Source organism: Colias philodice, chromosome 27 (assembly GCF_061535455.1).
Source record: "Colias philodice isolate Cphi_HAF_F1 chromosome 27, ilColPhil1 Martin Lab GWU primary, whole genome shotgun sequence".
NCBI lineage: Eukaryota > Metazoa > Arthropoda > Insecta > Lepidoptera > Pieridae > Colias > Colias philodice.
In genome coordinates this window covers 2,105,110-2,177,198 of record NC_143112.1, presented here as the reverse complement: position 1 = coordinate 2,177,198, position 72,089 = coordinate 2,105,110, and the positions used below count along the sequence as shown (strand labels likewise).

Here is a 72,089-nt window from a genome sequence, read left to right as displayed (position 1 = left end):
TGTAGTGTATTTTAACACGTAATTTACAGTAATAAATATCCTTAAATTGTGTTGTTCTAAGAATTCTAGAACATTCCAAATCCTGGCTTGTTTACAAACGTGTAATTTCCTTCCCACCCTGAGATAAAGTTTTGTGTTCAGTGAAATAATTATTGTCAAGGATTATTTAGAATGCTGAGAAATTAACGACTCGTGTTGTTATTGTACTAGCTTGATAATTTTATTATATTTTTATATGTTTTGTATAATTTTATTCAATTTTCTATTAAAATAATTAAATATCGCTAATACAATAATTTTATTTTTGCATTTTTTTATTTTTATTCATAACAAGCTTTGCTACCGCTGGCAAAAGCAAGTATTTCTATAGCTTATGTGGCAATCTAGTTAGCTACATTACAGTCAAGTATCATCAATATCGGTTCAGTAGATTTCACGTGAAAGAGTAACATCCTACTAATATTATAAATGCGAAACTTTGTGAGGATGGATGGGTAGAGAGATGGATTTTTGTAACCGTTTCACGAAAATATTTTTAAACAAATTACAATGAAATTTGGTATGTAGGTAGCTGAGGACCCAGAATAAGACATTACTACTTTTTATGCCGGCAATCTCACAGGAACGGGAACTATGCGGGTTCTTCTTTGAAAACGCGGACGAAGCCGCGGGAAGAAATCTAGTACATCCATAATTACATTCGTTTTGTTTTGCGTTTTATAATATTTATAAATTACAGTCTGTTTTATCTAAAATAACATATTTACTCTATACAAGGGTAAATATGTTGTATAAGTCAATACTTTTTTCTTAATTCGGTTTCTTTGACCGAAATATCTTTGCTATAATAGGCATTCTTAAACTATGAACTTCGTGTAATACATTGCAAAAGTTTCAACGGATCTTAACGGATAGCTGCAAAACTTCTTCAAGGCTTTTCTTATAAAATAAATGGTTTTGTTGAAGATTAGTTTCTTATGTTTTAGAATTTCTAGTGGTTATGTGGCTTTTTATTCAGAATTTCTGTCTGTTACGCTTTCCCGCTTAAACATCTCTTTGCACAGACAATCTTTTGACCCTGAGAAAGAACATAGGCTACCTTTTATTGCGAAAAAACACCACGCGGGCGAAGCCGCGGGCAGACCGATAGTCTTTATATCTTCTTCTTATATATAAAAATGAATCGCAAGATGTGTTGGTAAGCGCATAATTCGAGAACGGCTGAACCGATTTCGATAATTCTTTTTTTATTATATTCCTTGAAGTACGAGGATGGTTCTTATGTAGAGAAAACGTAAACATGTACCACAGGCGAAGCCGGGGCGGACCGCTAGTTTCATATAAAAATGATTTTAAAAGCAGTAGCTATCATTGTCATAATCTATAGTAATTAAGACCGAAGACGTCATAACCGTAACATAATTATATGTTTGTAAAAAGGAGGTGGATCGCGATCGACATAACAAACATTATTATCTTGATCTTTTATCTAATGTATTTTTATTTTATCTTGATTTTTTACTTATAATATTATTAGGGTTCCTTTAGTTACATATATTTTTTTTTATTTTTAATTCAGATTTAAGTAGTTATAGGAACGCAAAAAACTGAAGTTTTCAAATATTTGGCAACTCTTTCTGCTTTCTGCTGCTTCTTATGGCAACTAGTGAGATTCCTCGCAGAGCGTTCCTTTTACAGAATGGCAGACTACTTCAAATATAAATTTTGACTTGTGATTGTTTGACTTTGTTAATAATAATTGTAGACTGTGAAATGTAAAATGATAATGAAAATAATAAATGAAATTTTGATTTATAATTTACATAATTTGAATGCTGTTAATAACGGCTGAACATGCTGGAACTCAATTGTTAACATCTATGTACCTATACTATGTTTTTGGCAAATAAATTGATTTGAATTTTGATTTAGATCTATCAGGAACTTTAAAAATATTGTGAATGATATCGGAACTCCAATTTTTTCATGCTCTGCTGGAAAGTGATCCGCTAAGTTCGTAGAAAGTTAAAAACCTTATTTCATCCTGAAGATTATAGTTTTTTGCTACTTTTTTTTTAATTATGGGATCTTACTAATATTATAAATGCGAAAGTTTGTGTGTGTGTGTGTTTGTTACTCTTTCACGCAAATTCTACTGAACCGATTACAATGAAATTTAGCACACATATAGAGGGTAACTTGGATTAACACAGAGGATAGGTTTTATCCCGGAAATCCCACAGGAACGGGAACTATACGGGTTTTCCTTTGGAAACGGGGGCGAAGCCGCGGGCGGAAATCTAGTTCTATATATTTATTGAATAGCTCAGTATCAGTTGTTTAACTAACAAACCCTAGTACCGTTAAATCTGCGCAAATAAATATTTAGTAATTAACATTTAAATCATATTTAATAAGATTTAAAATATATTTTAATATGTTTGGTGTGGTTTTTCAATGTGTGCCGACTTTATTTAAATTTAAATAATATTTAGCAGTTTTTTGTTGATAAAAATGAGCGTGCGTGCCGAGCTCACACGTGTCAGAAGTAAAATTTCTTTGGCAAGATTCAAAGATACCAAAATCGTCGCCAGGTACTCCATCTAGTTCGCCATGAAACCTTAAAATTTTACTCTCAACGGGCCTAAAGAAGTTTCACTTAAATAACACCGAAATTCCAAAATACGTTGAAATATTACAATTTGGAGATACCGCGATTCGTCGCCGCATAACAAAGTAAATTCTCATTATTTCTTAAATATTTAAGACAAGAAATTAAAAATGTATTAGTGAAATTCAATTATATCTAAATTGTTTTTGAAGCTGGGTGAACCCGTGTATATAAATTGAGTAAATTAAGACGTTTTTGTTCTTAATTTTCAAATTTTTTCAGCAATTTTTGATTTTGACAAAATGGCGTTTCATTGTAGACTAGCGGTCCGCCCCGGCTTCGCCCGTGGTACATATTTACGTTTTGTCTATATAAGAACCATCCTCGTACTTCAAGGAATATAATAAAAAAATAATTATCGAAATCGGTCCACCCGTTCACGCTTGATGCCGTGACCAAGGAAAACGGGTTTCATTTTTAGATAGATTATGCTTACATTTTTAAATCATAAAATCGCGAAAAATTATATAAAATTATATAAATATTATACAGATTATATCGCTAATTGCAAGCTTTAGCGGTATAATCTGTGCTATAACAATATAAACATATTTGTTTTATAATATTATTTCTACAGACTAAAGCAATGGAATATACCAGAATAATTTCATTATAATATGACACCGAAGCCGATAGGAGTAACTAACAATTATGTAAATAAATTTAAATTATGCGCAAATTGAGGCTCGTTACGTTTGAACGAAATTATGCTAAGGGTAAGAACTTAGACCTCGTAAAGTAAAATAAATGACTATGCTGGGTGTATTAATACATAATACACATACGTAATAATTTTATGAAAATGAAGCCTAACTATGAATGGTCCTTAGAGACTTCTTATCACGTAGTCTATCTATACTAATATTATAAAGTTTCACGCATAAACTACTGGACCGATTTCAAAAATTCTTTTACCATTAGAAAGCTGCATCTTTACTGAGCAACATAGGCATATTGTATTTTCAAAAAAATTAGAGATCCTTACCAAAATGCAATAATGTAACCCAAGGTGTAAAAAATTCCTTAATAAAAATTCTGTCGTCGCGTGCGCTGCGGAATCTATTCCTTGAAGTACGAGGATGGTTCTTATGAAAAAAAACGTAAACATGTAGGTACCACAGGCGAAGCCGGGGCTGACCGCTAGTATGAAATAAAGTCGCTGTCGCTGTCTGTTCGTTCCTATGTAACACTAAAACTGCGCAACGGATTTAGATGCGGTTTTCTTTTATACATAGATAGAGTGATTCTCGAAGAAGGATGTGGCACACAATTAGGTTTTAGACTGAGTCGGTGAAGCCGCGGGCGGAAAGCTAGTGATTTATATGTATACCTTTAGGTAGTGCACAGTACGTAGGTACACATAGTCTATATTTTATATTGAAAATCATAAAGATGCAGAACATCAAATTTTTTGTACAATCCACTACAAAGAAGATTTTATCTATTTTTCCCACTTTTCCTCATTTCTCATTCATGCAATCATAATTTGTCATAGTGAAGCATGGCTGAGTATCTACAGCTGCCTTTAAACTATATTTGTCAAGTTTAATATTAAAATAGCTTTTATAATTTATTTCATGAAGTAAATTATAAAACAAATGCGAAAGTAGTAAAATCCTACTAATTTTATAAATGCAAAAGCTCGGAGAACACGAAAGACGCGGGCGGAAATCTAGTTCATTAATCAACGATGAAACGGAAAAGCCTAACTATATTGTTAATATTCGTACGCATGAATAAAAGATGAATAACTACCAACAAATCAAAAAAAACACCCATGAAACAACACCCACAAATAATAAAAACATTGCCAATAATTCGCAAGAAACGATCTTTGCTTGCATATTTTCGAAAGGCGTTATATTTTTCGCGAACAACGATCAAAGCTTGATTTGGCGTTACACAAAGGATATATAATAAATACAATTTTGGGCAGCTGGTGTGGTGCCAAAATGGCGTCCATATGTTATATCTGCATCGCTGCCTATCTGTGACGAATGTTAACTACTTTCCGTAAAAATAGAGCCATTAAGTCTCTTACATCTACACTAATATTATAAAGAGGAAAACTTTGTTTGTTTGTTTGTTTGTTTGTTTGTTTGTTTGTTTGTTTGTTTGATTGTAATGAATAGGCTCATAAACTACTGGACCGATTTTAAAAATTCTTTCACCATTCGAAAGCTACATTATCCACGAGTAACATAGGCTAGGTTTTATCCCGGAAATCCCACGGGAACGGGAACTATGCGGGTTTTTCTTTGAAAACGCGGGCGAAGCCGCAGGCGGAAAGCTAGTAATTCATAAAAAATAATTCATGAATGAAGAAAATTTACCTTTAGGTAATAGTTTTCTGCACCTAAGCCAAAATTGGTTCAGCCTGTGGTTCAGCCGTTTAAGAATGGTACATAAATTCATACAAATATGTTAGATAATTATATTATATCAATGTTCGTATAATATAATAAAAATATGACAATAAAATAAAACATTTGTTTATCCATCTGTCTATTTGTTATCATCTGAAACTTTAAATAAAGAAAAGTCTTAAGACTATTGTTTTGGGAAAAGAGGATATAGTAATAAAAATATATTTAGAAGATATAATAATATCAGGGTAGAGCCGCGGGCATAAACTAGTTAGCTATAAACGTAAATAAGCCGCTTTCATATTTCAATGGATGAGTTATACATTCTGTTTCGATGAACAATATTGGATAAACATAAATGCATTATATTGAATTGATAAGCTTCGCAAACATGGCCAAAATGTTTAGTTTAACATAAACAGCTTATGATACAATCGGGAGATAATTATCTACGTCTATTTCAGGCTTTCAGGTACAGTAATTAGGCACTAATTAATAATTATATATTATGTAGATTGTAGGTATAATACGTTTGATAGTCAGTCAGTTTGTTTATAATAACGATGCAATTATCAACATTTTTATTGATGACTTAAAAAAGGAGATTCTCTTCTTCTTCTTCTTCTTTTTTACAAATGGCAACTCCCGATCCCAGTGAGGACGGATTCTGCCAATGTCAAGTTTTGAGCGGATGGTCAGTTTAAGTCAAGTTTAAGTTAATGCTAATGTTAAGCGTACAAGGAGGTTCTCAATTCGACTGTATTTTTTTGGCTTTGTTACCTCAGAACTTTTGACTGGGTGAACCGATTTTGACAATTATTTTTTAGCTATTGCATAGCTTCTATCGTAGGCCTTGAGCGCGGGGACCGAATCTAGAAATTCCGTAACGAAAAACCCTCACGTTCCCCACTCCTAGGGGCGGAGGTGTGGCTTGAAGGCATGCTATGCAATAGCTTTACCGCGGCAGTCCCCGAGTGCCACACGTTTTTTTTTAAAGCTAGTGCTTGCTATGTCGTCTCATTTAAATTTGGTTTAGTTCTAGCAATTTGTAAATGTAAATAAAAAATATTGCTACTTTCTTACATAAAAGGCATCGAAATCAGACTCAAGCTTATCATTGCAATTAATAGACATCGAACTACACAAACAATAAATAACATAGTTCAGAGGTTCATTAAAGAGCACGTACTATTCAAAGCTATTACGTATTTCTGATAACATACAGAATTCTACTGCGAGCCTCTAGCCACAGTAAATGTAATACGAACAGTTACTCTATTTACAGCACTAATTTTTCTATGACAAGCAATTCGATAATATACCTACGCACCATTGAAAAAGAAAGAATTTGACCGGCTCCTTAGTACAGTGGTAAGGGGTCTAGAACTGAAGGGTTCGATTCCCGGTGGAGACGAAGAAAAAAAATGCCTAGGTCTGGCATGACATAGAAGACTGATGACCTACTCGTGCCTTAAAGATAATCGATCCGTAAAATAGTTGTATGCTTAATGCATCTACCTCTTACCCCACTACATTCGGGACTTCAATTTCACCATTGAAGCAATAGGGTTGTTTATTTTGTATATCTTTAACTTGTCAATATGTTTATTGTTTACCTTTACGCGATTATACAAAGACATTTCGACGTTTCTTTGAAGATAGCACTTGCTACTGATAACAACTCGACGACTGCTTTCGCGTCTCGTCAATACGCATGTAGTGTGTGTCGAGAGTTTTATATGTACTTTCTATACTGTTTATTTCGATATACTATGCTCTAACACATGTTACGTGAGTCAAACAGAGTTTTAGAAGCGATTTGCCTGATTTATAGTCAACTAGCATACGCCCCGGCTTCTCACGGGTATAATTGATGAAGTTTTATACAAACTTTCATGCACGATTTTCCTTCAATGGGTTTGTAGAAGGAAAATTAGACTCTTACATTGTAATATATCTTTAGGTTTAGTTGTTTTTAAGAATAGGTTTGTAGCTATATTTTGGTTGATATGGGCAATTAATATCCTACTAATATGTAGTATAAATGTGAAAATTTGTGAGGATGGATGGATGTTTGTTACTCTTTCACGCGCATACTACTGAGCCGATTACAATGAAATTTTGTATGTAGGTAGCTGAAGACCCAGAATAAGACATACCATAATAAGACGGCTTTTTTCCCGGAAATCCCACAGCAACGGGAACTAGTCAACCAATAATTAAAGAGTTTAAAATAATATGAACTTTGATTTTAGAATCATTTTTCTATCTCATTAGATATTATTTACTTAGATACTATTTATTCCAATCCCTTCTCCATTACGAATTCCAACAACTTATATTACTACAAGCTCCGAAAAAGCAGAATACAAGAAAAACGTCTAACTGTAAAACATCTTGAATTCTAGAACATTCCACAGATAACAAAGTATATTATTCACTGAGTAATAATGCTCTATTTGAGCCTGAATGCCAAGGAAGCACTCGAAACTCTACGCTATCTAGCTTCGTTTTCAAGTGAGCGCTTATCCGTTTTTCGGTCACGTACACTGTACGCTGACCCTAACCAAACTCGTATAGATATTTTTTGAATCTACGTATTAGGTATAATATTATTCTTAGGCCCGATTTTTCAATCTTTGGTTAAAACTTACCCGTCCAATAAAGTATTACGCGATAGTATTAAAATGTCACCTGTAAACTGTCAAATACGGGCAAGAAGAATACATTTTTGAAATGGTAGTTTAATACGTTATTCGATGGATAAGTTTTATCCAAGGATTGAAAAATTTGCCCTAAGTATAATACTATTCTTATTCAAATTATTTTATTTATAAACAGTGTGCAAAATCTACATATTGAACTCAAATCTGTTTAAATTTTATAACACCGTTTCTTAAGCACCGTTTTATCAGCCTCACCTGTATGTTTGGATGTTACCGACTCCTGTAGATTCGATTTTGACCCACTTTAAACGGACATTTACCTTATTCAAACTTTGTGCAATTTTCAAGGATTTAAAAATGTTGTATTCTATTGTCAATAAAGAATTTTTATTTTTATTTTTATTTTAAGGATCGTTGAAAATACGATTATTTAATCTTTCTTTCTTTCAAATCGACTTTCTTATTTTCAGTCATAAGATAAACAATTTAAGAGCAGAGTCAGGTGGATCTCTAGTATAACATAATATGAAAACACATTTAATAAAAAATATCTTTCATATCTGATAATTTATTTAATTAAAAGAAAAAAAAAGGCATCGTAATTATTTTATTCCAATAACGCAGATATTAATTAATATCCAAACATGCTCGTAATATTTTAAGAATTAACATTATTGGAAAATGAAAATGTATTGACACACTCGTTATTAATATATTATAATATGGGTTATGTAAAATAATATTGTATTATTTTATTTTGTACTATTTAAATTTCCGAACGGTAATGCTTTATAAGCTTAAAGAGAAAAGGTGTGAGTGTTTGGTTGCTTATTACCACCACAAAAATGTCATAATATTAGCACATCCATACTAATATTAATATTATAAATGCGAAAGTAACTCTGTCTGTCTGTCTGTTACTCAATCACGCCTTAACTACTGAACCAATTTGCATGAAATTTGGTATAGAGATATTTTGATACCCGAGAAAGGACATAGGCTACTTTTTACCCCGGGAAATAGGATAGGTTTTATCCCGGAAATCCCACGGGAACGGGAACTATGCGGGTTTTTCTTTGACTGCGCGGGCGAAGCTGCGGGCGGAAAGCTAGTATAATATAAAGCTTAATATAATAAGAAAGCTACATTTTTACAAATTAAAATACGATTTCTTTTTTTTTCACAAATCTAGGCCATTTAATATCCTTAGAAATATCTATGCTATATATCTATATATCATGCTAATATATTAGTTAAAAAAGCAGCTAGTCTTAAATATTGAGCTATTTTAAGAGAAAAAGCACGTAAAGCCACGGACAAAACTTATATTCACCCAGTTTTGGACGCGGAAGAGTGAAACATTTATCAAAGTCACCCTATTTTGATCGCGGCTCTTATGGTAGACACAAACTTGGACATTTTAGTGAATATTATATTCTGTTAATTGTTATATTATGCTTTAAACCGACTTCAATAAACCTTCATAGGAGGAGAAACTATATTCTACTGTAAATTCATTTCATTTACTAGTCTTCAGTCATTGTTCGTGTAGTATCAGAGATAAAAAGTTCCGTAAGATTTGAAGCAGCCTGCATAATACAGATCCATGCATCCATCCAAATATAGAAACTCGCATTAAGAAAATTATAGTGAGAAAGAATTATAATTGACTAGCGGTCCGCCCCGGCTTCGCCCGTGGTACCTAGGTACATGTTTAAACTATCCTATCTCTCAAGTTGGATTGAACTACACATGGTGTGCGAATTATTATTATAATCGGTTAAGTGGTTTAGGAGTCCATTGAGGACAAACATTGTGACACGAGATTTATATAAATTAAGATTTTGAAAAACAGAGGAATACACGTGACAGTCTTTACAATGAGAAGATTTTTAACCACCAGAGGTTCCCTGTATCTATGTTTTATGTTTATTTTCGTCGTCATTTAAGATTTCTAGAAACGTTTGAGAATCCATAGATATTTCACAATTCATTTTTTTAAGACAACCAAATTATTTTTTTACTGTAATATGTACCTAAGTACTATGATTAAACACTCACTTTACTAACTTTATAAATATTTCTATACTGTGTCCAGGTTTTCACGCACCCCACTGTTGAAAATAAAAATCTTCGTTTAGCTCAAGTAAAAACAGTTTGGACAGTTTCTTTGATCACGCTTGACCTAATTACATAGAAAAAGATCCTTAGAACAAGATAGTGTGTATTCGATTCCCGGTTGAAGCAAATAATGATCTACTAAAGAATAAATAAATAAACCCATTTAAAACGACCTCGAGACTGTTTTAAACAACTCAATACCTGTGACTTTGCTCGTTAGAATACACACATTATATATTTCTCGTCTTTCTTCCCGTATAAACCCTTCGTATTCAGTTAGGTTTTTGGATAATTAAATAAAACACATTCAAATTTGTTCAACATTAATTTTATTCGTAAAAACATACCTACTGTCTTGCAGTATCAATATCAAACATATTATCACAGTATTACAATATCTAGGAAATAATATTAAAAATGAAAATGAAAAATAAATTTATTTCATACACACAATTTTCAAATACAGAAAGTGGATGAGTCCTCCTAGTAAGTTTACAAAAACCTGTGTCAGGAGGACCCGCTCTTCCTTAACTAAAGTTTACAAATATAATACGTGTGCAGATGTATATGTATAAGTGAGTGAATGAGTGTGTGTGTGTGTGTGTGTGTGTGTGTGTGTGTGTGTGTGTGTGTGTGTGTGTGTGTGTGTGTGTGCGTGCGTGCGTGCGTTCGTGTGTGTGTGTGTGTGTGTGTGTGTGTGTGTGTGTGTGTGTTTGGGTATGTTTAAGCTATTACGGAATATTATAAAATGTAGTGTAGAAGCGCCTCAGTATCCTCATAGGAAAGTGTTTTTAAATAATGAATAACTGTTTTTTTAAAATCACGATGATTAAGTCTATGTATATCCAAAATATTATTAAGACGATTATAGAGGTAAATGGACCTTGCTTTAAATTGGTGTTTAGCAAAAACTGTTTTGGTACATATAGTGTTAAAAACGTCTTTCTTTCTCCTTCTATTTTCAGTTGATTTGTCAAAAGGAGCCATTTTACGAATTTTAGTAGTAACTAAAAGAATGTACAACTGTCTAACTGTTAGAAGATCGCAGATTTTATATAGTTCCGAAGTTGAAAACCTTCGCGGTTTAAAATACATCACTTTAAGTAGACAACGATGGCCACGTTCCACGTCCAAGAGTTTAGTTTTATTTGCTCCACCCCAGATAGGGATACAATAGTTAATTACAGATTGCACAAGAGATTTATAAATTTGGTTAATGAGTTCAGGAGTGGTTATATGTCTTAACATTTTAAAAATCCATATAAATTTCCGGGTTCTTTCATTAATATAGTCTAGATGGCAATACCAAGAGAGGCGATAATCTAAAATTATGCCTAGATATTTAGTAAAGGAGACTTTTTCAATTAAATTACAATTACAATTCAAGTTATTTGTATTATTACATTCATGAAGTTTTAAAGAAAAGTTATTATTAGGTTGAGTTCTATTGTTTATTGAGAAACAAATATAATTCGTTTTTTTAATGTTTAATGTAAGTAAATTCAATTTAAGCCAATCATAAATCTTTGAGAGACCCAGTTGAGCAATAGAGTACACCATATTCCATGAGCGCCCAGAAAACACTATAGCGGTGTCATCTGCGTACGAAATGATTTTACCACCATCAATAGGAAGGTTAGTAAGATCGTTAATGTAAATTAGAAACAGAGTCGGGCCAAGGACACTACCCTGGGGTACACCAAAAGTAATGTCCATATCCCGACTCACTTGATTATCAATTTTAACTCTTTGGGTGCGGTTTAACAAATAATCCGTTAACAATTTAAGAGGTGTTCCCCGAATTCCTACACGCTCTAATTTGTGAACAAGAGTGGGAAAAGAGACGGTATCGAAGGCCTTTTTTAAGTCCAGAAAGACAGTTAAACACTTATTTCCTAGGTCAAGTTGGTCTATGATTGAAGATGTGAGAGCCAAAACTGCATCTTCAGTGGATAACCCATGTCTAAATCCGTACTGTGAATTCGAGAGTATACAGTTTTTTTCAAAGAAGTTTAACAATCTATTATTTAAGAGTCTCTCAATAACTTTAGATAAAGCAGGTAAAACTGAGATTGGCCGATAATTATTGATATCGTCCCTATCCCCACCCTTGTGCACGGGGGTAACAATTGATTTTTTTAAGAAGAGTGGAAAGACGCCCTGCCTGAAACACAAGTTTGCAAGATGGCTAATATGAGGGGCAATAGCAGTTATACATAATTTCAAAAATTTTGTTGGTATGTTGTCCCAGCCAGGGGCACTGTCAGATTTAAGAGACATAACCACACTTATAACTTCGCCAGGGTCTGTTTCTAAAAGTACAAAAGATGAGCTTGGCTGAGCAGGCAAGCTAAAACTGTTATTATCTGGAGAGACGGATGGAGGATTATTCAAAAGATCATCTGCCAGAGTTTTACCAATATTCGCAAAAAAGTAATTCACAGAGTTAAGAGAATCAGTAGACGTTTGTTCTAAGTTAAGTAGGTCTTTACAATGCGATTTATTTGTCTTAAAGTGAGTTATTTCTTTAATAGATTTCCATAATTTCTTCGAATTCTTAGCGGATTTTGCAAGTAATTGTCTATCATATTTACGTTTTAATTTTTTTATCAAGTTGTTACAGTGATTTCTATATCGTCTAAAGGTAAGTTTCAAAATTTCATTGTGTGGATCAGATCGAAGTTGAAGCTGCATTTTGTTTCTGTTTCGGATACATCTAAGAATGCCCTTTGTTATCCAAGGCTTGACAGTACGTTGGTTCCTCGGAAGATGTTTAGTAATTTTACTTTCTTCTAATGATTCTGTAAGGTACTTTATTAAACGTTCTGTTACTATATTAGGATCATCACAAAAAAGCAATGATTTTAAATTTTTATTAAGAAGTCTATTATAAGCGTCGTCGTAGTCAATATATTCAACATTTTTTTTATTTATTCTTGAATTTTTAATAATTTTTGAGACACTCAAAAATACAGATAAATGATCAGTTACGGTAGTATTCAATACGGCTATATTAGCAAGAAACACTTCCTTGTTTACTTTCAATATGATGTGGTCTAAGCAGCTGGATTCCCTTGTGGGTAGCTTATGGCCAGCTACTAGGCCATGAGTAGCTAGCATATTTAAATAGTAATTTTTATTATTCCGGTCATATGTTTGTTCGTTGGCACTCTGGATAAGATTAATATTAATGTCTCCGGTGATAATTATGTTAGATGATTTTATATTTTCCAAGTAATCATTTAGGGACTCAATGAAAGCCGACGCATTTTGAATCGATGGAGAGCGATAAATTCCCAATAAGGTAAAATCAGTAATCATTAATTGTATGCATGAGGCATGTTGAAGTTTAACTTCTTTTAATTCTGGTTTAAGATGAGATTTAGCGTAAATTACAACACCATCATTTTGGTTAAAATATTTGGTTGATTCCAAAGCAACATAATTAGGTATTTGAGGTATAGGTTTATCTTTGTCCAGTCTACATTCCGTCAGGACTAATACATCACAGTCAAAATTCAGAAGCGACATTGTTACTAGGAAATCATTTATATTACGATAAATGCTTCTTATGTTTTGACATATTATAGTCAGGTCATTTTTTTTAATGCGTATGTTTTTTTCCAAATCCTGAATATCACAACTTACTTGCGTAAAAAATTCAGTCTGATCCAATTCTGTAATTGTATTTAATGAATCAACTTTATCCATTATAAAAGTAATTGTGCAAAGTAAAGGTATCAATATTGCATAATAAATTTCTTATTTTAGAATTTACATAACGACTTAGGTTTTTAAAAATCAAATGAAATAGAATGTTCAGTGACGAGGTTATCAATAGATAATACAGTTTAACATTAATTAGTACTATGAGTAGGTTTATATTGAGATCAACGTAAGTATGACAACGTAATTTACTATGAGCAATCATTGATTTGAATGAAAGCAAATTAATAGCAATCAAGAAAACAATATATAGATAGAGGCGTTCTAGAGTGTAATAGAGGTGTATATCTGTATTTAATATGTAAGTGTGTTTGTGTGTGAGTGGTATGAGGTATAGATTTAGAGTATGAGTAGTGAGTTGTGTGTAATATGCTAACATTAAGGTATACAAAATAGAATTTACTGATGAGCTAGTGGAAAAAGTTACAATAGTTATATAGAATACAACTAGCACATCGCAGACTTGTTCGCTTAATATATTATAATAATTAATACAAGAAACAAAAGATAGAAACAAAAGCAAATAAAAGAGAATCTTGCCTACTAGTCATGCTTGGGACACTTGCTGCAGGAGGTGGTGGACTTGAGACTCATTTTTTATAACAATAATTGGAGAAGTTTCGTCCTTCCTCACAAAGACCCGACCAAACGATGTCCAACAAAATTTGAAGTTCTTAGATTTAGTGAGATCCCTTGCCAAAAAGAAAAGCCGGGCACCTTTAGGGGTTAAATGTTCGGTAACAAAAATAGGAGTATCTTCATTTGACGTAAAGCCCAAGTGCTTTGCTTGAAGTTTGCTTTTATTTCTAATATTGAACGATTTTGTCATCCTCAAAACATCCCGTTTCAACATGGTGGAAGTTAGTTCGATAATTATACGAGAATTTTTATTAGAATCGTTATTGCGATTATTAGATCGTACTCTGTAAATGTCCTTAATATCGGATTTTTCGATTTTACAGTCGATGTTTTTAGAGAGTTGTAAAGTCATGTTAATTAAATCTTCCTTTGTTTCATTAGTTAATGCGGGTACATTTTTAAATTCAATATTTCGTTTCAGATTGTCCCTCTGTAAATCTTCGACTTTTTCCTCAAGCAAAATAATGTATTCTTTATCCCTTCTGGCTTGAATCTCCATTTCCTGTATTTTTCGTTTATACTCCTCGTTCTGACTAGTAAGAATAGCTATGGAGCTATCGATGTTATTATTTGATTGCTGTATCTCTTTAATAGTCGCATTGATGGATTGAAGCTCCGACTGTTGCGAAGCCATAAATGAAGAAAACATAGCCATAAATTCCTCTTTTAATTTATTTAATTCGGTGCTTAAGTCATCCTCCCTTCCACGTTTCAATCTTTGAGTAATAAAACTTGACTGTGAGCTGTTATCAGCCAACTCATTGATGCGAGAATCCGAGGCAGATTTGTCTAAGCTAGGAGATGCAGTTAATGCTTTTTTAGTTGGTGGGCTACGTTTTAGTGGCATATTTTTGTGAATATATCAATTTGTAGTACTAGGGTAACACAAGTCAATAGGCGTTATAAAAAAGTGGAAATTGACCCAGTATGATTGTTTCATTCAGCACACTAGTTTGTTCCCTTTCCAGCCATATAGTTGGATCTCACTACCAAGATGACATGAACAATCAGGAGGTTAACTGATGTAAAGTTTTTATTTTTTATTCTTATAATAATTTCATGTGTGTGTTTACTTTAACAAAAATAAACAACACACTTATGATTTCTCTCACATTTGCTAATAATATCTGTAAGGCGTCGTCGGTTCAGGTACCAGGATATCATAAGTCCGTAGGAGGTTGAATGCCGCCAACATGTGATTATAAAAATTAATTATTATGGTTTTAATCGTTCATTCATACCTTTTCATTAATTATCTTCGGCAGCAAGAGAGAGAACCATCAGCAGGCGATCTCATTCATTTAGCAAATCAAGAATATGCACGTAAACGTAGTTCCGTTGTACTAGGAGCACATAAGTAGCGAGAGGTTTTCACCTTAACAACTTCACAATCACCGTTGAACTTCTTGCTCGTATGCTATCCTATTATTTGTGTTTAAATAATTAACTTTGAAATTTGATTTTTACGAAATACAGAAACTGCTTTTACACACGTCTACTCGCGAACGTTGTCCGAACGGAAGAGGAATATTGTAATACTGTGATATTATTAAGTATGCATAATAATTTATTATTTATAAATTATACCTTGTAAAAAATACCTACTTATAACTGACAAAAAAAATATCTGCAAAATACACACTCACCCACCTTCTTACCTAAAATTCCTAATAAGAACCAACCTGCGAAAATTCGTCAACTCAGAACCAACTGGGGTTGTTGAGGAAGTGCTTATGAGGAAGAGGAGGAGGAAGAGGAATTTTCACACGCAAATTTAGGGGATGCGGATGAGGATGAGGATATTTTTTTGAGGAAGAGGATGCGGATGAGGAAGCGGAAGAGGAAGTGGATGAGGATGATAGAAAATTAAAATCAAAATTAAAAACCTTTAAAATTAAAAATTAAAACAAGACACGAAAACACTCTCCTGTGAATATTTTTACTACGTGAAATATGCCAATATTGTCCCCAAAAATACCTTCATACTTTGGCATAATATGGCTTTACACTTAGTAATTATTATTTGGTGTAAAATAGGTAATATGTCTGACAACATTACCTTTTGTGTGTGTCGCTTAGTTAAATCGGCAACTTGTTGTATCTCGTCGAATATCATGTGTGATTTCGCGGGCAAAAAATGGTGAAAATTTAAGTGATGGTGAAGACTCTACTCGACTAGGTTTTGTTCGTATGTAATGTTTGAAAATATCTCGACAAAAGCTAATCCATTTAGGACACTTCTTTACGGGGATAGATTAGGTTTTGTTGAGTAATATATGTATAAACAAAAGCTCATCTATTAGAGTCCGACTCGTGACTCAAATAGTATACATATAATACCGTGAAATATGTCAACATGCATAGTTTGTGCATGATGGCTAAAACACAGGATATGATGGCTAAAACATAGGATTGCAGGATTGAACATAGCCCACCATCAAAAAAAGCTTAGGGTTTGCTACAACAATATATGCACACGATCTAAGAAAAACATATGCTTAGATAATATATTAACGTTTCCATAAAAAATTTTTGCGATAATTGAAATTATTCTAAAAAAGTGGGCAATGTTGGCATATTTCACGACGGCTTTGTAAATTCGCCGCCCGATCGGATCGGCCCCATCGCGCTGCAGCGAGTGCGTTGCCGTAGATACGGCATCCTCATAAATTTCCTCTAAATTTTGAGGAAGCGATAGCGGAAGAGGAATTTTTTCTTTTAATTTTTGAGGATGCGGTAACGGTTGAGGAACCCAAAATATTGCGGAACTTCCGCATTATGAGGAAGCGGAAGAGGAATCCTCAACAACCCTAGAACCAACAGCTAGAGTAACAAATCCTACTAATATTATAGTGAGGATGTGTACATGTGTGTGTTTGTTACTCTTTCACGAAAATACTACTGAACCGATTACAATGAAATTAAGCACACATATAGAGGGTAACTTGGATTAACACATAGGATAGGTTTTTTCCCGGAAATCCCACGGGAACAGGAACTATCCGGACTCTTCTTTGAAGCCGCGGGTGGAAAGCTAGTATAAAATAAATGACATTAATTTCTAGTGCACACAGGCAAACTAATATCTATTCAAAATGGTTGTGAATAATGCCGACACTAGCATGACCATTTATTACATGAGATATAAATCCGTTGACCCTCTGTGTGCCGGCTAAATGGACGTCAATTATAAAACAGATAAAGCTATAAAATAGTATAAGAGCTAAATATTAAAAAGCTTTTTCAATAAGATATTTGATGTATAATCATATCAACATATCTATACAAACTCACGCACAAGAACACAGACACGCACACACAAAACTTACATACATAAATACCTGCACAAACACACACACATACATACACGTTTTTTTTGTTTCGTTCTTACCTTTTTTAACATTATAAAAATATCAAAATTATAATTGTCTATCGTTTAAAAATAAATACTCCTTCACATAAATATAAGAGTTAATAGGTACCTATTATTAATTATACCTAATATTTGAATCGCGATTATCAATTTTAATGCAAAAATGAAAAAGCATACATGATTCAGTTTACTTTTTTTTTCATTTACGCGCGCATTGTCTTTAGTTCATTTTCATGCAAATAAAACAAAATAATTAAACATACCTAGGTATTATATGTACTATTGCAACGGTTTATACAAAGTTTATAGCATGTTAGATATGAATATGAATTTTAAAAATTGACTCTACCCAACTCTACCACAATTATTACACTCAAACCCTACATAGAACTTTAATATAGGTACCTATTGTAAATTGTTAAGCAAATTTCGTTAAACAGTTCCAGAAAATTCTAGAACAAAAAAAAATAAAATGTAACAATGGAACGCTACTCAAACACTCAAGCCATTTACAACTGCAGCGCTGCATCGCTTGTTTAATCAAATTAACTCTCCCAGAAGGCTACATTGATGTTACTGTGTACTTTTTAAAGCGGCTGAATAAAGCTGACTCGCTTTATGTGCGAAAATGTTTATGGCTTCCATTATGGTGAAGTTTTGACGTGGTTTTAACCAAGTTCGCTGTAAGCAAATGCATTAATTAGAGATAGTTTTAGAAATTATTGCTTTAAAACAAATACGAAAATTGTAACTTTTAATGTTAATATTTAATAACGTTTATTTAATGATCCAAGACACGCTTCATTGTAACTTATAGTTCCTATATTATGGTGTATTCTTATATATAAAAATGAATCGCAAAATGTGTTGATAAACGCATAACTCGAGAACGGCTGAACCGATTTCGATAATTCTTTTTTTATTATATTCCTTGAAGTACGAGGATGGTTCTTATGTAGAGAAAACGTAAATATATTTACCACGGGCGAAGCCGGGGCGGACCGCTAGTTATAGGTTAAAAATAATTCATGAATGAAGAAAATTTACCTTTAGGTAATAGTTTTCTGCACCTAAGCCAAAATTGGTTCAGCCTGTGGTTCAGCCGTTTAAGAATGGTACATAAATTCGTACAAATATGTTAGATAATTATATTATATCAATGTTCGTATAATTTAATAAAAATATGACAATAAAATAAAACATTTGTTTATCCATCTGTCTATTTGTTATCCTCTGAAACTTTAAATAAAGAAAAGTCTTAAGACTATTGTTTTGGGAAAAGAGGATATTGTTATAAAAATATATTAATCAGGGTAGAGCCGCGGGCATAAACTAGTTAGCATACTAGTTAGCTATAAACGTAACTAATCCGCTTTCATATTTCAATGGATGAGTTATACATTCTGTTTCGATGAACAATATTGGATAAACATAAATGCATTATATTGAATTGATAAGCTTCGCAAACATGGCCAAAATGTTTAGTTTAACATAAACAGCTTATGATACAATCGGGAGATAATTATCTACGTCTATTTCAGGCTTTCAGGTACAGTAATTAGGCACTAATTAATAATTATATATTATGTAGATTGTAGGTATAATACGTTTGATAGTCAGTCAGTTTGTTTATAATAACGTTGCAATTATCAACATTTTTATTGATGACTTAAAAAAGGAGGTTCTCTTCTTCTTCTTCTTCTTTTTTACAAATGGCAACTCCCGATCCCAGTGAGGACGGATTATGTAGAGAAAACGTAAACATGTACCACGGGCGAAGCCGGGGCGGACCGCTAGTAGGTAATAAATATATACATATTTAAAATATATAAAAACAATAATTGAAGCTCGTTGTTAATTGCGTCTAAATTAGAGCTCAATGAAAGTGGATTTTTTTATTTTTGATCAAGCGTAGAGAAACTTATCATTTAACACGTCACGTAGGGTAAGGTTGCTCAAATCGTACCCCCTAAGGAAATTATGCTATAATATTCACTACAATTGAAATAATACAAAATAATCCACATTTACTGAATCTTTATTTAGTTGTCTATTATTAAAAAATCACAGAAACTTACAATGTTAATATTAAAATATATATTTTAACGTTTTTCAAAAACATACCTTCGGTACGATTAAGGCGCCTAGTTGCCTAATTCGTACCACATACAGCCTAAGTCGTACTTAGAAAATACACTTTAGTGAAGATATAATAAACTATATAGAAAAATTTTTAATAATAAGAGATCAATTTTAAGTAAGTTAAAATTACAAATAATTCAGTCTGAGATTAACTTAAGCATATTATTTGGTAATTATTTTAGTGAATAACAAAATCTTAGACCTAAATAGAAGTACGAGTAAAGAATTTTTAACAGGTACGACTTAAGCATACTTATCTTTGAGGTTGAAAAATAAAATTTACACAACCTAAAAATTTTCTCCTGTTTGAGTATGCCCAAACGATTGACAGATAAGCATTAAAAATCGTTGTAAACAAAGACAAAATATAAAGATAACATTCCTGCCGTAAAAAGCTTATGAATGAGTCGTTAATTTTACATGAAAAGTGATAAAAAACTTACTTTTTGAATTATTTTCGCTGCACGAAGCCGACCGCCTGACCACTTGTTTACGCTTGCTCGCTCGACTAAATAGTTCACGTTAACAACACTAGATGGCCCAATTCAAAGGTATCAGACGAGATATTGGTGGGGTACGACTAACGTCGTGGTACGACTTGAGCAACCTTACCCTAAGTACCTATTGCACGCCTCATAAGCGAAGCGTTGAGGTGGGTACTACTGTCACTTCGCGCAAAACATCTGATTTTTCAAACTTAAAATGTCTTTATGTATCATACATTGCACTTGTAAGATAATACATACACACACATATTAAGAAAAAACACTATTTTTAACGTTCATGATATTTTTGATGTCATTTTTGTTATTTAAACTAGTTAAAAAACAGTTTAAAAAAGTTCTGTCTTGGACGTCCGTGTGTCTGTATGTGCGGATCCTTTTTCTTGTTAACACGATAGCGACCGAAATACTTTACTAATCGAGTCTTTTTTTTTCTCTTACGCTTGAGTATGCTCAGGAATAGAACCCTTTCATTTTTCAGGGTCTGATTCGATGTGGTTTAATTGTTATTAAATAAACAAAAATAATAATTAACCCTTAGCTGGTATCGGGGGTCAAAAATCACCCCAGTGTAACGAAATTTTGGTCATAACTTTTTAGTGTTATAACTTATACTCTTGTTCATCTAGCTAATCTCATAACATCTCGGGCGTGAGACGGACGACATACAAGTGTTACTTTTCTGTTACAAGGAGCCGAGGTACGTACACTGCTGGGGTCAAAAATCACCCCCGATACCATTTGTGTAAGTTTGTCTGAATTTATTTTAAAATTATTTTTTTTATTTTTTGAGTTATTAACGATCATTATGGAGAGTTTTTTGACTGACGATCAAATAGCTGAATTATTAGATGACGAAAAAGAAGAAAATAAACCGGAAACCTTCAACAGACTGCTGCTTCTGTAAGTGATGATGAACAAATAAGTGATTGTGAGGAAGCAGAGATAGCTACTTGTTCTGAAGAGAGTGTATTAGAAGCTGACTCCTCAACTTCAAGTTCTGATAGAAGCAGCGAAGGAGATGATGATGAAGAAGAAGCAGCTAGTCATACCTCTGGCGAACAGCGATCATATGTTCCAAATGTTAGAAATTTTACTAAGAAATTTGTTACTGGTACATATAAGTTGTCATTTTTTTTGTTTTCTATGTTTTTTGATAAAAGATTATTTTTTTATTATTTAGACTTTATAAGAAAACTAAAGTTAGAATATTTTTTATGTTAATTTTTAGTTTTTGTAGAATTTATGGATCTCAAAGTGAACATCACTAAAATTAAACCAAAAATAAGATATAATTTGATTTGTAAAATTAGTATGGTTAATTACTTTATAGAGCACTATATTGTCGTTAAATACTTACTTTAAGAGTTACTTAATTAATAAAAGAGTATTAAAAAGTAAAAAAACCTGTTTTTATAACAATTTTTTTTTATTTTCTCATGGGGTCTTTTTTTACCCCCGATACCAGTTAAGTTGGCCAAGTTTAGCGATACCAGCTAAGGGTTAATAAATATTTATTAAAAAAAAATTATGAGGCGTGCACTTTTGGTTTTTCCAAATTATTTCCTATTTATAGCGAAAATTTCATTAAGTACGAGTACATTTAAATTATTTTGGCGTAAAAAACGTACAAACGTACATCATTCAAATATGTAGTTTTAATAATGTAAGTTTTTGTGATATAAAATTCCTCACAGAATAAGAAAAATCTTCACATTTTAACAGTACATAATTATAGTCACGACTCACGGACAATATTAAAAAATTCACAAATTTCAAAGAATTTCACTTCATTATTAATATCTTAAGTTTATTATCGCCCGAAACTTGTAGTTTTCTTGTTTTCAAGACTTTTTTACTAACTTCTCTGCTTTTAACGATATCAAAGTTTTAATGAACTTAACACTACAGATTATTAAAAAAAGTTACATGAATGAATTTTGTGAAGCGTTTTTTTGTAGAAGAAATTATGAAGTTTATTCGGAATGTTCTATAATAAGGCCTAGTTTTACAAGAAATTAGACGAAAGAAGAGCAGACGTCGTTTTTTATGAAGAAGAAACACTAATATTATAACGAGGAAAGATGTGATTGTTTGTTTGTATTAATTGAATAGGATCCGAAACAACTGCACCGATTTAAACAATTTTTTTACCACTAGCTTTCCAAAGAAAAACCCGCATAGTTCCCGTTCCCGTGGGATTTCCGGGACAAAACCTTATGTCCTTCAGGTCTCAAGCTATATCTGTACCAAATTTGAAGTAAATCGATGCAGTACTTTTTGAGATTAGCCCGGACATACATACAGACTTTCCTATGATTATTATAATATGTATAGATTAATTTATATGAAACTATGAATCTAATATAATAAGTTTGTCCCAGTAACATGACAGCAATTAACAAATAGCAGTCAAGACAAGGCAAAAGTCATTAGTTCGCCTGTTACGTAAACCATAATATATAGGAGTCAAGTACGAAATGAGATACCAATGTACAACTTATATGCAATTTAACTCTAGTAATTATAACACGAACAGATAAAAATTAACAGACTAATTTATATAGTTTTTATTGATCAATGACATGAATATCAATTATCAAATGCATTTGTGATGAGCTCTCTTCACAATGGGCAGCGTTGGCCCAACAAATGATCGTTAATATCTGCCACCATCACGGTGATTATGAATAAACACCTACTGGCTACTACCTATATCTTTTAGGCCCTATTATACACTATCGTGATTGCCTCCACTCGCCCAACGTTGCCCGTTGTGAAGGACCCATCATATTATATAAGACACGGGAATTTATTTATAGATTTATACAAGATGTCCCAGGAAATACTGTCAAGTGGAGGCCCTATTATACCTTAATTTCGAAAAATCTTACAACATACATGGGGGTGATTCGGATACACAAGGGGGTGATCTTTCTCTGGGCCACCGCATGACAATATTTCCTGGGACTGGTATATATACCTATAAGTATACATATTATACCCCAAATACGGTAACTCACGTTTGTTATCTCCACCAATAGAAAGGGAATTTCAATCATAAAACCAATTAAGATAGTCCTCACTCCTCGTTGATTGTTTCCAGAAAATTCATTAAACCCCTAAATTAAATGTCGCGTCTTTCAAATATCTTATTCGTATTACGCTTTTGTTTTGAGAATTGTTTGTTTAATTCTATTACTTCTGATAATGTTTCTACAGTTCTTTATTATCATGTTTTGGTTCATATTGCGTCGATTTTAATTAATGTTTGATTACTTTTCAGAACAAAGGTACGCGGACATTTTCTAATTGACTGTTATGAGTAAATTGCGTTATTAATGTTTTATGGCGTAATTAATGTTGATAACATCATGTTCAAGTAACAATGTTGGTACAATGTATGTATTGAAAAATATAAGAATTAATAAAATGTTTAAATAAATATTTAAACCAGTAAGAGCTCCAACAAGGTTGTTTTAATATTATTTCGTGCGATACAAAAACTATTGAAAAGATTTAAAATAATTTATAATAGATGCTGCATGTAAAAAATGCTTATTACCTATTTATGCAAAATAAACAAAACTAATAGTAACGTAAAATGCATTATTCAAATGACAGCCTTATTGCTAAAATGTAAGTAAGACCTGGAGTTTATACTTTAATTATATAATATATAAATAAAATGTATGTAAATTGTTCCATACATTTTATTTATTCATTTGTTACATATTTAACATACTATATATGGAATAAAACCAAAAGGCGCCACTAAAATTTGTAGAGCCATAAGTCGGTAAATTCAATAACAGTAGGCCAAAAGCAATAATTCATAAAATGCTTACCAACAAATATTTTATCACCTGAACATGAAAAATGTGTGTCACTTTACTGTTTACTGTATGGCCTAAATAAATTTTCATACGTGCTAAATTTGGTTTATGTAACCGACCTTTATTTAGGCAAAACGTAGACGTTCACAATTTTTATACGGAGAGTACACACAGAGCGAGCAGCCTCGCGAAGTAATTTCTATGCGAAACAGTTCGGTCTGTGTGGACGTGGCAAGTCGCGGAAAACTTGTGTACATGTACTGCCAATGATAATGGTAGAGATAGGTTATCAGCGCTCCGGGAGTAGCATGTTGAAATATGACTGTTTAGACACATTATCATTTTCATCTTTTTCGCTCACGATAGTCGAATCATGCCAACTTACAATGACGTGCACTACTGAGTGTATTAGTTTTACACGCATGTGTGCCTATAGAAGATCGAATGTGGTGTTGGTGACCTATCTTCGCCTTTTTATTTATAACAAGCGGTTCGCCCTGGCTTCGCCCGTGGTACATATTTCGCAATAAAAGGCTATAATATGGTTCTTTCTCAGGGTTTAAAGATTATCTGTGCCAAATTTCATCAAAATCGGTCCAGTAGTTTATGCTTGAAAACCATACATACATACATACATACAAACCTTTCCTCTTTATAATATTAGTATAGATATCAATGTTGCCATTGTCCTCGGCAAAGCCAGGTCCACACTGACCGAGCTACTTCGGGCAGAAGCTTCGCGAGGCGGCTCGCTCTGTGTAGACCCGTCTAAACATAACGCGGTGGGATACAAATTCGATATATTGAGTTTGATCAATTTTGGTCCTCCGAGTTTTACTTACGTAGCCTTGTTCTAAAATATTATAAAAACTTTATTCCATGTTTCATGTTAATATACAAATTTGTAAAAGAGTTTTCTGTACTTTCAATTGTTCCTTGGAGCGACAGATAGGTACGGCAGTACGTAGAGAAGTTTGTTTGAAGGTTCTTTGAACAAAATGTTTAGCCTAAGAATATTGTTTCATTTCTCATTCTATTAAGTTTAAAACTGAAGGAGTTATAACCGTCATTACACACTTTCCACATAAAATAATAATAACTAAAAATAGTACTTTAAACAGTATATACTAGCTGTTCCCCACGGTTTCACCAACATTGCCCCGGTCCTGTTGATCTTAGCATGATGATATAATAACCTATAGCCTTTCTCGATAAATGGGCTATCTAACACCGAAAGAATTTTTCAAATCGTACCAGTATTCCTGAGATTAGCGCGTTCAACAAACAAACTCTTCAGCTTTATAATATGAGTATATAGATTTTAATTAAGTATTTAAGAACGTAAAAATATGCTTACACAAATATTTCATGAAAATCTTAAAATTGCGTCCAGAATTTCCATACCAGTCAGTTCAACCATCATAAGCGAGTACTTATAATCTTGGAAAATAACACAATTTAAGCGTGTCTAAAAAACGTTAGATCGTATATTTCGCTTTTATTATTACATTCAAATTGCCCATTCCGCGTCTCATATTACGATATATCTTCATTTCTTTTAAGCACATTTCAAGGTGTTTATGACATTTTATCCCATAAACGAATCGTAAAGAAAGAAATAATTTTATACGTCAATAAAACTATGATTATTATGATCTTACAACTAGACGGGGCTTTATTTTTTTATTATAATCATAAGTAATATAATATAAAAATGTAGAGAATTATTTTTCTGGTAAAACTAGTATTTAATTGTTGTACTTATAATTTTAGTAATCTTATAAGATTTTTTGAAGACTATCAATTTGCCATGAATAACGATAGCGGTAGAACTTCTGAAACTAATAGATTTTTAGACAATGTTTGATTCAATTTATCTATAATTAAAAGTAGGTATATTTTTCTTACCATTTTTATCTTGAAATTTATAGATATCCATCTCTATCTATATGCTCTAGCATAAAAGCTCCAAAAACAAAAGATTTCACGAACAATAAGTAGATACATAATTAACGTATTACTCTTATCACATAAGAAGATTTAACAAAACTTTATAAACATATTCAAATACGTAGGTATTTTAGACTGTATTTACTGATTTTCCCAACTTATTACGGAGCTAATACAATATTCATATACACAACTAGGTCAGAACTCGGCAACTTTTATACGATATATTATCGTCGTTACAATCAAGTACTTGATTCAGTTTCTAACCGACTTCAAAAAGAAGTGATTATATAGGTTTATACGTCCTTGTTGTGTGTAGAAATATCAAATGACATTTAAATGTATTTTGCTTGTATTACACAACATGTAACTTGTATTACATCTACTTGCTATCTAGTATACAGGGTGTCCCACTAATGGTATATATACTAAGCGCGAAGGAACTTGCAGTTTTGCATACACTGATCACGTAAAAAATACTTTAAAAAAAAATTACGTCCAAAATTTTTTGCTAAATTTTTCCTGTCCTAGCTTCGCGCAGCCGGCATATACCGCTTCTCTAATATGAGCATTTTATCTATGAAAACATAATCTTAAACGATAGCTCACGTGCTGGTGGCAAAGTTGGGCGGCTCGCTTGTTATGGGTGTACACATAGAGTTTTAAGAATTCATCTATTTGAAAAAAAAATGCGTCTGGAATTTTTTAATTATTTTTTACGTACTCAGCGTATGCAAAACTATAACCTCCTTTGAGCTTAGTATACCAACAGTGGGACACCCTGTATATACCTGTGATCTGGAACATATTTTATAAGTTATTTAAAGATTCATAGACATAATATTACTACATAACACAATGTTATTTCATTCATTATTCATAAATACACTAGACTTTAAAAACTTTTAGCTGTAAGAAAATAAAATCTTAATTTATGAAGAACTAGCGGTCCGCCCCGGCTTCGCCCGTGGTACATATTTACGTTTTCTCTACATAAAAACCATCCTCGTACTTCAAGGAATATAATAAAAAAAGAATTATCGAAATCGGTTCAGCCGTTCTCGAGTTATGCGCTTACCAACACATTTTGCGATTCATTTTTATATATAAAGAAAGATAAACAAAGAGAACTTGATTTTCTAGGAATTATGCCGGTGGGTCACGCCTTTTCATAGAAATATTTTTATGGCTCTTTCTTCTTCTTTTTAATTTAGTACGCAATCTTTTTTAATAGATACCTAAATAATGTGTCCACTACCACGCTCGTTGTAACTTTACACACACACACACATACAATATAAAAAGGTTATTATAGTTCTATAAAAACTAAAAAGCTCATTAAACTCTACAAATAACAAAAATAAGAGAAATAACGATGTCTTAGTTTCTATCGATTATTGAAAGAAGAAAGAAAGAAAGAAAGAAAGAAAAAACGTTTATTTAATGGCACATAGCCTCACACGTACATAATTCAAAGCAATTTATACAATACTTATAATACTTACTTACTACAATACTTAAAAATACACATTGAAGTGTGTAGTCTGTGAAGCATGATGCCATTAAAAGGGGAAATCACTCGGTGAACATCTGTGACGTAAACAAAAAAAACGTCACAGCACCGATTTTCAGTGAGCCCCGAGAGCAATACTTCGTCATAATATATTTTAATTAAAGAAAAGAAAATAAATACAATATTAATAGTATAATGTAAAATATAGACATAATAATATACTATAATATATATACACACATACACGTATTATAATATATTACATATAAAAGAATTTAATGCATAATACATTAAGTAGAACCACTAAATTGGTAAATAAATATATAAATAAAACAAAGCAATGAAAGTTAAAAAGGATTCTGCTACAATAGGTATATAAACTGACAACCATGGACGTGAACCCAAGGAAAGCATGTTTCGACGAGTGAAGGGCACCATCCTAGCTTAAAAGTGATTAGTTGGTAGAAGAGGTTACAATGCAACTAATGCTGATCTAACTGCGTCTGAATAAGATAGTTTTTGTACTTTAATCTAAACGTTGATAACGATTTGAGATAGTCTATTGAAATAGACTATCTCAAATCGATATTATTTTACAAAATGAAATATACACTTGTAACAATTTACGTGAACAAAAAAGTTTAAAAGTTAAAAATTTAAAATTTCAGGCACTATGATAAGCTTTTACAGAAAGTATACTAGAAATAAGCACTATACGTGCTTTCTAACGAATACCTGTGTGTTACAAAGAATAACACAATTCCAGACAGTTCGCAAATGTACAATGTTGTGCAAATACGTGTAACTCAAGTTTACAGCTTACGAAAACTTTGCACCGCAGTTATATGGAACGTGTTCTTGTATACATTTATATTTTACTGTTATTTCCGTGAAGTTATATTATTTTTAATCTGTGCAAGCTTCTTCCGAGATTTTACGACGTGTGTTTCATACGGATTACGTTTAGAAATTAAATGGGAAATTAGTTCTTTGTTATTCGTATTTATTTTTATTAGGGCCGATTTTTCAATGTTTGGATAAAACTTATCCGTCCAATAAAGTCTTACACGATAATATTAAAATGTCACGTAAACTGTCAAATACGGGCAATTAGAATACATTTTTAAAATGGTGGTTTTATACATTATTCGACGAATAAGTTTTATCCAAGGATTGAAAAATCGGCCCTTAGAGGAATAAATTGTTACATCTTAGACTTGAAATTAAGTTAAATTTAGCTATTAGATATATAATATTATGCTTTAAATGCTTGACACAAAATTAAATAATTCGAAGCATATCTTAAGAGAGCAGAGAGAGTTAGCATATTTATCTCAAGAACATGGAATAGTTTCACATATTTTGGTATTAATACACATGTAGTTTCACATTATAGACATGTGACGTTTTATAAATAAATTAAAAAAAAATATTGGATAATAGAATTTTACTTTTTACGTTTGCGTTTTATTGTCTGGCAGAGATGGTATTAAAACGATAAGGTAGCCCATTTTGTGCTATCTATACTAATATTTTGAAGCTGTAGAGTTTGTTTGTTTGAACATTGTTGCTCGCGTCCGTAGGCTTTGACTCTAGATTCCCTACACGTGTACCCTGGGTAGTGCCAAATGAGCAACCAACTGGTGGGAGACTTCGGTCGTGGCTCGCAACCACCCACCGGATAGAGACGTGCCGCCAAGCGGTTTCGTGTTCCGGCATGAATTCCGGTGTAGCCATCTCGGGGGTTGGGTCTGGTTAGTTGTTTAGTGAGTTACGGTTCTATGAAGCGGCGTTATTGGTGTGCCGGGTGCCTAGCTTTGGAGGGTAGCGGGATCCGTAGCACGGTTGACCGCTGGCCGACCGTTAGTTGTAGGGGGCCCAAGTAATAGGAGAGCCACCTGTGAAAGGCTGCCCCGCCGCTTTCGAAAAATCCCAGTTTTGCTCCATCGTGCCGGTTGGCGACCGGACGGGAGGACCCGATGGCGATAACTGGGGGGGTACGGGCGTCCCCGCAGTCTCCAAGCTAGCCCCCCATCAGCACACCTTTAATGTTTGCTTCGACTAACCTACTCACTAAACCTCGATCAACTTCCAATTTCCCTGTCTATTCACTCCACATTTTAAAAAGAAATGAAAAGTTCAAAAAGGAAAAGAAAGTTTCTACAGCGGTTGCACTTCCTCCCCTTTAAAGTGCACCATACTAACATTCGTGGTTTGCACTCAAATCTCGACCCTGTCCACCACCACCTGGAGACAGAAAAGCCGCATTTACTTTTTCTTACCGAAACCCAGATTAAACCACCTTCTGACACGGCATACCTTGATTATCCAGGGTATGTCCTGGAACATAATTTTCATCCAAAAGCCGGTGTCTGTGCTTATATATCCGACAAGATCTGCTATAAACGTCTTCGTCATTTCGACAATCCTGATTTCTCCGTTCTTTGGCTTCTTGCCGACATCGGTGTTGATAAGATAGTATATGCCATTGTTTATCGCTCCCATACTTCAGACCAGGGCATCACCAAATTCTTCCAATATCTCAGTGTAGCCGCTGACTCCGTTCAAAAGAAATTTCCATCTGCTCAACTTGTTCTTTTAGGTGATTTTAATGCCTGTCATCAAGACTGGCTGTTTCCCTTTAAGAAAACCGACCATGCTGGCAGAGATGCCTACAATCTGGCTTTATCCCTTAATCTCACACAACTCGTCAAAGAGGCAACTCGGATTCCTGACGTTGAGGGTCATACGGCTAATTGTTTGGATCTCTTGCTAACCACAGATCCTGGTAGGTATTCGACCAGTGTTTCATCACCCTTAGGTACCTCAGACCACTGCCTTGTTAAAGCTGTTTCTGTATATTCCCCACCGGAACCTAGCACTGTGCAAACTAGGCGTATTTGGCGTTACTCTCAAGCCGATTGGGATGAGATGCGCCATTTTTTCTCATCTTACCCTTGGCGGAGAGTATGTTTTTCTTCAAACGACCCGTCGATCTGTGCTAGTGCTATTGAAGATGTTGTCCGGCAGGCTATGGAATACTTCATTCCATTTAAAGACGTATCCACCGGTGGTAGAGAACGGCCATGGTATAATACCGAATGTAGACGAGCTGAACAACGGAAACACGAAGCATATCGAATCTGGGCCGATGCTAGAGCACGTAAAGACCCTGACATCACAAGCAAAAAGAGAGAATTCAACAAAGCTGCTAAATCCTTCAAAAGAACGCTTAAAAGATCTCGCGTTGATCGGATCAGGCAAATTGGGGACAAGCTTATTTCTTACCCTTCTGGGTCCAAAGCTTTTTGGTCCCTTGCAAAAGCAGTTGAAGCTAATTTCTGTAAGGCGTCTCTACCACCATTGCAGAAACCTGACGGTGCACTTGCTCATACTGCAAAGGAAAAAGCGGATCTCTTTGCAAATCTCTTCGCTAATAATTCCCGTCTGGACCCTAGTAATAAGCTACCACCTTCTCTACCTCACTGCGGTCAAAATATGCCTGAATTTCGCATCACTCAGAGAGAAGTTCTTAAAGCTCTCCAAAGTCTAGACGTGAATAAAGCAAGTGGACCTGACGGTATCCCTGCTGTGGTACTAAAAAGTTGTGCTCCTGAACTTTCACCGATATTAACACGGCTGTATCGTCTCTCATATGACACTGGTAAAGTTCCCAAGACCTGGAAAATAGCCAATGTCCAGCCAATACCCAAAAAAGGAAGCCGCAGCGACCCAGGTAACTACCGGCCTATCTCAATCACCTCCATTATCTGTAAAGTTATGGAGCGTATCTTAAACAACCGGCTTCTGAGGTATCTAGAAGGTAACGATCTCCTCAGCGATCATCAATACGGATTTCGACGTAAAAGGTCTACTGGGGACCTTCTGGTTCACCTCACTCATATGTTCGGTTCTGCTATCGAGAAGCTCGGGGAGGCAGTAGCCGTATCCCTCGACATTTCAAAGGCATTTGACAGAGTCTGGCATAGTGGTCTTATCAACAAACTTCCAGCATATGGGATCTGCCCTAGCCTGTGCAACTGGATCTCTGATTTCTTGTGTGAACGTTCACTTCGAGTGGTGATCGATGGTTGTGCGTCCGATCTACTACCCATTAACGCCGGAGTTCCTCAAGGATCAGTACTATCTGCTACTTTATTTCTGCTTCATATAGATGATTTGTTAGGTCCAAATATTTACAGTTATGCCGATGACAGCACAGTTATTGACAGTTACGCATCCGAGGCGCAGACGGTCAATGTTTTGGCAGCCCAAAGAAAGGCTTTAGTTGAGCGATTGAACACTACTTTAAAATCGGTTTCCGAATGGGGCGATGCCAACTTAGTCAGGTTTAACTCCTCGAAAACGCAGGCTTGCCTTTTTACAGCTAAACGTACCGACTTCAGTTTAACACCTACTTTCCAGGATGTGTCCTTAGAGTTGTCCAATGAACTGGAGCTTTTAGGCCTAACGCTCTCCTCCAACCTCAACTTCAAGACCTTCATTGAGTCCAAGGTGCAGGTTGCCGCTAAGAAGCTTGGAATACTCTCCAAAGTGGCAGAATTCTTCACACCGGAACAGCTCCTAAACCTTTATAAAGCTCAAGTTCGGTCAGGTGTGGAGTACTGTTCCCACCTTTGGGCTGGTGCAGCAAAATACCAACTTAGCGCCTTGGACTCAATTGAAAAACGAGCGATTAGGCTAATCGGGAATGAAGCCCTTACCACCTCGAAACTGTATAGCTTAGAACATCGTCGAAAAGTGGCTAGTTTGGCAGTGTTCTACAGGATTTACCACGGTGAATGTGCTGAAGAACTGCACAACCTGATACCCGCTTCTCCCTTTTATCTCCGGGGGACTCGACGCCGTGCTGGTCTCCACCCCTATGTCATCGACATTCCACCCATACGCACTAAGCGTTACGCTTCATCCTTTCTCGTGCGTACCAGCAAGGAATGGAACAATCTTCCGACGTCCGTGTTTCCCGATAATTATAATCTGGACTTGTTCAAAAAAAAAGTGAATAGGCACTTATTAGGTCAGCATGCTCCATCCTAGACCTCGCTTGTCGCTTTCCATCAGGCGAAGCGATGGTCAAATGCCAGCCTAATCTCAAATTAAAAAAAAAAAAAAAAAAAAAAAAAAAAAAAAAAAACGTGCTAATCTCAGGAACTACATAGTATGATATTCGTGACTCTATCTCATATAGGAACTAGATTGTTCTATATCGATTCTCAAATACACTGGACGTTGCGATCACGGAATTGATAGAAAGAATTCCTATTTCGTATCTTTCTTTATCTTTTTCGTGGCGTACGTTTGTTGGGTAGAAAATAGAATCTAACCATTTTATATTATTTTGTGAAGTTATTCCGTGGTCGTTTCTATAAGATTTTTAGATAAAGAATCTCTAAAAGTTACATGCTATTGCATGTAACTTTTAGAGATTTAGCAATTAACTAATTAGTCACTACATAGTACAAAACAAAGTCGCTTTTTTTGTCCCTATGTCCCTATGTATGCTTAAATCTTTCAAACTACGCAAAGGATTTTGATGCGGTTTTTTGTAATAGATAGAGTGATTCAAGAGGAAGGTTTTAGTATATAATTTATTAGGTTTTAGACAAAGCGGGCGAAGCCGCGTACGGAAAGCTAGTTTAATTATAAAAATTTCCATGCAGTTTTAGCCGTTTGATAAGCATATTTTAGTAGAGAGAAACTGTTATTACCTACTATTCGTTTTTATATGTATTTTTCGATAGGTTCTGTGGAATATCTATAAGATGTTTTATAGAGATTACACCTGTTACCTACTAGTAACCAGTTAATTTTTAAATAGTTAGTTAATGTAAAAAAAATCGTTATTAGTGTAGATACATATCCGTAATATAAATCGGGTAATTTAAAGTAATATTATATAAGTATTGATACTATCAATTATATTCCAAAATGGAAAGCATCTACATAAACTTCCCTGATTAAAATATTATACAGTACCTACATCCAAGAAGAACATCTAAATCCAATAATTCCATAGAAACAGGACTTCCATATTGACTTTTATGTAAGCAATATAAATAAATATTCACTCTGAAGAAACATGAAAAAAGTCTTAGTTCGTTCATTCGTGAGTTTATTAAACCATTTTTGCGCTCGTTATTTTTTATTATTGTAATATGGTTGAATTATAAATATTGTGAATTTATAGCTTATGGTACATTGAAACTCCATTGTTGTAGTGTTTTATTTGAAGTAACGAGCGGTCCAAGATTGACTTGGTGTAAAAAATAATTGAAATAAATATTAATAACAAATTCATATGCCTTTTAAAATCATTTATTATGTGAATGGCACAATAACTCCTAAATTGTTGAATAGAGGAGATGAAAGATCTTCGTTATGTTTTGTGTAGGCGCGCCGCAAAGCTAATAAATACGCTATCTTTGTGCCTTATTTTATCCATATCGGTTCAGTTGTTTAGCAGAGAAGAGACAGAAATACAAACAGATACAGCTACTTTCGCATTTATTATACCTATTAGTTTATCTTTATTACAAGAAACATCTTGACTTCGTAGAAATACGTCTTATTACTTAATAAACGTTGTGAAATAGGCACATATTAATTATATTAAACATAATATTAACAGCCCCAATTCATCACTGCTACACTTATTTATTAAATTAGTTATATACATGGCAGAACATGTGTTCTTGATATGAGTGATATATCATAAGCCATTTGTTAGTGAACTCCGCTTATGACCAGTGGTGATTGTCCTAGAATTTTGTTAAGGAAGTGAGTAGGTTCAATCTATATGTACTTATTTTATGACTAGGGCTCCGCCCTTGCTTCGCCCGAGATACATATTTACATCTCTCTCTATAAGAACCGTCCTGGTACTTCAAGGAATATTTTATTAAAAATAATTAACGAAATCGGTTCAGCCATTCTCGAGTTTTGCGCTTAGCAATACATATAGTACCTATTTCATTTTTAATATAAAAGAAGTTCAATCAATCAAGTAGATAGCTGATTTAACCAGATGATGGTGACTTATACATATTATGGTGCAAGCTGACATACTCAACTTTGTGTCTTCTCAGAAGGAAAATTTTTCCCTTTTGCAATATTTTTCACATTTTATGCTCCTTTTGGCATAATGTGATTGTCTAGGCATTGCATAGAATACCTGAATTATACACAGTGCCTGTAACATGTTCATTATTTTTTATAACTAACTACTGTATTTTTTATTATAAATAAAATTAAGTTATTTTTTGGAAGCTCAAAGTGAGCCAATTATCGAGGGCATGAACCAAATGAAAATTTTATTCATGAATTTTTAAATATAATTTGTAAAACATGCGTAAAAATCGTGCTGAATTTCAGAACTGTAATTTAAAAATGTGAATTACTTTTATTTTAATTGCTTCATAAATCAATTTCTATAAATGTTTATAGAATGAGCTTATTGCAGTAACGAAGCTTTCTCGTGCAAACATTTTCAAAATCAGTTCAGTACTTTCAGAGAGTGTCAACAAACATAATATGTCTGCTTTATAATACTAATGAAAATGATTAAAAGCATATACGAGAAAACCACAAATAATTAACATAATTTTTGTGTAAATTATAAAATAATCTATCTTTCAAAGATAATTTTATGTTAGGTAGTTTTCTTCTATCTTTACTATTTATTTTTATCAAATTAGTTATATTTCCATTTTATTTGCTTTTAATTATATATTATTACTTTTTTAATTTTGTTTAAAGCCGGCTACTCATGTACCTGCCGCAGGGGCAATATTGGAACAATCTCAGTTGCACGGCGGTCGGAGCAATTTCAGTTGTTCTCTAAATTGCCCCTACTTGCCTATACACATCACAATTAAGGAGCCAATTAAGGGTGCAATTCCAATATTGCCCCACCTGCAGGTAGATGAGTTGTTTCCTAATGTTTTCTTGATGCTAGAATAACATTTCTAAGTATTACTTGTCTTATTCCTACAGCTATTAATATCTATTCTTCATTCATTCCATACGTATACAATCTCTTCACACGAAATGGTCCTTAAGCATTATATATAAATCATTTATACCCACACATTCGGGCTTACTTTATCGAAATTATTCAGACGGCGTTCGGCTAAGAATTCGCAGTTTGTAGAGCGAGATGAGTGGTCCCTGTTTGTGGTCTAAAGTATAAGAAAAAGCGATTTATTTTGAACCAATCCTAGTAATAAATGTGCAAGCTTGTATGTTTCTTTGCTCCTTCGAAAACTGCTTAACCGTTTTTTATTAAATTTGGCAAACACATAACTTGAATTAACACATAGTTTTTATCTCTGAATTCCCACAGGAACGGTAACTAAGCGGGTTTTCTTTTGCAGTGCAGCAGAAAGCCAAAGAGAATCATTTGAATGAACGAATTCTCACCACAAACAAGAGCATTAAAAATATCTCTATTAAAATATGTAATGATTTCAAATCTATACATATAATAAAATCGTAGGAAAGTCAAAACTGTACATTGAATATTTTTTTAAAATAATACATAATCCATGATCTATAATCGATATAGAAGCCAAAAACATAGTTTTTAGAATTTTTGTCTGTTTGTCTGTTTGTCGGTTTGTCTGTTTGTCTGTTTGTCTGTATGTTTGTCCAGGCTAATCTCAGAAAGTACTGCACGGATTTACTTCAAATTTTGCATGAATATTACTAACAGGTCGGGTCAGGCTGTTATATACATATTATCATGCTATCACCTTCGGGGGAGGAGCTGTGAACCTTTATTTTTCTTACGTATTCCGTGTACTACGACAGCGTACAATATAAAGACTCATGTTTAAATGTTGTTTTTGAGTAAGCCATGCTATTGTCTACCTTTACACTATAAAAACTACATCATTTAAATAATTTTGGCAGAGAAACAGTATAATGAATCTTAGTAGTATAAAGACAAATTTAAAACAGCGCCATCTATGAGATTTCATTAAAATTAAATCAATTTACATAATATTAACGCTCCTTGGAAATTCATTATTTAAATATTATGATGTTGGTGAGTTTGTTTTTTTTTTAAAGTTAAATAAATAATTCATATCTTCCCAGAGTAAATTTCAGGTGCGCTTATATTTCATGTGAATATACTAAATTTTTATAAGTGAGGGTAGATGTTTATTATTTGATGTTAGTTACAGTTATATAGGTAATAGACGTAGTATTTGTATTCTCTTTGGGTAATAGTAGATAACAGTGATTGTGTTCATTGGTTACATTTTTAAAAATCTTCGGCTTTTTTTAATTTTCGCCTTCTTGCGTTCCCACAAAAGGTAAGTTATAGCATGGACTAATAGAATAGTTATAGCTTTTATATTTATTGTTTATTATAATTATATAGTTAGACTCATGTTTTTAATTAGTTAAAGTTATGACAAAATAAGAAAATGATGAAATTTTATTTTTATCATGTATAACTTTTACAAGACTATATTATACGCCCAAAGAAGGTCACTTTAGTTCTTGATAAAACTTTATTTGTTAGTAGCTTTTTATTAAAATTAGGTACACTTATCTTTTGATTTTTTTTTTTATTTAGTGATTCAATGTTCATAAAAATTGACGATTTGCGTGAGGATGTAGTGGAAATTAGTAACCTTGCGCGTGGTCAATCAATATTCAATACATATTATAATAAAATTCTAGAAAAGTGATGTCTGTACAATGAAAATATGTAAAAAAATAGCAGGGGTTATTATTAAATCGATCTCAAACCCAAAACTGTAGTTATAATTTTTTTTGTCTGTTTGTCTGTATGTTTGTGCACGCTAATCTCAGAAACGGCTTATCCGATTTAGATGCGGTCACTAATATATTGTGGTAATCTTCATTTAACATTAAGTGTTTATTTCATGTTAATCGGTTTGTAAATAAAAAAGTTATGACCATTTAAGTATTCACGGCGAACATTTGCAAAGGCATTCTATTGTGCACTATACAGTGTACGATAAAACGTAAGTTATCTGTTATACGCTACAGTAATTATTCCTTATAAATGTCCAGGTGATCATATCGAAAGTCTCCAAGGGTGGGGGGGTAAGCTGAGGTAGTAGGGGGGGAAGGGGTCAAATTAGAATTATGCTTACTTCTAGGTAAATTTTATACATAAAATGTCCTTTAAATTATGTCGTATTATATTTTTAACCCCTTTTAACCATTTTTAACCATCAAAAAGATGGGCGATAAGTGTTTGACCGCTATGTTTGTCTGTTTGTGCCACCGTAGCTCGCTAACAGGTAATACGAATTAGATGCGTGTTAGGCAGCATATTTTCCGACGCTGGTTCTTAGATAAAGTGTATCAAAATCGGTTCATCCATTTATTATACCTAGGTATATAGAGGTAAAAGTGGGAATGTGGGAAAAAATATTAGTTATATTTTTATCCAATTCGGTTTATTCATTTATTAGATTACAGCGGTGAAAGTGGGAATGAACAATAATCGAATGTGGTCAAATAATATACTCAAGCGGCATATCAAAATATAAAAGAGCAACGTGTTTTATCGAAATCGGTTCATCCGTTTATTACATTTAGGGGTGACAGTGGTTAGATAAATAAACCAAATGGAGCAACAAACGACAGGATATGACGTGTACATATAGGTATAATTAGATAATATGGTTTACATCAAAATCGGTTCTGCCATTTACTAGGTGTGGAAAGAGAAGGGTTGAAAGTCTGTGAAAGAAGAGGGGGATATGGGAGCGAGAGGATAGCCACACCCTGGAAATTTTGAACTCTACTCAAAGCCACATAGGCCTGGCTCTTAGCAATTTTTTTTCCTAAAGATACCACTTCTTTTGCCACTGTGATCCATTACAATTTGTGCACGGTTACGGCCCAACTTAAAAGATGTCAAGGAGCAACAAACTTATAGATATCAATATGATGTAGGAATGTAATATGGAGGTAGAGGTAGGTTTCGCTCACTTGAAAATATCACATGAAAATAAGAAACCGAAGTTAAAAATTTAAAAATTAAAAAGAAAAACCCAACGCAACGAAGGAAAAGGAATAAATAATAATTTTACAAACTTCCCGACGATCTTTAAAATTAAGTACCATTATAAAAAAAATATAATTGTATATGATATGATAATGATGGTATGGCAGCCCCGATGACTTTGTTTTTTTTATTTTTATAAATATTTAAAATGGTATTTATTTTTAAAGATCTTCGGGAAGTTTGTAAAATTAGTGAAACTTTTATTACATCGTCTCAAACTTTTTGGTCTGTGTAGCGCATGTCGCGTGACGGTCGGCTGCCGAGTAGGTAGGTATAAAGCAGTGTTCGGAGTCATTATCGTACAAATACGATAATTTTGTGCCTAAGTTTCACTTTTACCGTGGTTTTATAAAACCACACAACATTTTTTCCTTTTTCTATGCACTTTTCTTCGTTGCGTTGAGTTTTTTTTTTATTTAATTTTTATTGCACGGTCTAAACGGTTTAGTTACTACGGCGGCGTGAGACAGGAAAGATCTGAGCGCTGAGACAAACGTCAAAACGCAAAGGAATAGAATCCGCTATCGATACTAATTAATGTCTTAAGAGTATGATGTTTTGATAAGGATTTGTTCACCTTACCAACGACGACGACGACCACGAACAAAATTTTCATCCAGTCGTAATTTAACAAAATTGTGCAAAACACAATTAAAAATAAATTATTAAAATTTCCTGTCGTTCTGGTGATTGGAATTTTTATTTTTGAGATCAACGAATGAAAAAATAGATTTTTCGTAGAAACGGTTATATATATTGTCAAAAACATCCATACAAGGAAGGAATTTATTTTTATTTTTTAGCTCAGTTTAGTAATAAATTTTACTAACAGTTCGTTTAATTATTTATGGTAGTACGTGTTTATTCGATAAAAGTTAAGTAGTAACTACCTACTATGCAGTCACTATTCCACGCGGACGAAGTCGCGGGCACAGCTAGTTTTTAACTAAATAAAGATTCCTAAGATTTGAATTTTATGAGTTAATTAATGAATAAAAAATTCTTTATTGTATACCATATTATCCTATATTGTACACCCTATAAATTAATCAATGTACAGAAGGCGGCCTTATTGTTGGCAGCGATCTCTATCAGGCAACCCACAAAAGACGAGGAAAATAAATAAATTAATCGTGGTGGTGCATAAACAATAAAAGTGCCAGAATCAGAATATATTTATATTTCATCACAGTTTAAACATCTCGCCTACAACTTAAGGCGTATTATGTAAGAATGTGTCGGATTGCAAAGGGAATTATACGAACACGAGTCGAATACGGAGAGAAGCTGGATTTGTCTCATCTCACCAATAAACGTCGCCTTAATTCACTTTTAAATTGACTCTTACGTATTGACGTAAGACAGTTTATATTCGCCTTAAGTAAACCCAAGAGGTTTGATATTGACAAAAAAATTGACGACAAATTTTAAAGATCAGTAAAAAAGATAAAAACAATCTATACTAATATTATGAATGCGAAAATATCTCTGTCTGTCTGTCTGTTACTTAATCACGCCTTAACTACTGAACCAATTTGCATCAAATTTGGTATAGAGATATTTTGATACCCGAGAAAGGACATAGGCTACTTTTTATCCCGGAAATACCACGGGAACGGGAACTATGCGGGTTTTTCTTTGACTGCGCGGGCGATGCCGCGGGTGAAAAGCTAGTATACCTATGAAACAAATATTGCAATGGGCAATATGATGTATCTTATGCTCATTTGAGCACATGGCTGCACTTACATTTTACGTCACATAGTGTAGTCCTGCTCCAATGTTTTTTTTTTTTCAGATTTATTAAAAAAATATCCGCAAAAAAACAATTTAAATATTGTAAGAATAAGCAGTAAAAATGTATCAACAAAATCAATATTTTAATATTTAAGCATTGATATTAATTGATTGAAAAATTAAATTGTCACTGAAAATTATTAAAATTGTTGATTTAAAGTAGAATGTACGAGCCAAAATGAATTAATGACGCCACGGCACGTCATGGGTCATCCCTGCCAATTAATAGGCACCATAAAGAAAAAATATTTATTCTCACTGACTTTAAAATAAAATATTAAGGAACAATCGTCTCAATTTCCATTTTTACATGCATTTTAATTGGTAGGAATTAAATCTATTAATATTATCAATCAAATAGGTGTATGTAATTTATTTATACTAAAAATATGCTACGAAACCTACGTCCATTTTTATTTCAGTTAAATAAGTTAGACGAATAAACTTAGAAAAAAGTTGTCGATCATTATGAAAAAGCTTATTAAATAAATATTAAAGTTCAGTAAGCTCCAATGACTATTTAAAATAAAACAATACTCTATAATCGAAATCATAACTTACAAAATTCTTCGTGCAAAATGTTCTCAAGGCATACAAAAACTCAATATATTTGAACAAAAGTGACAATTAATTCCACTTTTATCAATTTAAACTTGCTACCAAAACTTTAAAATTGTATACGTCTTTGTATTCAAAACTCTTAACAATATTCAGAGTTTAATAAGAAAATTCTGGGCCTTATTAAAACCCCCCGTAATAATTTTATACCCGAAACTTTTTCAATTAAAAACAAATGGCTCGCGAGAATTTTAATTAATTCCAACGAAACTTGTCAATCGAAGTTTAGTTCAGTTTAAAAGGTTTTAAGAACAAAAGAGAAAGTTTTTAGTATTTTATGTGAGAGAATAAAATGTAACTGATATCTTCTGAAATTCTGTTCAAACTATGTTACAACTGTCCGAATCACAAGAAACTTAAAACTAAATACTATAAAGAATTATACTGCACAAAACTAGATAACAACAAATTGTACTCAATTTTACAATTTACAATTTGACTAATTACGACATACTTATCAAAAGTTTTAAGAATAAACTTCACATAAGCGCATCTAAAACTTGTTATCTATATTATTGTATTATTGACCTCCAAATTAATAATTATTTAAATCGAAATGAAAAAGCTCTACAAAGCTCATTCGATTCTTCTTTCTTTACAGTATATCTATACGTATGTGTGAGTATCTACTCAACACTTCTAATCTATACTAATATTATAAAGCTGAAGAGTTTGTTTGTTTGTTTGAACGCGCTAATCTCGGGAACTACTGGTCCGATTTGAAAAATTCTTTCGGTGTTAGATAGCTCATTTATCGAGGAAGGCTTATAGGCTATATATCATCACGCTACGACCAACAGGAGAGGAGCCACGGGGGTGAAACCGCGCGGAGCAGCTAGTGTCATAATATATAACAACTTCTAAAATCATATTTTCCGTTACAATTAAAACGTTATACACCGAACACACGATTATATTTTATAGATAATATAAAAGTCATTTTTTTTATATAGATTAAATTGTTATACATTTTATACAGTACATGTAAAATAGTGCTACAAACTGCAACGCCAAACTTAAGAAGATGCGAAACACCTAAAATCAACACATTGAAGGACCCTTCATTACGCCGCGCCAGCATTCAGAAAATTCGCAACAAAAAACTCAAAAGCATCTTGATAAGAACTGATTACAATCCGTCTCATCAGCCTACTTATATACAAACGACTAACATAACAGCATCAAGGGGCTTAAAGCTTAAGAGATTCCATTTAACTAGCCAGGGAATTTCGATTGAAATATCCTGCTATATTTTGGGATATAATTAATACGGGATTAAAATTAACTGGACCGTTATTTCACAGGTTATTAAAAAAGAAAAGTTTATTGTGATCATAACCGGATGATAATTTTAATCTATACTTAATATTATAAAGCTGAAGAGTTTGTTTGTTTGAACGCGCTAATCTCAAGAACTACTCCGATTTGAAAAATTCTTTCGCTTTTGGATAGCCCGTTTATCGAGGGAGGCTATAGGGGTTATATCATCACGCCAAGACCAACAGAAGCGGAGCCACGCGGGTGAAACCGCGAATCGCAGCTAGTTTGGAATATAAAGACTTCAGGGCTTTTTTTGTAATTTCAACATACAGTGTTTGTGTTTCATTTCAAACACATTATTATTGCACGCCTCATAAGCGAAGCGTTGAGGTGGGTACTACTGTCACTTCGCGCAAAACATCTGATTTTTCAAACTTAAATGTCTTTATGTATCATACATTGCACTTGTAAGATAATACATACACACACATATTAAGAAAAAACACTATTTTTAACGTTCATGATATTTTTGATGTCATTTTTGTTATTTAAACTAGTTAAAAAACAGTTTAAAAAAGTTCTGTCTTGGACGTCCGTGTGTCTGTATGTGCGGATCCTTTTTCTTGTTAACACGATAGCGACCGAAATACTTTACTAATCGAGTCTTTTTTTTTCTCTTACGCTTGAGTATGCTCAGGAATAGAACCCTTTCATTTTTCAGGGTCTGATTCGATGTGGTTTAATTGTTATTAAATAAACAAAAATAATAATTAATAAATATTTATTAAAAAAAAATTATGAGGCGTGCACTTTTGGATTTTCCAAATTATTATTTTACTATACCCAGCTATTTAACTACACGTAAGGCTTTTTATTAGAAATATAAAAAAAGTATTGATTGACAACGCTTACCATCATCGTAATATACAAATCTGCAAAGAAAACGCTGATATTATTTTAATTTCTACACAATTATGTTCTCTTTATAAATTTGTAATAGCATTGGAGTTTTAGAAAAATATTACAAGTTCGTGAAATCAATTAATCCTGTTCATAAATATCCCTAGGAAAATGAATAAAAAGATCTGAATGATTTTTTTCGCAATTACTGTATATATTTAAAATAACTCTCTAAAGCAAAAAAAATGTGTGCGTGTACAAGTGTACACACGTAAGAAGTGAAACTTCTTTATGACCTTATTTTTCCAAAAAAAATTACTATATGCAACTTTACAGAAATACGTCGAATCACGCGTGGTAGGGATATGAAAAAGATGGCGCGTAACGGAAAAATGTCACGCGTAACGAAAAAATGTTACACTAAATTTTTTTCCAACCCCGATAAAGAAGTTTCACTTCAAAAAATATTTGCATACCTACTTACCTGTTAATTTTATGACAACCCTATAATTGGATTAAAGCAAGAAAGGGTAGAGTTTGAGGATCAAATAATAATGTTCTGAAAATGTATTTTTTTAACCTTCATTAAAATTATACATTATTAAATAGATTAAAACGTAAAATGACACATTATGAACTCGGAAATTACTGTTTTACGGCTTGCCAAAGTAAACAAATTATGCAGTAAGGTGAAGCTTTGAAATTCCTCATATTATTATCATTAAAAAATTTAGTGCTAAATATTAAATAATGGTAAAATTTAGCAATTGTCGAAATTTGCGATAATTTGCAGCATAAACGGCTGTATCTTTTGATTGCGTTAGCTTATAAGTTTTATTTTTTCACAGCATCAAGGGACCGTAGACTCGAGTATTCAATATAAATTTCAGCTTGATACCTCCATTCCTGAGAAAAAGGGTCTTAACAGACAGACAGACGGACAACAAAGTCATGCTATAAGGGTTCTGTTTTTTCCTTTTGACATTCAGAACCCTAAAAAGTAACATTTCAATAGACTATTAATAGAAATAAACATGAAAACATGACGAATGTACGTTTCCCTAAAGAGAACCGCGAATAATTTAATTCTATTATGAGTTATATCCGAGCTCCAAAGTTTTATTGTACAAAATATGAAAACGCTATAGTGATTATTCTGCTTAATAAACAGGTACTCGACTGTGCAAAATTAATTTGTGCTTCGTTGTGACATTAAAATATGTTCTGTTTTGTTTTACAGTATTGGTAATAAATGCAGTATTGAAAGCATGCAAAATTGAACAGGGAATCATTTGTATATGATTATTTGAGTGGTTTTTAGGTATCATAGTATAAATACATTGGTTTGTTAGTTTGAGCACACAACTATGTTTGTTTGAATTAACTCGTGACAGTAAGAAGGGCTTAATTCCTTATTATTGTGTAATGAAGTGTTTCTGATAAATCATTACAAAATATTAATCTGTTATTATTTCTCTAATTTTCCACGCTTTTGCATTAAATATCTCAAATGTTTTTCTTTAAATATTCTTCGCTTATTGAAAAATGATTGTCCATGTACCTTGTTTCATATAACTACGTTTACGTCAACTTATTCATGTTTAGATGTATAGTTTAAAAGCTAAAATAATCCTGGTTTTCTCTATATTTAACTTTAAATACGTCGTTTCATTTCGGGCAAATTCTTATGAATTGGACAATTATTTTCGATTTACCCTAAAAATTATATCCGGGCAAAATAAAACCATATTTACAACCAATAAATACAAACAAAAGTCCATCGGGCGCTATTGATACCGCGTGATATGAGCTCGGATTATGACGTCACATCCGCCAACCGACATAAATACGACACATCCGGTCAGTAAACATTCTCTTTATGGTCTGAAGCGTATAGATTTATGCGATAGGGGAAAACTGCCATATTTCTTTGTGGAAAACCAGGAAACCGCTTTGACAAACTTGTTTGGTGTTTTCTTTTTTGTAAATGTGACTATTTAGGGAACCAGCGACCACGGCTAAATGGGCAAGCGTTTCTTTTATTTTTATAGCGTGTTTATAGCATTTCAAAGTATTTCGATTGAAATGATTCCAATAATATGTTAGTACCTATATGTTAGTTATTAAAGTTGTTCTATAAATAGTGAATTAGGCTTAGGGTTGCTTCAATTATTTATATTGCAAATATGAATAGTCTTTACAGTTTTTTTTTCAGTCAATATTACAATTTACTATTCCTTAAGACGGTTGGACAGTAAATAGGAAGAAAAAGAAAGAAGAACACTGAATACTTACTACGCAACATCACTTTTTTCAACACGTCCTTATACAGGGTGTCCCACTATTCAGTGGCGTGCATTCCATAAAGACATAAAGACACTGCCTACCCTACCATTTACCAAACTCTGATCAATATTTAATATGCATAAATGAAATTCACAGCGTCTTTAAATTTTATTAATTGCGCAATGTAGTTATGAAATAAAAATATATTTCAAATATATTTTAGATCCATCTATCGGTATTTTGGTAGCATTATTATCTAATTTCTATAACACCGGCTCGGCTCAAGTCACTATTCATGCGCTGCACTAGCGCCGCCACAGGACCCAGTACGTCACGGGACGGCAAAGACACAAACTATCCGTGTCTAAGTTTTTATATGTGTGCTCTGCGTGTCTACGCATATTTTATATGTGTGCGTGCCTATAAACACGGCACACTGATGTAATAAAACCACGCACACAAACACACAAGGTAGGCAGTGTCTTTTTACGAAGATATACGAATTAGGTACGAACCGAATTCGGAACTACATCGAAAGTCGAAACTGAAGTTGAATATGCGACCAATTTAAGAAGTGTGATAATGTATACAATTTTGTAGCGGTAAAGACCATCTGCAAATAGTATCATTATTCGTTTGTTTTGTTTTGGAAATAACAAACGTTTACTTTGAGGTTAAATTTGTTTTTTGAGAAAATTAATAATGTTTACTACGACAATTTGCAAGTGAAGTGTTTTGAGAGTAACTAAATAGATTATGTATATCATCAGTGTATTTTGTAAGATAATAAGGCATACCTAATTTAACGAAAAATTCTTATTTTTGTTTTATGAATAAACTTTTATCAAACAGAGAGTGATAGGAAAAAGGCCGATCTATAAATGGATCTATACCGGAATTTGTAATACACAAAGGTAAAGTTAATCATTAATTACATAATATAGAATAGGTACTAGTTAGGATATCATACCTACTTTGACAATTATTTTATACTTAGATAATATGACCTATGTTCGTGATATGTTTTCCATTATTTTGCGGAAATACTATGTATCTCCAATCAAATATCAGTACTGCAATATGAAATATGTATTAGTTTTTATGACTTATTATTTTTGCAATTTTTCTGCCTACCCTGTCCAAAAACTCTGTGCACGCCCCTGCCACTATTGGTATACTAAGCGCGAAGGGACTTGTAGTTTTGCATACACTGATCACGTAAAAAATACTTAAACAACAAAATTACGTCAAAAAAATTTTGCCAAAATTTTCCTGAAAATCCATGTTTTCTTCTCTAGCTTCGCGCAGCCGGCATATACCGCTTCTCTAATGTGAGCATTTTATCTATGAAAACATAATCTTAAACGATAGCTCACGTGATGGTGGCAAAGTTGGGCGGGTTGCTTGTTATGGGTGTACACATAAAGTTTTAAGAATTCATCTATTTGAAAAAAAAATGCGTCTGGAATTTTATAAGTATTTTTTACGTACTCAGCGTATGCAAAACTATAACCTCCTTTGAGCTTAGTATACCAAAAGTGGGACACCCTGTATAAGAGAAATATCTACATCAAGAATTACGATACCAGGCATTGGGCTCAAGGGAATATTTACGAAGAGGGAAGCTGCACCAAAGGCTTTTTTCTTGAATCTATATACATATATATAAAAATGAAACCCGTTTTCCTTGGTCACGGCATCACGCGTGAACGGGTGGACAGATTTCGATAATTCTTTTTTTATAATATTCCTTGAAGTACGAGGATGGTTCTTATGGAAAGAAAACATAAACATGTACCACGGGCGAAGCCGGGGCGGACCGCTAGTTTGAAATACAAATTTCAGAGCAAATAATAATAATAAGAGCATATTTTTCGGTGTGAAATACGAAGAATATCGTTAAATCCCGTAAAAACAACCAAGATAAAAAATACGCAGTCCAGTAATTAAAACCAGACACCGCAAATAGCAACATACCTACTACCAAATTGAATCGTCTGTCAGTTAAACGTTAAATCTATCGGTCTAAACGTTTTCCGTTAAGTATCTATAACACTTGAGGAGCCATTCCACATTTTATGGGTTTTCCTCTGGGGACGTGACAATGAGATTCCATTAAGACCGTCGTTAGGACGGTTCTCTTTTGTATCGATATATATATAGCGTGATTTTTTACAGGACCTTTTTGTTTCGAAGTATATCTAGTGACGGTTTTACACGTAGTAACAATGTATTATGTGGCTTTACCCGCTATGCTCTCCTCCTATTGGTCTTAGCGTGATGACATAATATAGCCTGTAGCCTTTCACGATAAATGGGCTATCTAACATTGAAAGAATTTTTCAAGTCGGACCAGAAGTTCCTGAGATTAGCACGTTCAAGCAAAACACTCTCCAGCCTAATACACTCTTAGATATGAACCAAAAAAAACGTTAATGAACTTTATATTGTGTCAAATTTCATCTGAAAAACACCATTTAATTTAAAAATCCATTTGTATATCAATAACTACTTATTTATTCGATTTTGCTTTTCAACTTTTTGCTGAACTTTCATCAGAGTGAATAAAATCGTTATTGCTTAATTTATATTCTTTCTTTCTTCATTCTTTCTTACTTACTTTTTTCAATTGACAGAAACGAACATAGAGCTAGAGCTAGAGCAAGAGCATTATTTCGTGATCTTTTATTGTAAACGAAATCTCGTATTCAGTGTTGTCCATGGGAAATGAATGGGGCCATAAACAAAAGAGACGAAGAAGAATGATCCCCTTCTAAGATCCAACCATAGACTATATAATAGCACTCTATATTGACTCTATAGCATAGATATACAGTGCCACAAACTTATCTGACCCGGTGGCAAAAACTGGAACTACGTGCCGCCATTTTGAAATGTCACATTTTCACAGACTTTTCATACGGAATATTTTGTTTATATAAAAGAAAGCGACATCAGTGACACTGTCACCGGGTCAGATAAGTTTGTGGCACTATATATATATGTTTATTTGACGCGCTTTGCGTATGAGAGGGCTTTGAACTTTCGGACGTTATAAAGTCCTTTTGAGGAAGCTATGATGAATTTCGTCTGACGCGGACGTAGCAAATTAAAATATGACTTACATACCTTGTTATCAAATCTATGATGAGTAGTTTAAAAATTATATTGAAACTTAAATGAGACATAAATTGCATATGGATCTGAGATTAATGTATTAAGACCATTGTAAAGTTTTAAAATATAACCAGAGTACGATGTTTTTTGCCTATTTATTCACTACCTATCCATTTATTATATTATTTTACACAAAACAGTCAACCTTATTACCCATTAAACATCCCAATTTCTGAACTCAAATAAAACAAAGCAAAAACGGCTTTTTATATGAAAAAAAGTTATTTTCAATTAAACACACATTCCTTCAGCAAAAGTATTCTTTTCATTGTGAAAAAGCTTGGCAAATAGAACGCGACAGCCTACTTTTATGTTCCAACTGTAAACAGGCTTGTAATACCAAAATAGAGTGGTATAGTCCCTCTGATAGCGATTTACGATATATTTTAACCTTAAAGAGTTTTTTTTTTGTATTTATCGTGCGTATAGCTAATAGTATAAGTGTACATTCGAGTGTATTGTTTATCACAAGTAAAATTAATTTCAAAATGATGCAATTACTTTGTAATTATAGTCATTGGTATTAAAAACGATTATTTTTTTAATTCTTTACTTTACGTGGAATATACTGTTTTCACGCCATGTACCTAGATAATACATGAGATAATTTAATATACAGTAATTAAAATTTATAATCTAGCATTTATGAGTGTTTCCTCTCTTGTTTAAACGAACTCTACAAGAAGATACTAATCTATATATAGATATAGATCTATACTAATATTATAAAGAGGAAAAGTTTGTAATTATGTAATTATGTATGTATGTACTGTTTTCACGCATAAACCTCTTAACCGATTTTGATGAAATTTGGCACAGACAATCTTTAGACCCTGATAAAGAACATAGGCTACCTTTTATTGCGAAATATGTACCACGGGCGAAGCCGGGGCGGACCGCTAGTGATTAAATAAAACGTGCGTAAAAAATATTTTGTAGTTAGAAATTCGTCTCCAGTCGCTTTCACTACCACCACAATACAGCTCTCATTCCCAAAGCATTTGTTTTGTTTTATTGATCATTACCTGTATTTTATATCGAGAGGAGAATACGAATCGAACGGATTTTCCTTTTTAGGAAGGAACGGTTGCTTTTATTACACTAAGGTGAAAATGTATGGGCTACAATTATTGCCGAATTAGTTATATGGGCTGTTACTTTAATGTATTGGCTACACTTGGTGAAACTAATGGTTTTTAGTGGTGAAGTGAGCGAATTCGGTGGTAAATAAATTAAATAAACACATTGCGTAGTTGGGTATGTAGGATGTATAATGTAGTGTTTTTATATTTTCTTCATACATATTTAAAACTTGAACTTTTAACATGACTATGGTGGTATATGAAATATGAATAATAAAGTTCTTTACCTAATTCATTAGTAGGTATTATTTATATCTAATTTATATTGGAGAAAACACTTTTTCTACTTACGTTATATTTGTTGTAATACTTACGTTAGATTTGGCCTAAAAATTTATATTGTGGATTTCATGAGTTATGAATTATTTTTTTAACGTTAATATAACAAAAATAGAAAATATAGAGATAGCGAAATTAGCGCGTTTACTCTTTATTTTCATAATTATAGCATTACAAACTTCTTTTCTCCATATTCATTTAAAAAGAAGAAACATTAAGATTCTGGCCATTAAGAGTTAAGACCTGTCATTGAACAAAGTGAATTTTCTATCAGTTTTTATGTCAACCAAATTTTTTATGATGTAACTTTTATTGTAGATATATTTTACGTTTATTTTTAGTTATAACCTGTGAATGAAATGAATAAAATTATATCGTCGCATGTAAGTATCTATCTCTTTTCAATTCCAAGTGTAAATTTACTTTAGAAGATTCGGTGACCTAAATAAAAAATGTAGGAATATATCGACAACTTTCATTCAATATGGATTTGGTATTCTTCCATGCTCGAACAAATTATTAATACCTTTATGATATAGTACGAAAAGAATAATACATTCATGTAAAAATATAAAATCTTCTCTAAAACTTAGGCATGAATAATTATAAAGGTAAAACCTTATTCCGTAAGTGCTACATTTATTTTAAACCTCTCGTGGAAAGAAAAAGAGATTAAACAATAAAATATTCAATCTGTCTTATCCTAAATATTCAAATTAAACTATGACAACAAAAATTGTTAAATATACATGCAGAAGGAGTTGGATAGAATACAAATATTTTTGATTACAGAAGACTCGAAGCTGATGACAATTTGGAGATAAGGAAGACACTCAATATCAATATGGGAAAACAATCAGTTAAAGACAAATCAAAAGTGCTATTTTACAACACAAGAAACTCAAACACAACGATTAACACACTCACGAAAACATATTCTGGTATATCTCAATCATGTACTAAAAGCTTGATAATGCAATTGAAGAAAAAACTACCACAAAACACGTATTATGAAGACAATGGTATATTAAAACGTGACTTGAGCATAGAAACAGATGTGTGTATTTTAAGACGTTATTATAAAGAGAACAAGAATAAAATACAAAATAAACCAACATCATCAGCAAGGTCTAAATATTCAATAAACAACACTGAAGTCAATACCGCTACCGATTTAAAGGCTGATACTAGTGCCTGCGGAGACAGCGAACCTAAAACAGAAAATACGCAATTAAATGTAGATCTCACCACACTTGTTGTTGATAATCTGAAAACGTTACTGAATGAGTGGATAAGAAATTACCTTCTTGAGAATGATGAGACAAAACAAAAAATAGAAACTGTATTAGATTCTATTTTGCACAAAGTGGAACTTGAACATTCATCGTCCTCTTGTACTTATAATCTTGATATTAAAGTTAAAAGAGATGCATTTAACGATAATGCCACTGCTACTACAATATCAGATCGTAACAAAATATCATCGCTAACAGTACCTCTAACTGGAAAGCAATTAAAACTAATATCGACTCTAAGTGTTCCCAAGAAAATATGTAACTCCCCGAAGAGAAAGAAGAAAAGAACACGGTTCCTTCAAGATAATGATCACGGTTCTAGCAAATTACATTTAAAATCATCTCACTATAATGTTTTAGAAATAACAACAGAATCTTTCACTAAAAGATTTGCTACTTATCAAAATAATGAAAACATAAATCAGATATTTGAATACAAAACCTTAAATTTTAAGCCACAATCATCCCAGACAACATTAAGCTCAGAACGATGTCTTAAAAAGAAGGATATAGATATTAATGAAGAATATCTCAAACGTTCTTTGAGATATGGTGACTATGAAAATAGAGATAACAAATTTAAAGATAAACTAGACAAGTCTATATATCATAGAGAAAGTCTGATATCTTCTAATTATTTCTTAAAAGAAAAAAATAACCCTACAATAGCTACTCATTTAACAAAATATAAATCTTCAGAAATAAACACTTTTCGAATACCCAGAAAAGACAGTAAACGTAGAAAAAATACAAGAGCCAGAAGAAAATTATTGAACAAGCCCACTGTCAAGAAAATTAAAACAAAAAGGTTTGCATTTTATTACAGAAAGTCTACAAATCGTGTAACCCAACAAAAGGCATTCATAAAACATGTAAAAAAAATATACAATTATTTTGAAAAATGTGAACATGTAAGTAATTTAAAAATCAATATTCAAGTGAATGTTTTCCCCAAACCGTCAACAGAAAATGATTTTTCATCAGTTCTTTCACAAGAGGACGTTAGTAAATATGATGAAGAGACAAAAATTTTATTCAACGTCAAATCTAGAAGATCCAATGCCGGAACGTCTCAAATAAATGTTGAGTGTAACAAAACTAATGTGCACTATTCAAATGAACATGTTAAAATTATTTCTCTGCTCGATGGAGCAGTCAGCCATACAAAATATATAACGAGTAATCCAACAAATAAACCTTTGGAATCGAATGACACTAAAGAAAATAAAAATATTGATACTTCTGGCTTTGAGATTGTACAAGACATAGGAGAAATCAAGAATATAATCAAAGATTTATCGAGTCTAGCAAAAAGTATAGTAAAAGAGCATCTAAGTGAGAAATACCAAGTAGAAAGTGGTATTCAACTCAATACTAAAGCGAGTAAATTAAAAGAAACACAAAACATCAAACCCTTAGAAAAAGAAGAAAATTCCAAAGAATCAAAAGGAGTACAATGTTCAACTTATGAAACAAAAGATGATTCTTCAGGTTTGAAACTTAAAAAAGGACCCAAGAATAAAGAATCAGCCAACGAAGAATTAAATGCACGTTTGACAAGAAAGAGTACTTCATATCGCATTATAGAAAGCGAATCGATCCTAAAGGTTCACGACATGACGTCTGCCGCTCAAGTTGATGAAAAAATAACGGACCAATTTACAGATAAAGCATTGACATGTTCATTACCGAAATCTAAATCATTGTTCGAAATGTCAACGGGGGCGAACAATCAAAATTTAGTTGCGTTTTATTGCGATGACTGTTTTAAGCCTACTAAATGTATGTATGAAGCAGGTACACACAATATTCCATTTACGTCACAAATGTGTTCATTTTGCCCGCACCCAGCTCATATTTCTACAGTTAAATATTGCAGCAGAGAATGTTTGGATGATGAATTAAATAGTCCTCTATTAATTCAGTGTAGTAATAAAAACTGTAAGAATATGCAACGCACTGAATCGGATTGTGATAATGATTGTGATGATATAAACTCATGTTCAACAGTATGTATAGAAATAGAGGATAATCCTTGTGATAAAAAGTTTATCGTCCGCAAAAGAAGTGTTAGTTTTACGGAAGGCTGCGTGTACTGCACTGTACTTTGGATTCCGGTTTTAATAATATCGTGGTTTTTCTATGTATACACTTTAAAAGATTTTATTGCGTCCAAACAAAAGACGGCTCGTTTCTCTTCGGTAACGACATCATCGACTCCTTTTCCAATATCACTTGTTGATTTAGGTTTTTAAATGTATATTTGGAGAGTATTTTTTAATAAATTGACATGATTTAAAATTAATGTGTTTAATTTAAAGAATTTTAACTATTTGATCATATTGCAACTGAATAATAATTAATTATAACTGTTGCTAATAAACGTATTGAAGTATCTAAATACAAATAAATTATAAGTAATTCATATTTTGTTACAGATAAAATCAATTTAGAAACATGCAGGATATGAATTCGACCGTTAAACATCCTTATAGGCCTAAATCTGCATCATTACATCCTCCGAAAAGTAGATTTCCATCCTATGTTGTTGCTTTTTCTCTCAATGAAACAAATTATAATAAGGAATTTACTAATACTATAGAAAATCATACTAATATATATACTGAAGTTAAAGAAATTATAAACGATATATTTGAGAAAGTTTGTGAAATCGATAATGATAGTAAACTTAATAATGAACCGTCAGATTTACAAGAGATCAGAATTATAATAAACAAAGCAGAGCAAGCAAACGAATATATTATGCCATCTAATGAAAGTACCGATACAATCAAATGTGGTATCAATAAAAATAACTCATTGGAAGAGAAAGCTTCCAATATAACGTTGAAAAATAGTGGTATTGTCGAGTCTAATACCGATGATCTTAATAATATCGCTTCAAGTTCAGTGACTTTACAATCAACTAGAAATTCTTCGATTGAAAAATTTTGTCAAATAAATGAAGTCAACATGGAAAATGATAAAAAATCACTAGGTCCCATCGACAGTCAACCTAATATATGTCCTGATAAATTAGAAAGCGAAAGTATACAGTGTGAGGATCTCAAAAACAATATAAAAACAAAGCATTTTATATCAGTCGGAGAAGAACTAAAACCTTATAAAACAGATATTATAAATGTAGCATTGGCTCAGCTTGGCAGCCAAAGTATAGTGAAAGACAGGCTTGCAAGTCCAGAGACATTATTAAAAGAAAATATGCTTAGTACTGGAACATTAGAGAATGAAAATATTGACCTAAAGGCAGCAGATACTATGGAAACAAAAGATTTAGTTACTCAAATATTTAATGAAGATAATTTTCGCGAAAACAGTGATGCAACACTAGTTGGCTCGATTATTTCTGAAATGTCAAGTAAAAATGAAAAGTTTTTCTTGGCTTGTACAGGATCCTGTTTGAACAAAACAGATGAATCTAATTACACGATCACTTCTTGTTCTGAATATTGTTCCAGTTCTAACACAGAAATAACAGAAAAAACTTCAGTATATGTTTCAAAAGACCACAACAATAATCTAGATAACGTCGAACCATCGGTTAGCAAAGTAGAACAAAATAAAATCAATACAAATGTCATTATTGCTGAAGGCTTGCAAAAATTATATCCATTAAAAAACAAAGGCGACAATATATCGTTGGATAAATTTACCAAAAATGTATTAAAGAAGTCATTAGACACAGAGAATGCTGCAATTTATAAAAACATTAAACTCCCAAATGAAGAAATAATTAAAGAGATAATAACAGAAAGAGACAATTCACAAAAAATATCATGTTCCGAAGAATCGAGACATTTTCAACCATTCCCAGACCTTTGGGATAAACTAACGGTAACTCTTGATTTAGCTATAAAAAAGCTGGAGGAATCCCTAAGTAAAAAGATTTTAGGAGAATTACAGACGACCTTACAGAAATTTGAACATTATGCGCACTTAATTTCGAAACAAGAGACCCAACTTCAGAAACCGTCAAATCCACCTGATCTTCATAAAATAGAAATAGGCAATTTAGAAGTAAATAATGAAGAAGGTATGCAGTGTGACATAATCCAAAGTCACGTTATAGACAATTTGATACAAAACAAACTTAGTACAGATGACCAGAAGTCTGAAAGAAGTAGCAAAACTAAAATTTTGAATAAAATAAAACATCCGAAAACATTTAAGGATAACTTCGAAATTTTGAAAGCCTACATTGAACCTGTTGTTTCTAAGCAATTAGGTGACGGAGATTCCGTTAAAATATCAACTGAAGGCGTATCACTAACAACTACTCAAGCTAGAATATTATTCCGTGGCCCTCTTAGATTTCTCAGAGAAAATTACTTTGTTTTAACTAGTGTCCCAGCGTTTTTCTTTTGTGTTTTTCTAATTTACGGTTTCATTGTGCTGTTAATAAAGCTTTGGTGAAATTATCTTTAGTGCTTTTAAATTTATCTTTACAATTATGGAGCGGTAAGTAACGTTTATTTTAATTTGCAATCAAAAAATTGAAAATATAGTTGCAAACTGATAATGATTACTTTTAACCGTGAGGATTTATAGTTTACTAGAGGTCCGCCCGGCTTCGCCCGTGGTACATATTTCGCAATAAAAGGTAGCCTATGTCCTTTCTCGGGAATCAAAATATCTCCATACCAAATTTCATGCAAATTGGTTCAGTAGTTTAGGCGTGATTGAGTAACAGACAGACAGACAGAGTTACTTTCGCATTTATAATATTATTATGGATTTTTCAAGTTTTTGTGCCTAGTTACTTTTGAATTCTTCTCTACAGTTTTTTTAACCGAAGTGAGGCAACGAGTAATTAGTAACATTGCTTATAGTATGAACGTTTAAAAATTAAAATGCCCCAGTTCTCTTCCATAGTATCACTGCACACGAGTAACTTTATATAAGTATTAGTATTCTTGAGTCGTTCAAATGTGTTAATGTGTTTTTAAATATTATATTACTCATGAACGGTTTAACTTAATAACACAAATTTGTATTAATTAGAGAATTCTGAATCGAATTTAAAAGAAATTATCATTTCAACTCGTACTAGCATACTCGAGTCTCAATTCACACAACAAGAAATTTTCAGATACCCAAAGAAATATGTTTATAATATTTGAGTGCCTTTTACGACTTAGACTTAATTAAGTATAGCATTTTTCTATAATTTGTTAAATACTTTTCAATTCATTTTATTAATATTTCAATTTCAATTTTATTGATATTTTAATTTTACCTGTTCCTATACATAACACAGTAAATATAATACCATACATATTATTAATAACAACCTAGGTAAAACCAGCGCAAATTGCTAGTGTAAAACATTTTCAATATGTGGACAACTAATTATTCAAATTAATTAATTAGATCGAAAACAAATGTACAGCAAACCACATTAACCAAAGTTTTTATTTATAAACCCACGTTATTTTAGACCTCGTATTTGTTTTGGAACCAATTAAAAGTTTTTAAGTTGGTTTTTGGTAACAAAGGCACCTAATTTGTTATGCGGTATTATAATTCACATGGTTACGAACTGTATTGTATTACGGATTGTTTTTTTCAGATTGTTTTCTAATAATAGATTGTGACGATATAAATTCAATTTTTTTTAATTTTTACTATCACTGGATAAGACTATTTTAAATACAAGTTTTTCGAATGTTTGAATATCACGATAAATTCAGAAACTATATTGAATTTTAAGTAGGTATACAATATACATACTAGTCGTTACCCGTGACTTTATTCGCTCATTAAGAAATGAGAACAAATTATTATGTGCTATAATATTATCAAAATTAGAGAACATAGAACAAACTACCTTCTTCTTCTCCTTTCGTTCTTCCTGTAATGTCAGTTTATGCATATTTCGTCTGATAATAATAATTTAAAATAAGCTTACACACGCACACGCATGCACGCACGCACACAAACGATGCAAGATCTATGTACCTAATTATACATACCAGGATACTTGCTTACTGCTGTTATGTCCATATTATTAAGAAAGAAAATTTAATAGATTTATTCTTTTAAATACCATTTAAAAAATAACCCTAATGGCTCGTTCACGTAGCAATTTTGTCACGAACGTTACATGATTATTTCGTTTTAAAACGTCGAAATACATTGAACGCTCGCCCTCAGGAATAAAACTATTGTATTTTGTTTATATTTTAACCGAAACAGATTGGATTAACCCAGATTCGAGGGATATTGCACAAGTCTGCATGCTGCAATTGATTTCAGTCAAATGACTTTATCTCGTTACGTTTTTTACAAATTTGCGCGGGAATTTGTTATCTGTGCTGAAAAATCTATTGGTTTTCTGCTAACTTTCAAACTCTATGGACAGCATTTTTTTAAATAATCAAAAGGGATATCTATACAATATAATTAATAAATGAAATAGATATGTAAATCTAAGTGTAAATAAATAAATAATAAATATTTCAGGACAATTTTCACACACGGTACGATCTGATCCCATACTAAGCTTTTGTTTGTGTTATGGAAACCAGATGGCTGATACACATACATATTATATAATTTTAAATAAATACTTATATATATAATTAACACCCAGACACAGAGCAAACATCTACGTTCACCACACAAATTTGCCCCGGGTGGGAATCGAACCCACCACCTCTGGCTTGGAAGGCAGGGCCACTACCAACCAAGCCAACCGGTCAGTCGAAATGTACTTACATAATGCAAAAATTAACAGCCTGTAGAGGTGTATGTGATTCTAAATAATATTATGATTACGTAAAGTGCTACGAGCTTAAGTTATTATTATATGTATCTCTTTTTCAGCTGAGCATCTCCCATTGTTCATACAAGCAATTAAAAACTTTAAACAAACATAATATGAAAAAATCCTTACAAAATCTAATCTTTCTATTTTAGTATATTTATTGACTGATTAAATTAAAACAAGGTTGATGATACCTTTACTAGGATTTATGTAAATAAAAATACGTAGTTATGTACCTACCTACGTAGCATTACAAAACTAATTTTATATTGCTACGTGACGTAGCGGCCATTGTTAAAAAACTGTAGGCGTAGTCTCGACACATTAGTCGGTAATTATCGACAACTAATTTATAGTCCCGTCTTCAGCAATGAAAATGATGTCGCTTAATACCTCTCCCTAATTTGATGGAAGTAAGTATACAATGGATACATATTTGTTTATAATTTTTATTCTTCACAAAACTTTCCGTAATGTGTCAAAATATTTATATAATAATAGCCTTGTATTAATGTATTTTTATCTAAATTAATAACATCATTATTTCAAATCCGTAGATATATGAAAAATAAATAAAATATAGATTTCATGGATTTGGAAAATCATTTCTTTGCAACACATTCGAATATTGTCAAAACAAATTATTCTTTGACATTGTCAATCGTTATGATACCGACGTTTGATCTCGACAAGATCTCGAAGGCCCTTCTCCCATTACGCTACCGGTATCCTCCACGTCCACGACTAGTTTAATTGGTCGCATTTGCGTCGCGTTTCGCGCGTATCTCTTCGGTAGAAAGATAAAAAATTCTTATTATAATTTATGTTTCTTTCAATATATGGATGAATCCAGTACCTACTTCCTACTTTTACGTCGTCACTGGAATCGCTCGACATAGCGTCCGTCTACAAAAACGAGGCACAATAATGATGAATTTAGTCATTTTTCAGTCGCATAATATGCGAGCATCGGGCAGCGAGCAAATATCTAACTAGTATTCTACTCGAGTATCGTATTCTAGAAGTATCGTAATGGGAGAAGGGCCTTACGGTTTGTGTGGGTTTGTAGATACGGTTGATAATGTCGGAAAAATTAAAGATTATTATAATTTTATAATAAAAAAGATATTTCACACTTCCGATGCTACACGATTTAACGCAATATTGTTTTCTCTTATTTAATGTTATTGCAATTAAAATAAAATAAACAAATAATGTTTTATTTTTAAGATGGTTTCAAAATTTTATTGAAAATGTTAAGAAGCCTCTTATATTATATTAAATAAATATTAAAATATGTAGTGTACTGCTGTCTGCATTTATTCAGCCTAAATTATTGCATTCATATTCGATTAATTTCTTTCTGAACTTCTAGGATAATAAAATTATACAGATGAATACAAATAAAAAACGATCGAATTAAGAAAAAAAATTATTAGAAAAATTTAATTTAACAGTTTATAATAGCGTAGTTGGCTCAAAACCATCATCTCTCATCAACATAATTCTAGTAACTTGTTCATCTGTAAATTATAAAATTTATAGATAAATATTTATATTTATTACATAAATAATTACCCGTGAACCGCTAAATCAATTGCATATATTCATCTTTTGCTTATTAACTGTAATAAAATATACAATTATGCACATAATATAATATAATAATACAAGCTAAAAATACAAGTGATACAAATTATCCGTTCCGTCCTTAGTTTTAGTTCCGTCAATTTCTATGATGTCTTAAAGATTTCTCGAAAGGCTTCAAATTGAGCAGAATTATCTTGTAGAGCTTTTAGAGTCTTTTGATTAGAATTTTATTGCACTTCACAAACAACAAAATATTACTAAACTAAAACTAATAGCTTTAACTATATAAAAACATAACGCAGATTGATATTTTCTTAGGATATTTGTTATCCAATAGATTTATAGGATTTTTAAGAGCATAGTTAAAAATTATCCTCTTGAAAACACAAAATTTATATTTATTTTGATAGAAATATTATTTTGATTGATTGATGTCAAATGTCAAAAAAGTAAATAAGGAGATTGCCATACATGGAATTTTGGATTCCATGAATATGTAATAAATAGAACATTAATTAAACGATTGATATAAAAAAATATCGAATTTGATTAAAATTAAATTAACTGCCATGTTTTTTGTGCATAACATGTGCTTTTTTCATATGCAATTGTATTTGTAATAATGCGAAAAATGTATGTAACTAATTTTAATTTACTATATATTCCATAATATCAAGGTAAATTTCTTGGAAAAACAACACTAAATTTTTTAGGTCTATACTATAGTTACTGAAAATCGTTAGTTACCGACCGATTTCGGTCGAGATCGATGTCGACTAATGTGTCGAGACTACGCCTAGGTTAGATTAAATACATACGCTGTCACATAAACACACGTGTATCGTAATGGGATTTTCCAGTCTAGCTAGCCTCGCTCGGTAGTTATCGTTCAAATTACTGTAGCCGACATGAAATCCGTCCAAAATATATACATAGATATTATTGGTTAAAATATATGATATATGTAATTAGTTAACGAAAAGTAATGGATAAGATGAGAAAATTTCACAATATCGTTTGCTATTTTTTTGTTCTTATTTTTTGTAAACTGGTAAATTGTTATATACGTATTACCTATTATCTGCTAATTTTTACGGGCTATAATTGCCCAGAGATCAAAATCAAGCTTATCTGTGAGGATGTGTGTGTGTTTGTTACTCTTTCACGCAAATACTACTGAACCGATAACAATGAAATTTAGCACACATATAGAGGCTAACGTGGATTAACACATTGGATAGATTTTATCCCGGAAATCCCACGAGAACGGGAACTATGCGGGTTTTCCTTTGAAAACGCGGGCGAAGCCGCGGGCGGAAATCTAGTCCTATATAAATGTCACAAGAGAATCATTTTAATATAAAAATGATAGCTTAAAATAAAATTAAATCCGGAGATATTAAAGTTGTAGTAGGTAGTCAAACAGAATTTTATCCAAGCTGAAATGTAAAATAAATTCGAGCTGTCATTTTCAATGAATGTTAAAAAAATGATTATTAAAAACGTCGTACTATCTTCGGTAGGTACAATGAAAACTTTAACAGAAGATTTTCATCACAATATCCTACAATATGCAAATAATTCGCGCGGGAATCCAGCTTTGTCAGAAAGAAAGAAAACGTAAAATAATTCAACCCGTGCTCGGCGTAATTTTGAAAGCCGTAATATCCACAATTTAAGCTTTTCAAATACCTAATTACTTCTGTGCACGAATTCTCAAAACATAAATAAAATAAAATTTGGCGGGCAAAAGCGGTTGGAATATGTTTGCATAAAATTGTACGTAAGCTCATGTTGAAATTGGATGTCGTTACTCCGGCCTTTTCAATACGTTTCAGAATTTTGGTTAAAATTCAGAATAGCGCTGAAATTTTTAGGTTAGTTTCGGCGGGAAGTTATGACGATTTTGGTTTATCGTACAAGTTGGGAAGGTTGGCTTATTAAAATGTTAGAATTATTTAAGATCCTTTACTTATTCTTAAGTGAATGGTATTTTAATTTATTGTTCTTAGTAACGTTAAAGAAAACAATTCAAGTTATACATCGTCTCATTCTTTAGGATGATAATATTACGATAAGTAAGTATATTTATTTTTCTGCTAGATACCGTTTTCATCCCAAAATATTTTTTTTAATAGTGTGTGTACTATAAAAGTGGAAACACGCGGTAAAAACTTTAATAGCATGAAAATGAGTCCACTCTTTCAACGACATGTTTTTTAGTCTGTACCACAGTACACCATGTAACAGTTTAAAACCAAAAGGGCGTAAATAAAACAATTGCATTTTTTCTAAAGTTTATTCCGAACCGCTATTTAGCGTTCAACAATTTATGTTTTTTGAAGCCGATCCCAACACTTTATTTTTAAGCCAACAGTATTTATTTTATTATGTTTTCATTTGTATGGTAATAAAGTCCGAATTCTGTCCAATACAACCATATTGATTTATAAATACATATAATAAAGAAGGACATGTTTGTAAAATATAGGAAAACAATACTTATATGTACAGGTATATGACGATATGTATATTGATCTTAGTTTATATATAGAATAAGTAGGTTTATATTTATAGAAACATATTGCAAAATATAGATACATAAAAGTACATACACATTCATGTAAATGCCTCAAAGTAAATACATAGATAAATATATACTCAATATATATTAAATATATAATAATGCAATATTAAATTTACACATAATTTAGTATGAAAGTAGGTACGTAGGTACGTCAGTTGTTCATTGCTTTTGAAGCCTTTTAATAAATAAATAAGTAAAAAAATTGCCTGGAATCTGTGATGTATGTACATAGAATTATTAATAGTCTGAATAAATATTAGATAAATAATTTAAATATAAAAATACATAAATAACTATAGCTTATTTAAATTAGTTTCGAATTCACTGTTAGAAATAGTTAAAATATTTTAAACTACTGGACTACTATTGAAAATTAATAATGATTGAATTGGACAGTTTTATTTTGTTATGGTTTATTTAAATAGGAAATAAATAATGGAATAATAAGTAGTAATTATAAATAAATAAATAATAGAATGACATAATATTCAATACATTATTGATTCCATTATTCATGTAGATTTTTTAAATATTGGAAATTGTATTTGTGTTGGCAAAATCTAGGTTTTTACTGGTTTTCAGCTAACACAAGATGTCCGGATTTGTCTAAAGTGAAGACGGGGCGAACGCGACGGCTCCTGAAAACAAAAAGATGATTAATTATTTCAATACTTAATATTTGTTCTGTTATATTGGCATGTCTAATTATATGTGGCTCTATGGCATAATGGTAGAAGGACTTGGCAATATAAGAAAGATGTTGGGTTTGATTTCCCCAAAGGCATAAATTCAGTACAGATATGACAGAAATGTTCATAAAATTTTCATAAAATTAAATGTTCATAAAATATTTATCTAATCTTAAATGTAATATTTGTCTCTATCATTTGGGGTATATACGGTAATGAAAAGAACAAGGTAAAGTATCCATTTTTAACGTTTTTACTAGTAAAATTCTGAAACCATTAAAAAAACAAAAAAGCGGCGTAATCAGAGTAACAAAGGCTTTATTTACATACATGATAATAGACATTTCCGCGAGATAAATTGCAACGCGAAAATTCTACAGAAAAGCTAGAGATCTACAGAAAACATTTACATCATTATCTCTTACTAAATAGTTTAAAAGCATTTAACTATACCTAAACCACTCATTTAACCATTTCTAAGCATCAAAAACGTTCCCGCAAAACGTTTACAAATGAAAGAGTCGAATAAAATGTAAAAAAATAAAGAAACAGCTTATTTTCAGATTTAGAGTGTGCCAAGGATGCGGGTTGCCAACTAAAACTTTGTTTGGTTGCTTGGAAGAAATTGCTTGAAGCAATAAAGCCGCCCTTTGCATCTAATGTCCTGTCTGTGTGTGTGAAATTTGTATTTGTGTTGTATGCAATAAAGATTATAAATAAATAAATAAATAAATAAATAAAACCAGACATTTTACATAGTTAGGAAGTATAAATAAAATTGTACCCTGGTAAGGGAAAATGAATTTTATAAAAGCTAAACGTAGTTTACGATACTGAATAAACTCCGGTTATGAAAAGTTGTTCGTTTAATGAAATTAGGAATGTTTCTAGAATTAAATTAGAATTTGTTTTATGTTAGGGCTTATACAGGATGTTTACAAGTACGGCAAACTAAAGGGAAGATTGGTGCAGTAAAAAGCATGTACGGGGTGTATTGTACGGTAGATATGACAAAACTTAAAAAAATTAGTCAACTATCAATTAACAAATAACACGGCAGTACGGCATCTGTGTCATACTATTTCAATACTGCTTTTAATCCATTATTCCGCAACGCCGAACAAAAATCATGGAGATAAGGGGAAAAAATCTCTACCTGTACTTTCGAATTCTCATCTGCACTCAGTTGGACAGCTTACAAGTGACGGCATTGTGCTGAATCTCATTATTTTATGCTCTTTTATCGTTCTAGAAAGGTCACCTGGTGGTTCAAATGACCCATCATTTTTTCAACATGGGCCTATAGTCTATTATTTAATGCTTATCTTTACTAAACTATTTTCAGGATTTTAAAGTACTGTTTCCGTATTTCCGATATTTTGGAAAAAGGTAAACCAACTACGTAATAGAGTTATCACTTTCTGAATTTATTAGTTTTATAGTCTCCGTTATAAAAAGGGTTGTATATAATGGCAATGGTAACATAAATCTTTGTATATTGGATATACAAGGATTTATGTTTCTACAGCATAAATATTTACTTTACGAAAATTCGACGTCGTAGGTACTATTATGTGCGAAATGGCTTGTATTTTTGAAGTGAAAACTTCTTTAGCGGCGTTGAGCACTTTTTCTGTAATGAGTATAAAATCACTCGCGTCAGGTCACGTGACCTGATCGAAAAAGCGTAAGACGGATACCATTCCAAAATATCAAACATGCTCAACGTTAATAATCAAGTTTTCACTTCTGCCGGCACTCCCGGAGTGCAACCCGTCTTTTTTTTAGGTAGTATTCACTGTACACATTGCTCTTACTGCTGTACTCAATGCAGTAGTTTTTGCCTGATGCGTGTACAAACATACAAACGGACAAATTGTGCATTTATTTAGTAAAACCATGAAAATGGAAGAAACATTATGCAGTCACACTGACTACTTATTTGGGACCGCATAATAATCAAAATTTCATCAATTATATCATATTATATTGTAAATCTCATCAAGTATTTTAATTCTAATCCAAATTTGCCATGTTTAAGATTAAAAATATGTCCAAAAGAACACTTTGTCTCAAAATCTAAGCTATATAACAAACCCTATTACCAGCTATAAAAACGATCTAACCGACATAGAACGTCAAACAAAATTGAACCTTAATAACCTAATTATAGAGTTAACTTTACCTCAACTTAGCGCTCTTCCTTCTGCCAGTCGCTACTGCGGTCGCCTGCGCGATTGCTGGCCCGTCTTCAGTTGCATTCTGCAAACACAGTGACGTAAACAGATGTTTATCGCAAATACTTGTACATTTTACATTAAAGAGTATAGATTTTAAAAGCTATGCTATTGTTGAACATGTTTAGAAATAATCTCTGTATGTTCTATTTGGAAATTTAAACTTATAAAAGCAGTTTTAAATAAGCTTTATTAGATAAAATTCAAAATTGCAACTGCCTTCTTTAACAATCACATAACGAATCTCAATAATAATAAAATCCAAATGTTTAAAATAACTTATTTACATGTATTTATCTAACTTCCATGCATTTAAACTAAATTAATTAATATAAGTGCAACGAGACATATATTTTCAATAGATAAGATTTTATTCAGGATTTTATATATACAATTTAAAAATAATCATGATGTAGAGTCGTTATTTATCTTTTTTTTTAAAGAAATAGATTCGTTATTTGTACTAACCTCTTCTTGAGCAGCCTCGGTGGTAGTTTGGTAGTTGGGGACGGGAGCACCGTAGCCGGCAAATACTCGTGGTTGAGTTCTGAAATATATACGACTTTAAACAGAAGAAATATGTCTAGTTAAATGGATGGTCACTTTAATGACAGAAAAATCGTAAGAAATAATAGTGTATTGTTGTTAAAAAAGATATGACTGTGATATTTATTATCATATGTCAATTTATGACTGTGATAACGAAAGAATTAAAGAATATCGATTTGTTTATCCGAAACTCGAAACATGCAAATAGATTTTATTTCATTTATTTATTCTGTAAATTAAAAATATAGTAGGTACTTTTACTTAGAAATATTCTGAGCTACATTACCCTAAATTGATATATTAATTAAAAACCTATACAATAATTTGCATAACGTACAGTCCACATAAACAAAACCGCGTGCACAAACTAGTTACAAATAATGCTTAAAACGCATAGTTGAAAAAGCCATGAAACAAATTAGCCAACAATCATAAAACTATCACGTATTGACAATGATAATATGACACAATAACCATTAAATATTCAAGCCGCAAACCAATACGAATATATTATACTGACCTTGCTCCAAAAGCCGTGGCTACAGCTGTTGCTTTCGTACCTTCATCATCTTCTTCATTTTCCAAACCATTGTCCTGTTGATCATTGAGTCCAGATTGTAACGCAACCTGTCCTTGGTTTGGAGACTGGAAGAAGTATTGCACACCATTTGCTTGCGGATCTTGGTTCTGATAAACCTGCGGCTGATAAACCTGTGGCTGATAGTTTTGGTACACTATTTGCGGTTGTTGAGCTGGAATGTTCTCAGCGTCTTGTTCTGGTTGGTTCGCCTGTGCGGGCACAAATTGTTGAGCCCCGAATTGCGCTTGAGGAAAGGCGTTTTGTTGTTGAACAAAAGCGTTTTGTTGTGGTTGAACAAATGCATTTTGTTGCGGTTGAACAAATGCATTTTGCTGAGGTTGAACGTAAGCATTTTGTGCGAAAGGATCTGGCTGAGCATACACATTAGCTGGAGCGTATTGACCTTGTACAAATTGGTTGGGTTGGATGAAGTTGGGTTGTACTTGATTCACTGGTTGCAGAGCTGGTTGATATTGAGGATACGCCTGCACTTGTGTTTGTGGCTGGTCAGTTTGAATAGTTTCCGCATCTGCTTCTTGTTGAGGGACTTGTGGGTTCGCTTGGAACTGTGGTTGGTATTGACCTGGTTGAACAAATTGGTTTGGTTGGATCTGATTTACTCCCTGTGGTTGCAAGACAACAGGCTGTGCAGGGAATTGTGGGTAAGATTGCACTTGGGGTTGGTATTGACTAACAATAGGCTGATATTGGTTCACTGGCTCTTGCACTAAAGCGGGATCTTGCTGAACGATGATCGGACTTTGTGAAAAGGAAGGATTTTGTACAGCTTGCTGTTCGAGCAATTGTCTTTGTGCTAGTACTGAAGGAAGAGCAGCTAAATGCGCTCGACCGTCAAATCCTTGGCTTTCTGGCGCAGCCTGAATTGGTTGGTAGTAAAGAGGAGCTCTCAATTGACCAAATTGTTGCAAAGAAACATATTGAGGTTGCACGTTTAATTGTGTTAACGGACTTAAGAATAGTTCTGGGGGATATTCCTGTACGTTCTGTTTTGTTACTTCTACAGATACTTTTTCTTTCTTATCTTTAGGATTGTATAATTGTTCTCCTTCATTCAATGCAAACGATTCTGTTGTAGGTTCCGCGTTGCTTTTGAAGTTTGGTCTTTCTGAAGTTGTTGTGGGTTCTGCAGCGAATTGTCTTGGAGATTGTTGGTTTGGAAGACCGTTTGATGGTGTCTTTACTCTAGCATCGAATTCCCTTTGTCTCGCAAACTGTTGCGCTTTCTGTAATTGTTGCTGATACTGAAAGTGAATATAATTTTATGTTTCTGACATTCGTATTTATAACACTGTAAAATTCATTTGCTAAACTTTTTGTTTCAACATTATTATAGCTAAACTTTGCTGCAGACTATTGTTACCAGTTAAATAATTTTAGTGCGAGCAAAACAAATTCGAATAGCAAGTTTGCAGTTCAACTAAATGAAAACAGTGCCTAATGTGTAAAATTAAACACATAAAGTTTTAATTGCACTAGAAATTCACTAGCTCGGGAATATTTGTGTTACAGAGTAAAGCGTATAAGTGTATTATTCTTACTTGAATCTGTTGAAAGCTGGGTTCTAGGTTTTTAATGTCGGAGTTTATGCTTGGGCCGGTGTATTGCTGTCCATTGATGGGTGACAACTGGAATAATTGTTGTTGCTCCTGTGTAGGCAAGCCTTGGACTGAGACATCTACTCCGTCATCCAAGTTGGGATTCTTTGCTGGTCTGCGCGGGTCAACTGGCAGGTATTCTTGTTTGATTGGTCGCTATAAAAATTGTATTATGAGACAAACTTATAGTGCAATAATATCGGTACTAATTTTCATTCATAACATTACTTTAATTAATTTAGAAATTACTTTGTTCTACTCTTTAATATTGTTAGCTATGGCAAAACTAAATACTATTTTTATTTCGGTAATAAATATTTTATAGTGTAAATTTTTTACAGAATTGGAAGTAGGTACGTTACGTATATTTATAAGCTAAAAAATTTACGAAATATTATTACTTGGAATCGATACTGAAAAGTACTACCATGAATTGAACCAACCAATCTAGAACTACCACAGCCTATAAAATTACATGTTAATGCATCTATATATACATATAAAACTCAAAGGTGACTGATATAGTGATAATATATCAACGCACAGCCCAAACCACTGGACGTATCGGGCTGAAAATATTTAGCATGCAGGTAGATGTTAGGACGTAGGCATCCGCTAAGAAAGGATTTCCCGAAATTCTTGCGGGACCGGGGAAAAACGGGGATGCACGTACAAAGTCGTGGGTGGAAGCTAGTTTAATATAATATAGTTAAATCCACCGATAGTGCTTGTAGTCTAGACTTGCACAGAACGTTAGCATACCTACATATTCAACGCGGTAATACTGCTTCTATCTCCCTAACTGTATTTGAATATATATTAGTTGTTAAATTATACATAATATTCGCGTCTTATTGTTAAAAGCTTCTTAACACGGAAATCTATACTACTATACTAATAATTTAGTTTGTTTGAAGGCGCTTATCTCAGGAACTATTTAACCAATTTCAAGTTTTTTTTCATCGTTAAATATACGTGATCCCTGAGTTCTATGGGCCATACAACGGGCGAAGCCGAAGCGAGCCGCTAGTTTATAAAAAAGCTATGTTGAAACGGTTAGTTATGCGCGTGAAAAACTGAAAATCATGCGTCGATTGAGCTCAAATTTTTATACAAAATATATAATAAAAATATTTTTTTTCATACACATACAAATACAATGTGTATGATGCTGTCAATATTATGTGTGTTGAGTTTTAATTTGAGTTTAATCTTTATTTCACGCAAATTTTTAACATATCCACATAATTTAAAGTTTTATACATTTATGCATACACATAAAGCAAAGAAACCATTTTCACAATTTCCTGAACAAAATTTGTTAGTCTTCGCGAATACGAGGCTTGAGAAGTGCGGTTAAAAACTTTTTTAAGAGCGTGCGGTAAAAATTAATTAACGAACGTATTTGCCTGAATTATGTTCCAAATCACAAATTCCTCAGGGAATAACATTTAATACTTTTTAAAGGTCAAAGTCACAAAGTCTTACTGAAATTGAGAGCAGTAAAATTTTCAATCATCGAAGAAAATATAGAGTAGGTAGTACCTATTTATTAAACGTATTATATTTTGAATTTGAATTCATTCGAATTCAAATTTGTTTATTTCGTGAATTGAATTTGTTTATTTCACAAATCGACACATATTCTGCAGGTTTAAAAATTGTCTCTATCACTGATCTGTTGCTCCGTTGCGGAGTAAAGAATCGACAAACCAACAAACACTAACCGCTCCTGTATATAATAAGGATCTATGTTCCAAATATATTATCAAGCTTGGAAGAATTTGGTTACAAACACCGAACACGATAACTTGTTATAACTGCAATATACTAGGTACATTATGTAAGTACCTATAATTTACTTATTACTAAGGATAAAATTTCGATTTTCGAAAGTATAGTCTATACTAGTATTATAAAGCTTGAGTTTGTTTGTTTGAACGCGCTAATCTCAGGAACTGGTCCGATTTGAAAAATTATTTCCGTGTTAGATAGCGTATTTATCGGGGAAGGCTATATATTATCACGCTAAGAACAACAGGAGCGGAGCAATGCGGGTGAAACCGCGGGACACAGCTAGTGTATACTAAAACAGGATAATTTACATACCTGTGGCAATTCAAAAGAGGGTCCGCTGGGCCTCCACCCACTAGGAGGGTAGGGGGCGGGGGCCTCACAGACCACCCCGCTTAACACCAAGGATACTACGACCAATAATATCTGAAAAAAATATAAAAAAAGCATGAAAATCTGAAAAAGCTCTCTTTTTCGATGCAAATAATTGCATAAGTATGTTTATATTACAAACAACGATTAATTATTTTATTTAAAGGGTTTTTGCCTGTCTCTTATTAGGTAAAAATCTAGTTTAGAGCAGCTGATCTTAAATTGAATCTTAGTATTTTTATTGTATTCTATAATCTAAAGGTATTTTATATTACAAAGTTAAATATATAGGTAATTACTTTGACGTAATGTTTTATATTTCATTTAAAATTAAATATTTTCAGAATTGAAAAAAATAATATCCTATACTGAAACACATCTAACAATAATGTTCTAACGAACAAATTAAAAACTACCTTAAAATTTATCACAAAAAGGTGAATAATACCTTAATAAATTACATAATTTATACCCACAATAATGTAATTTTTAGTACTTCCCCAGTTATAAATTATGGCTGTAATAAAACAAAACAAACTTTTACAATAACTGCCAGACACTTTTGAAACCGATGTTATTCTCAATTTATCTTTACGGGACATTTTACCTATAAAATATCACTGAACTACCTCATAATATTTTGTTGTCTTTTGGCTTCAGAGAGCAATTCAATTAGGAATCATTTTTCTTCATAAAATTATGAGTGATATCTCGTGTTCAATTGTTTTTAAATCAATCACTTTTATGAATTAAAATTAAATTGAAATTCTTGAAATATAGTTTGGTACTTATATTGCTTTATACATTTATTAAAAAACTCACTTTTCACACAATAATCTAAAATGCGTTCATTAATTCATTAATACCGTTTCAAAGAATACATTTTTTATAGAATCTTAATTGAACCCGTTTAACTGCTTCTGAGAAAATATATTTTCTTTATGAATAGACTTTGATTAGTGAAAAAGAAAAATGCCATATTTTGAAAAGTTGTTGAGTTGAGTACAGTGCTGTAGAAAATACATTTTGTTTTATCAATTTTTTAAATACACAATTACATATATAATGTTTTTTTTTTATTTACGCGATTGTTTGTATTTTTTTAATCTACAAATTATTAAATAATATACACTACTATACATTTCTAATAATAGAAGTTAGCAAAAAAAATGTTTATAAAAAAATGAAGCTTCCAATACTAAATCAGATTCGATTTAGATAACGTCAATTAATTCACATAAATTCAATCACACACATCACGATAGCACCACAAAACAATAAAAACGTGTAATCACCTTCATTTTCGATGACTTTCGCCTCTAGTCCTGCGCGCGCGCCGCTTTTATAGACATACGTTAAAAAATTATCATTCGGCGCGCGCGCATAATCGACCTCTACAAACATTTGTACGAAACGTGATCCAAAAATCATTTGCATTCTAATTTCGCCTTTATTTTCACACATTACGAGTGCAAATGCTATTTGACAGCGCGAAATGTTTGGTCCAAAATTTGTGATTCACAATTTGGCTTTTGTATGCGAATGTACGAGCTGCACGGGGTTACAAAGTTTGTATTTTTGGTACAAGGATAGTTAGGAAAAGGGTGCTGAAGGTTTAATTAACGGAAAAATATTTAAAACATATTATCAGCACCTTGTAACCGAACTGGCCTCGCCTGTACCTATGGGTAATGACAGGATATCAAAATATAGAAAAAAAAATTAACTTTGTTTTGGCACAGTTTTGGATTGAATCGTAGTTAAGTACGTCCATGCTAGTTTCAAGCACAACATTAATTTGCCAATCTTCTATCACAATGTTTGTCCTCAATCGACTCCTAAACCACTTAACCGATTATAATAAAATTCGCACACCATGTGCAGTTCGATCCAACTTGAGAGATAGGATAGTTTAAACATGTAGGTACCACGGGCGAAGCCGGGGGGACCACTA

At 32.5% G+C, this 72,089-nt stretch overlaps 3 protein-coding genes across 3 annotated transcripts; 1 reads left to right on the top strand and 2 right to left on the bottom strand.

Moving 5' to 3' along the window:
- Positions 1–12,853: 12,853 nt before the first annotated feature.
- LOC149476522 (uncharacterized) lies at positions 12,854–15,701 on the bottom strand. Its single transcript, XM_089711956.1, has one exon. It carries the CDS (start codon positions 15,034–15,036, stop codon positions 14,098–14,100), a length of 939 nt encoding a protein of 312 aa, XP_089568082.1. The 5' UTR covers positions 15,037–15,701; the 3' UTR covers positions 12,854–14,097.
- Positions 15,702–50,883: 35,182 nt separating this feature from the next.
- Positions 50,884–53,589, top strand: LOC149476521 (uncharacterized). Its single transcript, XM_089711637.1, has one exon. It carries the CDS (start codon positions 50,884–50,886, stop codon positions 53,587–53,589), a length of 2,706 nt encoding a protein of 901 aa, XP_089567763.1.
- Positions 53,590–62,811: 9,222 nt separating this feature from the next.
- Positions 62,812–71,448, bottom strand: LOC149476520 (uncharacterized). The gene is made up of 7 exons (XM_089711794.1): positions 71,431–71,448; positions 70,079–70,189; positions 67,913–68,125; positions 66,294–67,615; positions 65,693–65,771; positions 65,173–65,249; positions 62,812–62,936 (listed from the first exon to the last, which is right to left on the bottom strand). The coding sequence occupies exons 1-7, from the start codon at positions 71,434–71,436 to the stop codon at positions 62,867–62,869; spliced, it is 1,878 nt and encodes a 625-aa protein (XP_089567920.1). The 5' UTR covers positions 71,437–71,448; the 3' UTR covers positions 62,812–62,866.
- Between the last annotated feature and the right edge of the window lie 641 nt (positions 71,449–72,089).

Coding starts and splice junctions, on each gene's coding strand:
- LOC149476522 (XM_089711956.1), bottom strand. CDS start 15,036: ATGCCACTAAAACGTAGCCCACCAACTAAAAAAGCATTAACTGCATCT.
- LOC149476521 (XM_089711637.1), top strand. CDS start 50,884: ATGGGAAAACAATCAGTTAAAGACAAATCAAAAGTGCTATTTTACAAC.
- LOC149476520 (XM_089711794.1), bottom strand. Junction 68,126..70,078: donor CCTCTTTTGAATTGCCACAG/GTATGTAAATTA, acceptor CAATTTTTATAG/CGACCAATCAAACAAGAATA. Junction 65,772..66,293: donor GCCACGGCTTTTGGAGCAAG/GTCAGTATAATA, acceptor TATATATTTCAG/AACTCAACCACGAGTATTTG.